Source organism: Crinia signifera, chromosome 6 (genome assembly GCF_055691185.1).
Source record: "Crinia signifera chromosome 6, ASM5569118v1, whole genome shotgun sequence".
Lineage (NCBI taxonomy): Eukaryota > Metazoa > Chordata > Amphibia > Anura > Myobatrachidae > Crinia > Crinia signifera.
The window spans coordinates 27,945,532-28,004,953 of NC_139222.1; the positions used below are offsets into that span (position 1 = coordinate 27,945,532).

A 59,422-nucleotide genomic window follows, 5' to 3' on the forward strand; every position below is an offset into this window, starting at 1 on the left:
TGGGTGTACCCTGAGGTGCTTTCACACAGTTTATACATTTTTATGCCATACCTTGCCCTCTTACTGGGAAGGTACTGGCGGAATTTAACCCTTCCTTTAAAATGTATAAGGGACTCGTCGATACAAATAAATTTTTCAGGGATGTACACCTCTTCAAATTTGGCACTGAAATGATCAATGACCGGCCTGACTTTGAATAGCCGGTCAAAGGTGGGATCATCTCTGGGTGGGCACTGTGCATTATCGGTGTAATGTATAAATTTAAGAATTGTCTCAAATCGAGTCCGGGGCATGGCCATACGGTAAAATGGAGTACTGTACAGAACATCTGTACTCCAATATTGCCTAATTTCTGGCTTTTTTACTATGCCCATATGAAACACCAGACCCCAAAACGCCATCATCTCTACTGCATCTACAGGGGTCCACCTAGCAAATGATGACGTGGGGTTTTGAGCAATAAACTGCTGGGCATATAAATTAGTTTGGTCCACCATTAAATTTATAAAATCATCAGAGAAAAATAATTTGAAAAAGTCAATTTCTCTGAGACCTGTGGAATCAAATTGGATTCCTGGCATGGCCAAAAACTCAGGAACCTGGGGCTCAAAATTGTCTGGTGGTGGGGTCCATACTAGATCAATTATTGGGGGGGGAATCTCAGCTGATCTACGGGGGCGTCTTTGAGGGGGTCCCTCATCACCAGAGGAGGAAGAGGAGCTTAAGACGAATCCTTCAAATTCCCCGCTTGCATCACTGGCTGTGTCAGAGTCAGAGGCTAGCATGGCATATGCCTCCTCCACTGAATACATTCTCCTGGATGACTGGGAGGACATTTGGGAGGACATTTGGGATGCCATTTTTATTTTTGTGTTACTGGTAGTGAAATGTTTCAACACGTGTATAGTGTAGGGGGGGGTACAAACTTTATTTCAACCCGGGGGGTATGTAGTGTGTAGTGTGTATGTAGTGCAGAAAAAAAAAATACTTTATACCAATAAAAAAAAAAAAAAAAATGAAGGGGTTAAAAATAAAAAATTGAAGGGGTTAAAAAAAAAAAAAAAAAAAGGTCCTGCGCCAAAAATTGAGCACAGATGTTGGTCAGTAACGTCTGTCACTGAACAGCGCTCAAAGGCAACAGGAATCTGATCAAAAAAAATAGATCAACCCTGTGCCGAAAAAGCTGATCAGTGATGTACGTCACTGATCGGCGCACAGTGGCCACAGGACACCCACAAAATCAGTGTGTGTAAAAAAAAAAATTAAAAAAAGACCCCACAGCACTCACAAAAAAAAAAAAAGGTGATCAGTGATGCGACACTGATTACCAGTGAGGGACAGCAGGTGCACAACCTTTGGTGCAACTGACAGTGCAACTGGCAGCAACTGACAGGTATATATATAAAAAAAAAACCTCTGCGCCCCCAAAAAGTTGCTGATCAGCACAGATATACTGATCAGCACAAAAGGGGGGGTAGCAGACACAAAATATACACTCTCTATCACTCTCTGTCACTATCTCTCTCTATCTCTCACTATCTCTCACTATCTATCACTATCTATCACTCTAGGACACTGCAGCAGCAGCACTGACAGTTATATGTATAAAAAAAAACTGCACCCCCAAAAAGGGGGGGTAGCAGACACAAAATATACACTCTCTATCACTCTCTGTCACTATCTCTCTATCTCTCACTATCTATCACTATCTATCACTATCTATCACTATCTATCACTATCTATCACTATCTATCACTATCTATCACTATCTATCACTCTATGACACTGCAGCAGCAGCAAAATAAAACCCCTGCACCCCCAAAAAGGGGGGGTAGCAGACACAAATCTCTCTATCTCTCACTATCTATCACTATCTATCACTATCTATCACTGTATGACACTGCAGCAGCAGCACTGACAGTTATTTATATATAGAAAACCCCTGCACCCCCAAAAAGGGGGGGTAGCAGACACAAAATATAGCTCTCTCTGTCACTATCTCTCTCTATCTCTCTCTCTATCACACTGCAGCAGCAGCAGGAAGTCACAAGAAGTCAGATCCAGGAAGCATCCAGCACGCTACAAGCAGTGAGTAGGTGATCAGGTAAGGTATTTGCAAGGATCAGGTAAGTATTAGCAAGGATCAGGTCGGTATTCACGGCAGGCAGGCACGGTGACCGTTCTGCACGCTATTCCAGACCGGAATGGCGTCTGCAGCGCAGTCACCGTCAGTTTAAATGTCGCGCCTTGGCTGTGATTGGTCCGTGGGTCCCACGGACCAATCACAGCCTTGGGGGCAGGTGGGGTGAGGGTGGGGTGAGGTGTCATCGTCACCGATGACCCCCTCATGCCCCCTGACGCCCGGCGGTGATTGACACCTGTGTTACCGAGCGTCTGATTCGCTGGTAACACAGGAAAACGCTGTGAATGGCTGTTCACACTGAACAGCCAATCACAGCGATCGCCGACGGGGGGGCGGCATCGCAGCCCCCCCTGGGCATGCAGGGACATGTCTGCTGTCAGGGACAGCAGACATCGTCCCACTGTCACTGCGTCTCGAGACGCAGTGACAGTTTAAACTCATGACGTACATTTATGCCATGTGTCGGGAAGTACCTCCCGGCCATGACGTAAATGTACGTCAAATGTCGGGAAGGGGTTAAAGTCGGAAGCCCTGGTTGTGTCCTTGGACGCAGCCAAGGCTTTCGACACAGTGGATTGGAATTTTATGTGGGCTGTGTTACGAAAATTGGCATTTGGACCCCAATTTGTCAAGTGGATTCAGATGCTATATGCATCCCCAGTGGCAAGAGTCTCGGTAAATGGGTATATCTCAAATTCATTTAAATTAAAACGGGGCACTCGCCAGGGTTGTCCCTTATCCCCAGCACTATTCTCACTAGTTATAGAACCACTTGCATGTTTAATACGGACAGACCCAGAAATAAGGGGGATTAAAAATCAGGGAGGTAGAGGAAGTTATAGCCCTATATGCAGATGATATGCTGCTTTTTCTGCAAGATGCTGGGAAATCCCTACAACAAACTCTGGATGTGGTAAATAAATTCGGGGATTTATCCGGTTTACGTATTAACTGGGATAAATCAAATACAGGTTGAGTATCCCTTATCCAAAATGCTCGGGACCAGGAGAATTTTGGATAACGGATTATTCCGTATTTCGGAATATTTTAATATTTCAATGATGTATTTTGAAGTATCTTGCATTTATGCTGTATAAACACATAATATACACACAAATATATTTTATTACCACATAAAATACACACAAATATATTTTAATTGTTCAAAAAACAAGGTTTCAAAACGTGAAACAAAATGTGTGTACTATCTCAGCACTGAATTTGAATGCCAAGCAATCATTGTCTTGCACATATATAGTGCCAGTTACATATCATGTCCCCAGTGATGCTGTTACAAATGTCCCCAGTGAGTTTTTAGCAAAAAAAAAAAAAAAATTTCACTTTCTGGAATGTCCGTATTTCGGAATAATTCGGATAACGGATATTCGGATACGGGATACTCGACCTGTATATTACCAATCTCAGGCCACATACCTGAAGATCAGCAGGCTGTATCCGTATTGAAGTGGACCACAAAAATCAAATACTTAGGTATATGGATTACTTCGTGCCCAAAGAGCTATGTGGACCTCAATATCCACCCAGTAACAGACGGATTTAAAGACCGTATGCATACATGGAAAAAGCTACCCATGACACTTACTGGGCGAATAAACTTATTTAAAATGATAATACAGCCAAAATATCTATACATCTGGCAGAACTCACCCATATATATACCAAAAAAGGTGTTCATTGCAATAGAAAAATTAGTGGTTTCCTTTATATGGAATGATAAGTCACCACGTATAGCAATTAAAACTTTATACAAATCGAAAAATCAGGGAGGTTTGGCTCTTCCAAATTTAAGAAACTATTATATGGCGGCTCAGGCGGCACATCTTGTCGGATGGGTAAAAAACTCAAAGGATTTATTACTATATGCATATATAAGAGAACAGGTTGGCCAATGGGCTTCCCCATTGGCTCTGCTCCTGTCAGGAATTTCTACATATAAACTGCCCCCTATTCTTCGTCAGGCGGTCCTAATATGGAGGTCTCTTCATTCTGCAGGGAAATGGTCAGGGACAGATAAGGATTCACCACTGTGGTTCAATAGAAAATTTGCAGAATTAGAAAAATTATCCTCCAACAATGTATGGTACCAAAACGACATCATAGTTATTAGTCAAATATATACCAATGGATTGCTTAAAACCTTTGGACAATTGCAAGTAGAATTTAATCTCCCAAATGAATATTTTTTTAGATACCTGCAATTGAGGCATGCAATCCAGGCCCAATTTGGGGGGCTCAGGATAGAAATATCCGAATCCCCGATAAAAAAAATGCTCCAAAATTTGGGTAATAGAGGCCGGGTATCCAGCCTATACAACACCCTGAGTATATGTCAACATTTACCCCCAATGGAGAAATTAAAAATCAAATGGGAGATGGACTTGGGCCCAATATTGTTGGAGGATTGGGAAGCCATATTGGGATCTATTAAACACGCAACTTCCTCTGTTAGATATCAACAAATACACTACTTCTCACTCCATAGAACCTATCGCACTCCACTGGGGATGTATAAGGCTGGAATAAGAGAGGATGATAGCTGCCCGAGATGTAGGGCATCAGAGGCCGATTTCCTACATATGATTTGGGTCTGCCCAAGAGTATATTCATTCTGGGAAAAGGTCTGGAAAGATATTAGGATAACAACTCCTGCCACAACTCAACTGAATCCCAGAACTTGTCTGCTGGGTCTAGAAATGGGGGGGGGGGGGGATCACTCACCAATGCTCTATTCCTATGTTATTAGTCTGATCACAATGGCGAAAGTGATGATAGCTCGCATGTGGTTTTCAACTAAAAGTCCAGCACTGGCAGGGTGGAGAGCATTGGTTAGTGAAACCATGAAGCACGAAAAGCATATGTTCTATGCAAGAAACTCTAAAAAAAAAATTTCATGACAAGTGGGATAGATGGCGAGATCACTATTTGCTATGGCAGGAAGATGAACAAGATGAGATAACAAACCCAGTGTAAACTTCGCTAAAGGCGCAGGATTAGTCATGGTCGGTAAAGAGGGAAGCATGCATATTTTGTGCGTTTTTTAAGTCACAAATACTATAATACGTACATAACACACTCTTCACAAAAATCAGAGAGAACCACTCACACCGCTTACATAACACATAATTCACAATCATCACAAGACTATAAATAGAATTCCTCAATTTGTAGAATACACTTGATAGAGTTTATCTTAATCAACATTATATTACTTATACCATAGCATAATTCTTGTCAGTACAAAGTATTATAAAGACCCATATGTACTAGCATTATATATAATTATCTTGTGTACAGGAAGCTGAATGGGTTAAGAGATATATTCCTTCTGAGTTTCAAGCTTCTGTAGATAACTCAAGGTTACCCATATGAGGAAATACACTCTTCCATGTCATCGGAGATGGCATAGTAAAGTTACATCAAACCAGTTATAGACTTTGTAACACCACACTAGGGGAGTGTAGCATGTGAACATGTATGTATTTGGTAATATCCCCTCCCATAAGGGGGAGGAATCATTTGTGTTTCATGGTATAAGTATGACCAACGAGCTATGGAAGTTACGGTACGGTGAATAAACCTGTTTGAAAGAGAACGTCTGCAGTCATTTCTAAACCTCTGAGATATCTGCGTGCTCTAGAAAGGAAGGTCGCATTCCAAGCTTTCAGTGGTGGCCCGTCCTGGGATGACAAGAAGCAAGAAAGAATGCGTACATTTGTGTCTGCTATTTACAGAGGGATCTGAGGTGAGTGGAATCTCTTTTAAAAAAATATATATATATATAAATATATGTATATATTTTACTCTCTCAGAATCCCTGTTTTGAAAGGCAGAGCATAAATATACACTTGCATTTTTCTTGCAAACCTCATATAAAAAAACCCATATATAGAGCATTTGGATATCGCACAGCTTTGGATATGACTGCATAAGTTGTGTTGTTGTTTTTTTTTATTTATTTTTATTTTATTTATTATTATTATTTTTTTTTATTCATTTTTTATTTTTAATTTATTTATTTATTTTATTTTTTTGGAGTTTTTGTTTGTTTTGTCAGAATTTTGTATGCACATGTTTCATGTTGTATGAATTGGCCATCTTAACGAGGCTTGTAAGTGGAGCGATCTGAGTCCGGTATTACTTCTGGTTAACGCCGGACAAAGTGCTCTAAGGCGTTTTTTGTTGTTTGTCTTGTAAACACAAATAAGTTATTTATAAGGTGTGAATAAAGTTCAAAAAGCTTCAAAGACTTTCATTTGGAATATGCTGTTATAGGCTGGACCTGCCTTATTACAAAGAAGGCCCCTGGAAGCCATTTTGAACCAATTAGGATACAGCCCTTATAAAACTAGAAGTGTTTACGTATATGTTGGGGTGTGAGTGGCGGATTGTCTGTCTAATTTTCATTTAAACAGCAACAAGCTTAAGGTGCATATAACAGAATTGCTTGCAGTAATACATTTTTTAAGTGCTCAGAACAGGGTGCCTGCCTAGGTTATAAAAAGTGGTATCATATTATTGTCCTGATAGGTGGTTATGATATTTTGACTTAGATTGAAAACAAGGAACTGAAAGCCGCATCTATATTAAACTTTAGCCAATAGAAGCACAGTTGTTTTACCTTTCTGCACAACGTTACACACTGCTTTACGCACGTGGATAATGGCCACACCCACAGGAAGTAATTAATCCAATGGGAGTGAACAGTGGAAGGTTAATGGAGCGCTCCCCCCCCTAAGAGGTTGTAGCAGAAAGGGAAGGTAAGAAATCTATCAAATCGATCGTTTCGATTTTAAGAAGGGCTAATTTTCATAAGGATAGAATTTTAGATCCTGTCGCATGGAAGCAATTCCAAGTGACGAACGCACATTGGCTACAGGAAAAAGGTTATATAGTTACAGTTAATATATGGCTTACAGTGTTACAGGAATTACAAGATAAAAAGAAACAGAAACAGGAGGAGGTGCCATTTGAAAGTCCACCCAAAGATGGGTTATCTGAGGCTAGGACACGCAAGCAATTAAGAATAAAAATAAGTATCTTAAACAAAGACAGACAGTATAAAAATCCAGATAAAAAATGACATCCAAAGTAACTATAAAAAGAAATTAAAGTATTGTTTTTATTTAAAAATCATAGGAATAAATAAATATGTGCCCAGATCAAACAACTGATCTGAGAAAATAAAAAAAAAAAAGCTTTATGTTTGAAAGTCTGCAAATTGGTGATTTTGGAAAATGTATCCTGGCCAGGAAAATACTGTAAATGAATATCTTAATTTTCCCTATATTACCAATGAGCAGAATCAAATGTACAGTTTTGTGTTCAAAGTGATGAACTAAAATCATCAAATTTGTGTCATTACATGTGTGTAATCATTTGTAATGTTTAATGTGCATGTCTAATTCATATGTATGCAATTATGATCTTTGCATTTGGTGAATTTTAATACTAAAGTGTATTTAAACATTCAGTATTTAACATTTGAGCATGTTAAGGATTTTAACTGACTGCATGACAGCTAAAGGTCACGAAAGGTCACGTAGCTGCTCTATGCTTAACACAGTATGTGTAACAGTGAATGTCTCTTTATGTTCAATGCATGTGACGTCACAACAGCTGCTATTGCAATAAGCTAGCTAAAAGAATCATTTTTTTAGGATTGAAGCGCTGATTTTAAAATTGTCTTTTTATTTTTCTTTTAGAAATCTGATCAGTATTTAAGTTGTATGTTTAATTTGTTTTTTAAAAACAATTATGTGACAGTAACATTTGTTTTTTCTGTCTCCTTAGTAGAAGTTAAAGATACGAGCTGACTGCTATTTCTGTTCTTTTTTATAGAATCATAGCAAACTTTTCAGTACAATTAAATGTATTTTTTTGCATATCAGATATTTCTTAATTTTCATTGGGTATTACTACTTGAATTTTTCCTTAAAGTAAGAAAATATGTGGATATATACACACATACTCAAACACATATGTGTGCATTTAATAAGAACTTAGTATTTGAAGGGAACGTTATACTTCTTTACTATGAAATTATTTGGAAATTTAGTTTTACGTTAAAAATGCAGTGCTAAAATAAACACGGTTCCTATTGTTGTTCATATGTGACTATGTTATCTTTCATAGCCTAATATGAACAATGATACTACATTGTTACAAGCCACAGAGTGGCTCATTCCTGTTTTGGGTATTTCGTTAGAAATTTTCTGTTTTGTGTTTAGTTTGTATGGTCTCTCTGGATTAGCTTTCCAGGTTTTGCATTAGCTTTTGGGGTTTTGCCTTATTCACTTATTCACAGCTACTCCTGTGGATCTATAGCTTGAGTGTTCTGTTAGGCTGCACAGGTGTAGCATGTGTGCTCATTAGTGGAATTTATAGTCTGTTTTGTGTCATTTGTGGGTATAGGCAGTCTCTCTCCCCGTCATCTATTACAGATTTTGCTGAAGTTATCCTTCCAGATTGGATCACATCCCAAGTACCAGACAAGCTGTGGTCTAAGGGGAAGATGGACACTGGCAAGCTGAACGTACAACCTGTCCAACTGCAACTAAAGCCAGGAGCAGTGCCAGTATCCGTAAAGCAATATCCACTGAATCCTGATCAAAGAGTCGCCATCACCAAGCAACTACAAGCTTATCTACAGTCCGGCATCCTTGTTCAAAGTAGATCTCCATGGTCGACGTCTTTGTTTCATGAATGATTCATGACCTTAGAGAGGTCAACAAGAGACTGTTAATTAATTGCTCCATTGTGCCTAATCCACACACCTTGCTGAATCAGATCCCACCATCAGGGGCCTGGTTTACGGTGAACGATCTGGCAAATGCTGTGCCTATCACTAAAGACTCTCAAGAACTGTTAGCTTTTACACATGATGGCAAACGATACTGCTGGACACGATTACCCCAGGGGGCTGCTAATAGTCCCAGTGACTACTCTGAAGCCATGTCATTGGTTCTCCAGGCTTGGAGACCCTTTTTTTCCTCAGAAGAAAAACTACAGCTCTGTAAGCAAAAAGTCATCTTTCTTGGACATTGTATCTCTCAAGGCATCAAACACCTGACAGAAGACAGAAAGCAGCTAATACTGCAAACCAAAGTACCAAAGACTGTGAAACAAGTCAGGTCATTCCTGGGCCTGGTAGGCTATTGCAGAGACTGGATACCTCTTGCATCAGTTTACATGCAGACATTATACAATGCCATCAAAACAGAGGGTCCACATCCAACAGATGAAGACATGGCTCAAGCAATTCAGCAACTAAAGTTGGCCATTGCTTCTTCACCTGCCTTAGGCCTGCCAGACTATTCTAAAACTTTTCACCTTATATTGTCATGAGGAAAGAGGACATGCTTTGGGAGTGTTAACACAGATCCACGGAACAAGACAAAGACCTCTTGCTTACTATTCCAGCAGGCTTGTCAATATCATCCAAGGATCACCTACATGTATTAAAGCTGTAGCAGCGGCTGCTGTATTGAAGTACAAGTGCACAGACATTGTTCGTAATCATGAACTAACTATACAAGTACCACATGCTGTTACAGAAATCCTACAACAAGCAAGAACCAAACATCTTTCAGCGGCAAGACTCACCAAGTACGAAGTGTCCCTATTGTGTGCAACCAACGTGACAATCAAGAGGTGCACTACCCTCAATCCTGACACTCTTACCAGCTCTGTTGCCAGAACAAAAAGGAGTTTGAACATCAATGTTCAAAAGGAGGGAGAATGAGGGGGACAAGCGCCTTCTGTCAGCACAGTATCATCTAACACAGCCCAGAGAATGGAAGTCGATACAGAAGCTGAAAGTGAGGACAAAAAAGGAAAAATACTAATACTTAAAATTTTTCCCATGACTGTCTTGCTTTGATGGAACAAGAAACCCAGACATTGCCACACGTCCAAGATATGCCCATACCCAATGCTCATTACGAACTATATGTTGATGGGTCCAGATACTATGAAGATGGCAAGCCCTACACAGGATATGCCATCACTACCGACACTGAAGTAGTAACTTCTGGAGCCCTACCAGCACACTTATCAGCACAAGCAGCTGAACTTGTGGCCCTTACTAAAGCATTGGAGCACGCAGAGCATACAACAGCGAACATTTATACAGTTCCAGATACAGCTGGGGAGTGACAATGGACTATGGTTTGATCTGGAAAAAACAGAGACTTTAAAACAGATACAGCACGCTGACCTCATTAAAAAACTTTTTTAAGCATTAATGAAGCCACACAAAGTTGCCATCATCAAGATTCAAGCACACACAAAGAATCAAACAAAAGAAACAAGAAGAAACAATCTTGCAGATGCAGAAGCTAAAAAAAAGCAGCAAAAGCCCAGCCAGTAGAGAAAAAAAAAAAAAAGACACTACTTGGTTGTGACGGAAATGGAAGAACCACAACACATGGCAGATATGCAGCAATTAAAGAAGTTCCAAGACCAAGTAGGTCCAGTGTAAAAAGCAGAGTGGCAAAGGAAAGGAGCGGCAAAAGATGAAGAAACAGAGCTCTGGAAAAAAGATGAACTGTTATGTCTACCCAGAGTACTATACTCAGCCATGTGCCAAGTCACTCATGGACAGACCCACCTTGGGAAAGATCAAATGACTGCCATTACTAAAGAGAGATGGATTGCTCCAGGATTCCAATCAGCAGCAACACTTCATACACAAGCATGCTGGATCTCTGGAACAAGCAATCCAGGGATAAGAGTAAAAACTCCACAAGGGGCAATACCAAAAGCAACAGCTCCTTTTCAGAGACTGCAGATTGACTACATTCAGAGGCCTAAGTGTGGAGTGTATGAATATGCACTTGTAATAGTGGACATTCTATCAAAATGGGTGGAGGCTTTCGCTGTAGCAAAGGCCACAGCAAGGAACACAGCTAAGAAAATCTTCTCAGAAATTGTCTGTAGATATGGTGTCCCAGATGTCATTGAGTCAGATTGGGGACACACTTTACAGATTCTACAGCAGAAAACAATCCGCATCATCTCCAGCCAGGAGATTGGGTGTATCTTAAGAGACATGTTCGGAAATCGCTTGAGCCCAGATATGATGGTCCATTTCAGGTCCTACTGACTGCACCAACATCAGTGAAGCTACAGGGGAGGGACACATGGATTGATGCCTCCCATTGTAAACGATTACAAAGTTAAGTTTGAAGATGCAGTTTGCTGAAATGTTATTGGGGCCCAAACCCGATAAAAGTCTATGGGGATGTATTATGTGTTTGGCAACCACAATAGTGGCAATAATATGGTTATGTACAATACTAGAGGCACCAGATTATGTTAATAACAACAGTACAGTACAAGTTACCTCTATAGTCTATCCCAAACCACATTATGTGAGAAAAAGGGAAGTAGTAAACCCTAACCATGAATGTAGGAATTCACCACTCATCACAAGGTGTATTTATGAGTATTGTGGACAGCCACCTGAGGAAACATGCATAGAATGATGAAAGGCCCCTACTGGAGAAAACCAAAACATGTTGTTGCAATTGCATAATTTGGTAGGGAATGCCCTTAATACTACGAATTGTTGGATCTGTTCACATGGTCCTACTTCAAGAGGGGGAGGAGAGTGGACATTCGTCCCCATCACATTTGATGAATGAGACAGGAAGCAATTCCAACGAGTTTGTAATTGATAGTCTAACGACAGAAAGAGGATTGGATAACTTAAGGAGAATGTGGGACAACATACCTCCAATTCTCCCAAAGAATCTATATTATTTATGTGGGAAATATGCCTACAAGTGGTTTGTTTATGGCGACTATGGGAATTTCACCCTAGGATGCATAGTACCTGCAGCACAAGTGATAAATCATGAAGATCTAAAAATTATAGGATTATGCATACTTGCTTATATTTGCTTTCAAGGTATTGATGTGTGTTTTCTCTATTTGTCTAAAACAGTGTCAGTCCGCTGCAACTACAACCAAGTTTAAAAAATTCATATCTGGAAGGACACAGAAAGCAGAGAATCAGTCTATTCCGATGGATGTGAGCGAACAGCCAATTGCTCTCTGACGACGGGGAGAAGCTACCTTGTTCTCAGGGCTATAACCCACTAGAACCATCTGATGTGACTAATCCTTTGCATAGTTAGGCAGTTTGAATTGTAAGATGTCCGACCACTATGAGTTTTCTTATATTTATAATAATTTTATTGTATTTTTGACTTTGTTTACTACTGTATGTAAACAATGTAATCTCAATTGTAATGTTTAATTATTATAAAAAGGAGGGAGTAAATGATAGAGTTTATCTTAATCAACATTATATTACTTATACCATAGCATAATTCTTGTCAGTACAAAGTATTATAAAGACCCATATGTACTAGCATTATATATAATTATCTTGTGTACAGGAAGCTGAATGGGTTAAGAGATATATTCCTTCTGAGTTTCAAGCTTCTGTAGATAACTCAAGGTTACCCATATGAGGAAATACACTCTTCCATGTCATCGGAGATGGCATAGTAAAGTTACTTCAAACCAGTTATAGACTTTGTAACACCACACTAGGGGAGTGTAGCATGTGAACATGTATGTATTTGGTAATATCCCCTCCCATAAGGGGGAGGAATCATTTGTGTTTCATGGTATAAGTATGACCAACGAGCTATGGAAGTTACGGTACGGTGAATAAACCTGTTTGAAAGAGAACGTCTGCAGTCATTTCTAAACCTCTGAGATATCTGCGTGCTCTAGAAAGGAAGGTCGCATTCCAAGCTTTCACACTACACAAAGATAGGAGAGGGAAGGGGAAGAATAAACAGAACAAAAAAAAAAAAAAAAGGAAAAAAAATGATAAAAAAATAAATAAATAAAATAAAGCTTTTTCACGATAAATGGGATAAGGGCAAGAACGTGAGTAGGAGATAACACTCCACCGCAAATATTTTTAAAAATACAGGAATAGGCTTGCTTAGCATAGAGTGCAATACGTCTATCCCAGATCACTATAAAACACAAACGACACAATATATATATATACAGTATATATATACACAATGTAAAACACAACGTATAATCACAAGAGTGCTACAAAGAGAAAGTTTATTTATTTGTTTTTTCTCTCGTATTACTAAAACTTGAACTTTTTGCACAAAATATCTAGCAACATAAAAGATGTAAATTTAAATGCATGAACAGTATTCTAAAAAAAAAAAAAAAGGCATGGATATCATCAACCGACTACAGTCCAAAATATGGGCACTATACAACAAACAAAATAAGGCAATATATAATAAGGTACAAGCAAAATTGAATAGACTAAATGACCTAATTGTGGGGGGGGGGGGGGTGTACTCTGGAGGGGTGGGGGGGTGACTTGTGTTTATTGTAATTAGATGTATGCATGTATGTAAAAAGCAATGTTATGTCATGTCTTTTAAATGTAAAACTCAAATAAAGAAAACTGAATAAAAAAAAAATAAAAAATCAGGAGATAGTTCTGCCTATGTTTCAACCCCAGAGGGTTCAAGGAAAAGGGGCAAATTGAGGAATTTGGATGTTGTGCGCGCCTTGCGCATTTATGTGGACAGAGGAAAGAGTGTCAGGAAGACTGATACTTTGCTAATTTTGTATGATGTACATAATAATGGTTGGCCTGCTTCTAAGCAGACCATTGCTAGGTGGTTGCGTTCTGTGATTGCTTTTGCATATACTAAAGCTGGTAGGCCTGTGACAGCCAGGATTAATGCGCATACCACCAGATCAGTCGCCACCTCTTGGGGCAACAGCTGAGCAGGTTTGCAGGGCTGCCACTTGGTCATCTGTTCATACTTTTGCCAAATTCGATAGGTTCCATGAGTTCGCGTCGGAGGACGCATCATTCGGGCGAGCAGTGATGAGAACTGCAGACCTGAGCGTACCCACCCAAAGGACCGGCTCTGGAACGTCCCAATGTGAAGCTGTGTCACCAGGACCATTGAAAGAGAAAAAGGGATTTTTGTAAGAACTTACCGTTCGAATCCCTTTCTCTGATATGGTCCAGGTGACACAGCGATCCCTCCCTTACGCTCAGTAAGTATGCCAGTGTTCATGATGTTTCATGTTATAATTGGTTGAAAAGTTAAATTTAAAATTGTGCATATAATATGTGCAGGCGTTGTACTGAGTTAATGTATTCCAGTGGCTTTGAAAGATTGAACTGAGGAGTCTGGGATACAGTAGGGGAGGAGCCTACCCTCCAAAAGCTTTAGGATAGGTGCCTGGCTCCTGTGGACCCTCCTACATCCCAATGTGAAGCTGTGTCACCAGGACCATATCAGAGAAAGGGATTCGAACGGTAAGTTCTTACAAAAATCCCTTTATATTGTACATGTGGATTAGCAGATGATACGTGTATATAGGGGGGCCCCATATTTGCTCACCCCTGTACAATAAAACAAACTCTCCTCATACCCAGTGATGTGAGGGGCCAGTGATTCTCCATCATAACATCCCTGCACAGACCCTTGTGTTCCTCTATATACTTCCCATCCTGCGCAGAGAAATAGACAGTGACATCCTGACACCTTATAGAAACCCGACACAATCACCTCTCCGGTCGCATCCCTCGGTATTACTGTATAATGTCCCATTCCCAGCAGTCACCTCTCAGGTCACACCCCCCGGTGTTACTGTATAATACCCCATTTCCATCAGTCACCTCTCCGGTCACATCCCCCCGGTGTTACTGTATCATGCCCTATTCCCAGCAGTCACCTCTCCGGTCACATCCACCGGTGTTACTGTATAATGTCCCATTCCCAGCAGTCACCTCTCCGGTCACATCCCCCGGTGTTACTGTGTAATGTCATATTCCCAGCAGTCACCTCTCCGGTCACATCCCTCGGTGTTACTGTATAATACCCCATTTCCATCAGTCACCTCTCCGGTCACATCCACCGGTGTTACTGTATAATGTCCCATTCCCAGCAGTCACCTCTCCGGCCACATCCACCTACTGTATAATGCCCCATTCCCAGCAGTCACCTCTCCAGTCACATCCCCCAGTGTTACTGTATAATGTCCCATTCCCAGCAGTCACCTCTCCGGTCACATCCCCTGGTGTTACTGTATAATGCCCCATTCCCAGCAGTCACCTCTCCAGTCACATCCCCCGGTGTTACTGTATAATGTCCCATTCCCAGCAGTCACCTCTCCGGCCACATCCACCTACTGTATAATGCCCCATTCCCAGCAGTCACCTCTCCAGTCACATCCCCTGGTGTTAGTGTATAATGCCCCATTCCCAGCAGTCACCTCTCCAGTCACATCCCCCAGTGTTACTGTATAATGTCCCATTCCCAGCAGTCACCTCTCCAGTCACATCCCCCAGTGTTACTGTATAATGTCCCATTCCCAGCAGTCACCTCTCCAGTCACATCCCCCGGTGTTACTGTATAATGTCCCATTCCCAGCAGTCACCTCTCCGGTCAGCAGCTGGATGATCTTGTTGGTGAGTTCCAGGATCTTCTGCTCCTTGTCTCTCCCATGTATCAGTGAGTGAGGTGGAGGCACTGTGATGGAACTCTGGGTCCTGCTCAGTTCTCCTGACACACAGGGATGGCAACTGGGTGTCTCATGGTCACTGGATGTCTTCTTCACTACTTTGTAACCCTGTGTATTGGAAAATATACTATCACTGCATACACTCGCATACTTTGCCCGTACCTTACCGTTTACAATATAAAACACTTCTACTCGCATATAAAGCTATTAACCATTCTGCACCATATGTCTCTTTACTTATCACACAATATCTCCCATCTCGACCACTGCGCTCTGCACAAGATCTGCGTCTGTCTCCTGCACGGATCACTAGCTCCCATTCACTATTACAGGACTTTCATCGGGCTGCTCCCATCCTATGGAATGCCCTTCCATGCACAATAAGACTCTCCACTAGCCTCCAAACTTTCAAGTGTTCCCTGAAAACTCACCTCTTCAGGCAAGACATAATATTTAAGTACTATACGCATAACCGTCTGAGGCACTTATGTATTTAGCTTCCCTTCTGGACTTGCAACTTTGTGGGACTGCTTTGCTATTACTGGTGCCTGTCCTTGTGTTTCCCTCCTATGTCCCTATAGATTGTAAGCTTGCAGCAGGGCTCTCCTACCTCCAAGTCTGTTGTTACCCAGTTCGTTTTAACACTGTCTAAAATTGTAAAGCGCAAAGGAATCTGCTGCGCTATATAAGAAACTGTAAATAAAAAAATAAATAATAAACTCCCAGTCATCACCCTCTATTAGTGCTATGAGATGTAATTCCCAAGATCCACCAATCAGGTCACTGTAGTATTAACATATCAGTGATATCATTGACACTCTCAGATATCCTCACCTCCCCAGTCATGTCCTTGTATTATTACTATAGATATGTGATATCACAGTGACGCTCTCACCTCCCCAGTCACCTCTCTGTATTATTACTATAGATATACGTGATGTCACAGTGACACTCCCAGATCCCCTCACCTCCCCAGTCCCGTCCCTGTATTACTATAGATATAAGTGATGTCACAGTGACACTCCCAGATCCCCTCACCTCCCCAGTCATGTCCCTGTATTATTGCTATAGATATAAGTGATGTCAAAGTGACACTCCCAGATCCCCTCACCTCCCCAGTCACTTCCCTGTATTATTACTATAGATATAAGTGACATCACAGTGACGCTCCCAGATCCCCTCACCTCCCCGGTCACATCCCTGTATTATTACTATAGATGTAAGTGATGCTCCCAGATCCACTCACCTCCCCAGTCCCGTCCCTGTATTATTACTATAGATATAAGTGATGTCATAGTGACACTCCCACATCCCCTCACCTCCCCAGTCACGTCCCTGTATTATTGCTATAGATATAAGTGATATCACAGTGACGCTCCCAGATCCCCTCACCTCCCCAGTCATGTCCCTGTATTATTGCTATAGATATAAGTGATATCACAGTGACACTCCCAGATCCCCTCACCTCCCCAGATTATTACTATGGATATGTGATGTCACAGTGACACTCCCAGATCCCCTCACCTCCCCAGTCACTTCCCTGTATTATTACTATAGATATAAGTGATGTCACAGTGACACTCCCAGTTCCCCTCACCTCCCCAGTCATGTCCCTGTATTATTGCTATAGATATATGTGATGTCACAGTGACGCTCCCAGATCCCCTCACCTCCCCAGTCACCTCCCTGTATTATTACTATATATATGTGACGTCACAGTGACACTCCCAGATCCCGTCACCTCCCCAGTCATGTCCCTGTATTATTACTATAGATATAAGTGATGTCACAGTGACGCTCCCAGATACCCACCCCAGTCACGTCCCTGTATTATTATTATAGATACAAGTGATGTCACAGTGACGCTCCCAGATTCCCTCACCTCCCCAGTCACGTCCCTGTATTATTACTGTAGGCATAAGTGATGTCATAGTGACGCTCCCAGATCCCCTCACCTCCCCAGCATGTCCCTGTATTATTGCTATAGATATAAGTGATGTCACAGTGACGCTCCCAGATCCCCTCCCCAGTCATGTCCCTGTATTATTACTATAGATACAAGTGATGTCACAGTGACGCTCCCAGATCCCCTCACCTCACCAGTCACGTCCCTGTATTATTACTGTAGATATAAGTGATGTCACTGTGATGCTCCCAGATCCCCTCACCTCCCCAGTCACGTCCCTGTATTATTACTGTAGGTATAAGTGATGTCACAGTGACGCTCCCAGATCCCCTCCCCAGTCATGTCCCTGTATTATTACTATAGATACAAGTGATGTCACAGTGACGCTCCCAGATTCCCTCACCTCCCCAGTCACGTCCCTGTATTATTACTGTAGGCATAAGTGATGTCAGTGACGCTCCCAGATCCCCTCACCTCCCCAGCCATGTCCCTGTATTATTGCTATAGATATAAGTGATGTCACAGTGACGCTCCCAGATCCCCTCCCCAGTCATGTCCCTGTATTATTACTATAGATACAATTGATGTCACAGTGACGCTCCCAGATCCCCTTACCTCACCAGTCACGTCCCTGTATTATTACTGTAGATATAAGTGATGTCACTGTGATGCTCCCAGATCCCCTCACCTCCCCAGTCACGTCCCTGTATTATTACTATAGATACAAGTGATGTCACAGTGACGCTTCCAGATCCCCTCACCTTCCCACACATGTCCCTGTATTATTACTATAGATATAAGTGATGTCACAGTGACGCTCCCAGATCCCCTCACCTCACCAGTCACGTCCCTGTATTATTGCTATAGATACAAGTGATGTCACAGTGACGCTCCCAGATCCCCTCACCTCACCAGTCACGTCCCTGTATTATTACTGCAGGTATAAGTGATGTCACAGTGACGATCCCAGATACCCTCACCTCCCCAGTAACGTCCCTGCATTATTACTATAGATATAAGTGATGTCACAGTGACGTTCCCAGATCCCCTCACCTCCCCAGTCACGTCCCTGCAATATTACTATAGATATAAGTGATGTCACAGTGACGCTCCCAGATCCCCTCACCTCCCCAGTCACGTCCCTGTATTATTACTGTAGGTATAAGTGATGTCACAGTGACGCTTCCAGATCCCCTCACCTTCCCAGACATGTCCCTGTATTATTACTATAGATATAAGTGATGTCACAGTGACGCTCCCAGATACCCACCCCAGTCACGTCCCTGTATTATTACTGTAGGTATAAGTGATGTCACAGTGACGCTCCCAGATCCCCTCGCTTCCCCAGCCATGTCCCTGTATTATTGCTATAGATACAAGTGATGTCACAGTGACGCTCCCAGATCCCCTCACCTCACCAGTCACGTCCCTGTATTATTACTCCAGGTATAAGTGATGTCACTGTGATGCTCCCAGATCCCCTCACCTCCCCAGTCACGTCCCTGTATTATTACTATAGATATAAGTGATGTTCCCAGATCCCCTCACCTCCCCAGCCATGTCCCTGTATTATTACTGCAGGTATAAGTGATGTCACAGTGATGTTCCCAGATCCCCTTACCTCCCCAGTCACCTCCCTGTATTATTACTGCAGGTATAAGTGATGTCACCTCACCAGTCACGTCCCTGTATTATTACTCCAGGTATAAGTGATGTCACAGTGACTCTCCCAGATCCCCTTACCTTCCCAGTCACGTCCCTGTATTATTACTATAGATATAAGTGATGTCACAGTGACGCTCCCAGATCCCCTCACCTCCCCAGTCAGCAGGTAGATGATCTCCAGGGTGATATTTAGAATCCTCTCAGTCATGTGACTCTGGTCCTTGTCCATCCTCAGGGAATCAGTGACGTGTCTTATCCTCATGTGATGTCTAGTAAACACTCCGTTTCCTCACTGCTCCGTTGTCTAGGTGTAAATATAATTACAATAAACACCACACAATACACATGTAACATATTAGGTAAAGGTGCCCATACACTAGTCCGATTTAGGCTAATTTCACCCGATCCCGATGGAACTGCCGAGAAATCAGATGTATTTGACGTCCCCCTTGGGTCCAATTCGTATCGGACCTGAGCAGGAGGTCGGACCTGCTGCCTACCCGCCGACCCTGCCCCCCTCCCAGTGGGAAGGGGCCATACACTGCTGCGATACATCCCAGTAGTGTATGGCCACCATAAGAGAAATCCACACAGAGGCACAAGAGCTGCCTCTAATGTTTCCGCATATAAATATATCATACAGAGAACAATGGGTACATGTATAGTATAAGCGCTATAGAATACCACTACAACGTTCATTGTACTACATAGCTGTCTGAAAATAATTGTAATAGGGCAATTATAATATCGCCCTGTATAATCATCATACTATTACTACTAAGAAAATATCAGAGACTCGTAACCCAGAAAAAAATAATATAAAATTAATTTAAGTATTGTAACAGGACAACAAAAGCTGCTCCCTAATAGTAATAAAAAAAACAGAGGCTGATGAACTATATAATTATAACACCACACTAGAGGCTGCTCCCTCTGTATAACATTTTTTAACAGGACACCACAGACCGCTCACACCACAGGTCACTCCCCTGTAAACAGGACGCTACAGGCTGCTCTCCCTGTATAATGGGACGCTACAGGCTGCTCCCCCAGTATAATGGGACACCAGGGCAGCACAATACAAACCTGCTACCAGATACAGCAATGCCTTCTATCGGTCCCCCGTAACTTAATCACCGTGGCTGCTGGAAGTGAGAGGCCTCAGGTAAGATCAGCAGCGCTGCCCCAGCAGGAAGCCGAGATGCTGCCGCCTCTGAACGTGGAGACTGGTCTTCGGAAATATGGCCGCCGTTCACTCGCACAGGGGACAATTGTTATGGATCGTTACTAGTAGTACTTACAGCATGGAATCTATCAGCTACCGGTGACCTCGCATCACATACTGTAACTCTCTCAATGCATTCACACAAGGCAATTACCGGCACTGATGCGGTATGTGTGTCTACATATAGCGGCGGCCATTTTCCTGTGGTTTTTACTCAGCTCCCAGACTCCCCCACGGCTGTAGCCAAAGTGTATTTCCTGTGTGGGGCAGAGTGGGAGGAGCTGTGTTACCAGGGAAACGTCCCTTCCTGGTGTGCATGGCAGGCAGGAGGGAGAGTGCTGCAGCTGGCACCAGGTAACCCCAGGTATTATACTTTTAGTAACAACATAGTAGTCTGACGAATGATCCCATTCCATTAGTACACATATGGCTCACACCCAGCAATCACTACTATGTTGTTACTAAAAGTATAAGGAATGGGATCATTCGTCAGACTGCATTTAGGTCTACAGTCATTAGGTCGACCCCACTAGGTCGACTGGCAGGAAGGTCGACCTGACTTAAGGTCGAATTTGCATAAAGGTCGACATGAGGAAGGTTGACTGGTCATAAGGTCGACATGGGTTTTTCACTGTTTTTTTATCCGAATGTCGACACAGTCGACATGGACACAGTTGGCAATGAGAATCGGACCCTCGCATCCGAAGCACGCTCGCGATGCTTCGGGCACGGTGCCTCGCTGCGCTCGGCACACTATTTTATTCTCCCACCACGCCCTAGTGGATGGTAGGGCATGAAATACCGCCTGTCGGCACATGTCGGCTCAAAAAACAGTGAAAAACCCATGTCGACCTTATGACCAGTCGACCTTCCTCATGTCGACCTTTATGCAAATTCGACCTTAAGTCAGGTCGACCTTCCTGCCAGTCGACCTAGTGGGGTCGACCTAATGACTGTAGACCTAAATGCAGTCTGACCGAATGACCGCATCCCGTACTAATACCCTTTTACACCGGAGCCGCAAGGGTTATTGACGCTACAGTCCGGCCCAGGGCTTGATGTAAAAGCGCAAAAAAAAAAAAAATAACCCGGGTCCTGTTACCCGGTGTCCAACCCGGCAAATGTTCAGGGTCGGACACAGGGCTTCCCCTGAGTCAGGGGCCGTGTAAATGGGTGACCCGGGTCATCCGACCCAGGGACCCGTTCCTTCAATCAGGGAGCCCCAACCTTTCGGACCACAGCGCCCTGAGGTCAGTCTGGAGGTTGGGCAGGGACTGCGTACAGCCTCCGCTGCTGTCTGCGGTACTATGCAAACAGCAGCAGAGGTGAATGGATGCCTGTGTGCGGCATCCATTCACCTCATGGACAGAGGCTGGGAGCGCACAGAGGCTGGGGGCAGCCCAGCAGCTTCCCGGCGCTTGGAGATGATGTCATCTCCGAGAGCTGGCTCAGGGCCCGAATTCACCGGCTTCCCCTACCCGGCATCATGCTGGTGGAACAACTGACGGGATACATCCAGGTCCAAAAACCAGGAGGAGATGGTGTCAGATAGAAGGGGAGGAGATGGCATTAGAGAGAGTGGGAAGGAGATGGCATCAGAGAGAGAGAGGGGCAGAGACATCATCAGAGAGAGGTGAATGGAGACAACATCAGAGAAAGAGAGGAAGGAGACAGCATCAGAGAAAAGGTAGAGAAGAGGGCATCAGAGAAAGAGGGGGAGGAGACAGCATCAGAGAGGGGGAGGAGACAGCATCAGAGAAAAGGTAGAGAAGAGGGCATCAGAGAAAGAGGGGGAGGAGACAGCATCAGAGAGGGGAATAGACAGCGTCAGAGAGGGGGAATAGACAGCGTCAGAGAGGGGGGAGGACACAGCGTTACAAAAAGAGAGAGGGGGGAGTTAGACAGCTTCCGAAATAGAGTGGGGGTGGGCCTTGACGGTATTAGGCCACAACCCCTAAATGTCCGCGAATTGCGGGACTGCTGGAAGCTGGCCAGGAGGGTTGAGGGACCGCAGCTTCATCCTCAATGGATGTGCTGCAGCTTGCGTTGGCCGGGCCAAGGTGAGGGGGCCGTGGCAAGGTGGAGCAGGTAGCGCTGAATGCTGCTGATCTTTGGTGCAGTCAGGACTGGGTACAGGGTGAGCTGCGGGCCCTAGAAACAGCTTGGACCCCATAGCAGCTGCACCCTCGATAGCTACATCACTGCTAATACTGCTAATTACCCACTTTTCCAGTCAGTCAGGAGAAAGTGCATAGTCAGATGCTTTGCATATATAATTTTCCTTTCAAAAATATGGAAAAGAAAAAGGGGGGGGGGAGACTGCGCTAGTATCCAATAATTTGCATAATTAATACTTGGATGTATCAAGTACCACTAAAATAGTTTTTTAAAACATCCCAGCTGTTTGTACAGTGTAACATAGATTATTCAACCTTTAAAGACGATTAAATAGTGGTTTCACCTTTGTCACCCAGAAAAAAAAAAAAATTAAAAATAAACAATCGAAACATCACAAGTCAAATATTGCCCAATGAAAACCTTTAAAATAAGGAAAGGGGGAGGGGGAATGGGGAAGAAAATTTCACGCTTCTGATGGAACAAATGGATTTTTTTGGGGAGATCTGTATATGCAGAGTTGGTGTTCTTATTCTTGGATATCCTCACATAGGCCCTTATTCAGATCTGATCACAGTACAAATTTGTTCTCAAAATGGGCAAAACCATGTGCACTGCAGGGGGGGGGGGGGGGCAGATGTAACATGTGCACAGAGTTACATTTGGGTGGGGTGTGTTGAAACTGAAATATAAATTGCAGTGTCAAAATAATGCAGCCAGTATTTACCCTGCACAGAAACAAAATAACTCCCCCAAATGTAACTCTCTCTATACATGTTACATCTGCCCCACCTGCAGTGCACATGGTTTTGCCCATTTTGAGAACAAATTTGTACTGTGATCAGATCTGAATAAGGGCCATAGTGTTTGCGTGAGTGGGACGTAAGCAGTAGAGCCCCGCTGGCAGTTTTATGTTGGGGATCCGAATTCCTCCTTTGTATATTTGCCAAAAATAAATTAGGGGTTGCCTCTGGGTGATGGTGCGGCCCAGGTTAGTGTCCACGATGGTGCAGATCTTCAGAGGATTTGAGATAGGAACACTCTGCTGTGTCTCAGGATTTGTGGGTTCAGTCAGTCAGGATAAACCACCAACGCGTTTCACTCCACCAGGGAGCTTTTTCACCTTGAAATCCATTTGTTCCATCAAAAATACGGTACCGTATGGACTTCTAATAACTATTTCATCAGTTCAGTCAGAAACGTGAATTTTTCTTCCCCATTCCCCCTCCCCCTTTCCTTATTTTAAAGGTTTTCATTGGCCAATATTTGACTTGTAATGTTGTGATGTTTATATTGTTTAGTGTAGTTTCACTCTCTGCCAGCAGATGGCAAGTTTCAGAGACACACAGACACTAGACATATATAGATGACTAGGTGATTCATCGCGCCCTACGGGCGCTCTTCACACCGTCGTAAGGGGCTGCGCCCCCTTAATTTGTGAACATTTGTATATGAGAAAGATGGTTAGAATTGTATGAAAGATGCCTGTATTGCAACTTGAGTTATAGGTGAAATGTGTTAAATAGAGAGCATATGATGTAGAAGGGGGTGTGTATTGTTTTGTTTACTTAAAAAGCGGTTACAGAGAAAGATGTACATTGATAGTGAGGATGGTACAGTGACATTTGTGGGTGTGGGGGGGGGGGGCTGTGTGTGCATGTTGTTTAGGTGTGTGTGTGCAATAGTATAGTAGGGTGTTTCTGAGTCAGCGGCTCCCCACTGGCGGAGGTCACGACACAGGAAAACAGGAGGCTGGGTAGTGATAGGGGTGTGTGGGCATAAGGGGGACTAAAGAGGAGGGTGGGAGATACTGTGCAGCTTCTGCCAGTGGGTGAGGGTCCAGCGTGGCAGTACAGGATGGTGGCCCTTAGTCAGTGTCTCCTCCTACTGGGTGGGAGTTCGGGTGCATAGAGCAGGAGGCTGGGCTATGAGGCATGATAGGGGCATGTGGGCAAAACAGCGTTAGCGACTCCCCAGTGTGGAAGTTACGGTTCAGGAGAGCAGGAAGCTGGGTAGTGATAGGGGTGTGTGAGTATACGGGGGACTAAAGAGGGGCTTAGGTGTGCAGTGAATTGCGGGAGGGCCGGGGGGTGCCGTGAATCAAGGGAGGGAGGGGGCGCAGGTGTCGGCGAATCGCGGAAGAGGGCGTGAATTGCGCGAGGGGGGGTCCGTGAATCAAGGGAGGGGGGGCACGGGGCGCAATGAATCACCTAGTTGGTTATACATTCTTGTAGAAGGATGGTAGGATGTTGCTGTCATTCAGAATGCATTTACATAAACAGTAATAGTAGCAGTAAAAGGTCTGACTTAAAACACCCTACAGTAAAACAGAACAGATGTTATATATTATACAAAGAATTGGTTGATGATGTTGTAGGTTGACGTGCACATAGTTCATAGTTGTCACTGGAAAAAAATTGCTACAAGAAAAAATCAACACAGAAAGTTCAACACATGTAAATGTTGACATAAGTGTGGCACTTCATCGGTGTCCTTGTCGACACATGAGAATGAATATGAAAACATTCAAAAAAAGAAAAATAAATCTTCAAAAACTCATGTCAACCTTTTTCATTGTCGACCATAGCCGTGCCAGTGTTTTGCATGTGCCATTTAATCCTGGGGTTGCCGTGAATCACGCATGGGGGTGGGGGGGGAGAGGGAGGAGGTGAGGGGTGTCCGCGAATCACGGGAGGAGGGGTCATGGGTGGATGCCGTGAATTGCGGGGGGGGGGGGGTGTGGGTGCCGCGAATCGTGGGATTGGGGGGGGAGCGGGGGGTTGCAGTGAATCGCGGGAGGGTGGGTCACGTGGGCGGGGGATTGCCGCAATGATAGGAGGGGGGTCAGGGTGGGGAATCGCGGTAGGGGGGTCGTGGGGGCACTGTGAACCACGGGAGGGGGCCCCGGGGGGTTGGTGCGAATCGTGGGAGGGGGGGTCGCGGGTGCCGCGAATGGCAGGAGGGGGGTGTCACAGGTGGGGGCCGCGAATCGCGGGAGTCACCGGGGGTGCTGCGAATTGCGGGGGGTGTGCTGCAAATCGCGGGAGGGGGGTCGCGGGGGGTGCCGCGAATCGCCACAAGAAAAAATCAACACAGAAAGGTCAACACATATAAATGTTGACATAAGTGTGGCACTTCATTGGTGTCCATGTCGACACATGAGAATGAATATGAAAACATTGAAAAAGTGAAAAATAAATCTTGTCAACCTTTTCATTGTCGACCATAGCCATGTCAGTGTTTTGCATGTGCCATTTAATCGTGGAGATGCCGTGAATGGGGAGGGGGGGGGGGAGGGAGGTGCATACCCAACATGACCCTCTCCAGGAGGGACACATAGCACTGTTTCTGGACTTTCTTCTTAATTTATGGATTACCATCACCTGTGCTTAAACACCTTTCTTATCAATTACCCTGTTTAAAATGACAGGTGATGACAATCATAAATTAAGATGGAATTCCACAAACAGAGCATTCTGTCCCTCCTGGAGAGGGCCATGTTGGGAGGTGTGGGGCGCTCACCTGGTGTGTCTGGTGAGTAGTTGTGTCTTTGCTGTGTAACATGGGGCCTTATTCTAGTTCACTCTTAGAGGCAAATTCCTTCTTAGCTGGACAAAACCATGTGCACTGCAGGTGGGGCAGATGCAACATGTGCAGAGAGAATTAGATTTGGGTGGGGTTTTTTCTTCAAAGTGAGATCTATATTGCAGTGCAAAAATAAAGCAGTCAGTATTTTCCCTGCACAGAAACAAAATAACTCCCCAAATCTAATTCTAGCTGCACATTTTACATCTTCCCCCCTGCAGTGCACATGGTTTTGTCCAGCTAAGAAGGAATTTGCCTCTAAGGGTGAGCTAGAATAAGGCCCATGGAGAGGTAGAGGGTGTCTGCCGCTGTCTGTGGGCTCACTGGCTGGTTCTCTGTCATGTGAGTCAGTCATGTGAGTCAGAGGCTCCACCCAGCGTTATAGCTCCAGACACACTTTGAGTGACAGATGTAGCCAAATATATAAGAGATAGGTTGTGGTTGGCAGAGCAACACTCACCCAAGCTGGGTAACAGATGCTCCAGTGCCCTCCAGAGATATCGATAGTAAGTTGTAGAGAAAAAGCGGCACTCGCAGGCTTCATTAATTCAAAATCGTTTCATCCAATAAAATGGTGCGTAATTTCCAAAATGTCAAGGTCTAACTCGGATGAGACTATCCACTTCAGTTCCATCGCCACTACACCACCATCAATTATCTGGGTGTTAAAAGCAATATAAATGCACACCAACTGTATCACTTGCTGCTACATGGAGATAGGGAACTAGTGTTTTCTGCTTGGCTGTTTTAGCAGGGCGCTGCACTCTGCCCGATATAAAGGGCAAAATGCGCCATGCTCCTCTAGCAGCGCCCTGCTAAAACAGCCTCTGCTTTAGTGACGGAGGCGGGCGGACCCGCTCCCTTTAGTGACGGCGGTGACCCGGAACCGCCCACATGGTGACAGCAGCGGAACCGGTCTGCCCCACTTATGCTGCCCCCATGCAGCAGCGCTCTGCCCAGTTCCTAGAAGGAACACTAGGGAACTACATATTACATCCTCATTCTGAACACAAATCCCTATGAAACACATCCTCACATGTAGTAGCAAATGTAGTAGCCACCGGATTCGGTGCCCGTGTGGATATGTCTATATAGGACGTCTTGCACGTTTAAAGAAAGAGTAGGCCGACATCCGTGATCCGTATGGATCTGCAGTTGTATATTTTGCTTTTCCTTAGTTTTTGTTTAATATTTTTCTATATAATTTGTTTGTATTTCTTATGTCATTTTGCAGCTTCCTACGATTGGTGGGCCAGTCGAGGTTATTATAGGCTAAATGCTTTCTGCTGTACCACTATACTGTTCCATATCTCTTATATATTTGGCTACATCTGTCACTCAAAGTGTGTCTGGAGCTATAACGCTGGGTGGAGCCTCTGACTCACATGACTGACTCACATGACAGAGAACCAGCCCAGTGAGCCCACAGACAGTGGCAGACACCCTCTACCTCTCCATGGGCCTTATTCTAGCTCACTCTTAGAGGCAATTCTTCATAGCTGGACAAAACCATGTGCACTGCAGGGGGGAAGATGTAAAATGTTGCAGCTAGAATTAGATTTGGGGAGTTATTTTGTTTCTGTGCAGGGAAAATACTGACTGCTTTATTTTTGCACTGCAATATAGATCTCACTTTGAAGAAAAACCCCACCCAAATCTAATTCTCTCTGCACATGTTGCATCTGCCCCACCTGCAGTGCACATGGTTTTGTCCAGCTAAGAAGGAATTTGCCTCTAAGAGTGAACTAGAATAAGGCCCCATGTTACACAGCAAAGACACAACTACTCACCAGACACACCAGGTGAGCGCCCCACACCTCCCAACATGGCCCTCTCCAGGAGGGACAGAATGCTCTGTTTGTGGAATTCCATCTTAATTTATGATTGTCATCACCTGTCATTTTAAACAGGGTAATTGATAAGAAAGGTGTTTAAGCACAGGTGATGGTAATCCATAAATTAAGAAGAAAGTCCAGAAACAGTGCTATGTGTCCCTCCTGGAGAGGGTCATGTTGGGTATGCACCTCCCTCCCCCCCCCCCTCCCCATTCACGGCATCTCCACGATTAAATGGCACATGCAAAACACTGACATGGCTATGGTCGACAATGAAAAAGGTTGACAAGATTTATTTTTCACTTTTTCAATGTTTTCATATTCATTCTCATGTGTCGACATGGACACCAATGAAGTGCCACACTTATGTCAACATTTATATGTGTTGACCTTTCTGTGTTGATTTTTTCTTGTGGCGATTCGCGGCACCCCCCGCGACCCCCCTCCCGCGATTTGCAGCACACCCCCCGCAATTCGCAGCACCCCCGGTGACTCCCGCGATTCGCGGCCCCACCCTGTGACACCCCCCCTCCTGCAATTCGCGGCACCCCGCGACCCCCCCTCCCACGATTCGCACCAACCCCCCGGGCCCCCCTCCCGTGGTTCACAGTGCCCCCACGACCCCCCCTACCGCGATTCCCCACCCTGACCCCCCTCCTATCATTGCGGCAATCCCCCGCCCACGTGACCCACCCTCCCGCGATTCACTGCAACCCCCCGCTCCCCCCCAATCCCACGATTCGCGGCACCCACACCCCCCCCCCCCCCGCAATTCACGGCATCCACCCATGACCCCTCCTCCCGTGATTCGCGGACACCCCTCACCTCCTCCCTCTCCCCCCCCCCCACGCGTGATTCACGGCAACCCCAGGATTAAATGGCACATGCAAAACACTGGCACGGCTATGGTCGACAATGAAAAAGGTTGACATGAGTTTTTGAAGATTTATTTTTCTTTTTTTGAATGTTTTCATATTCATTCTCATGTGTCGACAAGGACACCGATGAAGTGCCACACTTATGTCAACATTTACATGTGTTGAACTTTCTGTGTTGATTTTTTCTTGTAGCAATTTTTTTCCAGTGACAACTATGAACTATGTGCACGTCAACCTACACATCATCAACCAATTCTTTGTATAATATATAACATCTGTTCTGTTTTACTGTAGGTGTTTTAAGTCAGACCTTTTACTGCTACTATTACTGTTTATGTAAATGCATTCTGAATGACAGCAACATCCTACCATCCTTCTACAAGAATGTATAACCAACTAGGTGATTCATTGCGCCCCGTGCCCCCCCCTCCCTTGATTCACGGACCCCCCCTCGCGCAATTCACGCCCTCTTCCGCGATTCGCCGACACCTGCGCCCCCTCCCTCCCTTGATTCACGGCACCCCCCGCAATTCACTGCACCCCTAAGCCCCTCTTTAGTCCCCCGTATACTCACACACCCCTATCACTACCCAGCTTCCTGCTCTCCTGAACCGTAACTTCCACCACTGGGGAGTTGCTAACGCTGTTTTGCCCACATGCCCCTATCATGCCTCATAGCCCAGCCTCCTGCTCTCATGCACCCGAACTCCCACCCAGTAGGAGGAGACACTGACTAAGGGCCACCATCCTGTACTGCCACGCTGGACCCTCACCCACTGGCAGAAGCTGCACAGTATCTCCCACCCTCCTCTTTAGTCCCCCTTATGCCCACACACCCCTATCACTACCCAGCCTCCTGTTTTCCTGTGTCGTGACCTCCGCCAGTGGGGAGCCGCTGACTCAGAAACACCCTACTATACTATTGCACACACACACCTAAACAACATGCACACACAGCCCCCCCCCCACACCCACAAATGTCACTGTACCATCCTCACTATCAATGTACATCTTTCTCTGTAACCGCTTTTTAAGTAAACAAAACAATACACACCCCCTTCTACATCATATGCTCTCTATTTAACACATTTCACCTATAACTCAAGTTGCAATACAGGCATCTTTCATACAATTCTAACCATCTTTCTCATATACAAATGTTCACAAATTAAGGGGGCGCAGCCCCTTACGACGGTGTGAAGAGCGCCCGTAGGGCGCGATGAATCACCTAGTATATATATAGATGTTGGCTATACATACCACCCCCACCGGGATCATCAGTGGGTAGACACCCCAAAATTCCTAAATATAGCCCAGAGACACAGACACTCTCTTACCTGAGATAACGGCATTTTCCCAATACAGTATACCCCCTGCAATCTCATGGGAGCCGTGCCTCTCACAGCAATGGTGCCATCCACAGGACTGTGTGTATATAGTAATAGAATGTGACTTCATTAGATATCAGATGTAGTCCCTCGTTTCTATAAGTATTGCGCCCATCAGGGCATATACCACTGAGCCTGATATGTGTCTGTCATGGTAATGTACTGTTTATTGCATGTGTGTAATGACTTGTTGTCCAGTGTGGTCCCAGCCAGGTAACTGTCCTGTGTGAGTGATACATAGGAAGTCCGGTACTTGTGGATTATCACGGCGCCCAGATCGCAAAATCGCATCGCATACCATTCTTTGCATGCAATGCGATGCGATTTTCCTATGTAATTAATGGACTGCTATTTTTTTCACCCGGTGATATCTCTTTGTATCACATCGCATGCGATCGCATGGTGCCGCAAAATTGCATGCGATTGCATAGGGTGCGATGCAATTGACTTTACTATAGAGTTTTATTGTAATTTTGAGTCTATACGCTATGCGCTGAATTGAATGTCTGCTGCACTAATCGCTTAAAGTTACTCCCTTAGTAACAATGGATAAATTGGTAAAGAAAGAATAAGTGATTTTGTGCGCTGACACACTTCCAGAAAAAAGTGAGGAGATGACCCAAAGGTCAGAATATCAGATGAATAAAAGAAATATACTCTCCTTGTCAACCAATTCTTCTCATTCTCATAATAGTGTGATATCGTCAAAATAACAGATATATTTATTTATACACACTAGTAAAACATACATAAAACCACACACTTAGATAGTGAACAATGATGTTGTCCCTTATATAAAGCTAAAGGTGGAGGTTTACCAGAATCTGGTGTCTCGAACGCCTGTAGAAAGGTTTTTCAAATCTGGAAAGCCTCCGGTTCTCCGGAAAACCAAAGGCTTCAGGTGCTTCAAACGAATCCAGTACCGGTAATAGACCCCCTCTGGTGACTCACTCCAGGCTGCTGCAACGGTTATCGGGATCCAAATCTCCCTTTGTCAGGCAGTACTCTGGAGAGTGAGTCACTTCCTCTATTTAAACATATCCCCTCATTAACCTCCGGGTCAAGAGGTCAAATCTTAAAAATACTGTATATTTCCTTTCTACATAAAATAAAAGAGGAAATCCCTACAAATCTATCCCAGAACCCATTACTATGGTCTACATATCGCTTGTGGCATATATTAAGGCCGGGATGTATCAATATTCGTGAGTGTAAAGTTTTCTTACCTATTTTTTTTCGTGCCCGTTTCGCAGCCGTTTTCCGGAAGTTTCCACGTCATGTACTATTATTTTTTCAATTTCAATGGGCTGCGTTAACTGAGCTCTCCTGCGTTATTTTTTCGTGAATTTTTTATCATTATACGCATGCGCAATGGGGCCGGGCAAGTGTTCCTGCTTTTAATTTAATGTTCTCTTCAGAGAGAACTTTGCAGATGTGACCCGCGCTGTGCAGAGAGGAGATCCCGGGGTGTCCGACCATTACACCCTCCGTTGTACCGGGCGCTGCTCCCTCATACCCGGCTCTTCTCCTCCAGCACCCTCCTCCTGCCATGGAGCTGCTGGACCCCACTGTCTCCTGCTGAGTCTGATGCCGGAACCCCTGGAAATAAAGCTGGGCATTGCTGGGGTGAGAGATGAGTGCTGGGTCTGCCGGCTGCTGTATTGGGTGGCAGGGATCACGGGCAAAATAGGCTGTAACGCCACTCAAACTTGGCGAAAAAAAACAGGGCTGATCAGAGCGCAACGAATGTTAATACATTCCACAGCGCTTCAACTTACATTGGACCCAATGCAAGTGTCAGCCGCGTCGGAAGCTCTGCGATAGTTTAGACAGGCGGAGTTTTTTTTTTTTTTTAGAACGCGAAACTTTATTAGTACATAAGAGAAGGCACTGCGGATGCGGAAACGGGATGTCAGCGCTGCGGTAAGTGTTGATACATCCCGCCCTAAGAGACAATTTTTGGCCGGCATGCCAAACACAGGACACTGTGGTAAGTGTCAAGCCCCACAAGCCGACCTTTTTCACTGCTTGTGGGCATGCCCATTTATCCGCAAATTCTGGCTACAGGTAAAATCTTTCGCCCTAGACCACCTATTAAACTACATACCATTTACTGCGGAGTGGGCGATTTTTGGCATACTTCCCGAACAACAGAGGATAACAAGAGGCTGCAAAAAGCTATCAGTTGCAATCAGTGCAGCAGCTTGCAAGGCTATTCTACAAAATTGGATTGACCCCTCCCCCCCTCCCTTAGAGTTATTCAAGGTAAAACTCCACCATCTGTTCATGATGGATTGGTTGGAGACCACACTGCATAAAGAAAAACTCACAAAAACTTATTTTAACACATGGGAGAGTTATATTAATACATTACCGAGAGATTTTCAGAGCAGGATCAAGCAAACCCTCCAGAACACAGATTATTACGAAACAAGATTGGTACAGGGAGATCCACCAATTCCCTAGGAAATTGACATGGAAGAGGGTCTGGAATGGGGGACGGGAGTTTCTGGGGACACGGCCTCCCCGCTGATGATATTTAATAATTGAAACTAAAAACAAGTGTCGAACAATGACTGATGTGGACACAGGTTAATTGTCAATGCTGTTTGTATTTTGAACTTCTTTTATTTTTCTCATTACTCTTATGCCCCTTTCAGACCGCACTTTTAAAACGGTAAATTGCCGTTTTTTTACCGTTTTAAAACGGTAATGTGTGCGGTCTGAAAGGTCCAGTCCCACTTAACCGGTTAGAAAATGCCGTTTTTTCTAACCGGTTAAAATGCAGGGTCCTACCCGTTTCTGAACCGGTATTTTAGCGCAAAAATCGGCTCAGAAACGGTATTTAGGACCCAGCCAATGAGCTGGGTCCTAAATTCAGCACAGTGAATACTTAATGAGCGCTCATTAAGTATTCACAGCACTGGAGCCCCCCCCCCCGCGCGTGTCGACACCCCCCGCGCGCGTGTCGACGCCCCCCGCGCGTGTCGACGGCCCCCGCGCGTGTCGACCCCCCCGCGCGTGTCGGCGCCCCCCCCGTGTCGACTTACCCCGTGCCGGTATCTCCGTTGTGGTTCCCGGCACTGCAGCTCAGTATGCTCGGAAAGCACTTATGAAAAAAGTGTCTTTCAGAAAATGGCTGCCCCCCATACGGAAGACAGTTTTTTTAAACAGGGTTTCCTATGGGGCAGCCATTTTCTGGAAGACACTTTTTTCATAAGTGCTTTCCGAGCATACTGAGCTGCAGTCCACAACGGAGGTACCGGCACGGGGTAAGTCGACACGGGGGGGGGGGGCGCCGACACGCGGGGTGGGGTGGGGGGGCGTCGACACGCGCGGGGGCGTCGACATGCGCGGGGGGCGTCGACATGCTCTCGGTCGACACGCGAGGGGGGGGGGGGAGCTGCACGGAGGGGAGGGCTGAAGGCTGCACTGGCTTTGACCCTGTATTTGGAAAGTTTCCAAAAACGGGTCTGCCAGTGTCAAAAAATCGGCACTTAAACGGTAATATACCGTTTAAGTGCTGCGGTGTGAAAGGGGTTTTATCTGGCAGACCCGTTTTTGGAAACGTTTCCAAAAACGGGGGGGGGGGGGGGGGCGCTGACACGCGGGGTGGGGTGGGGGGGGGGCGTCGACACGCGCGGGGGGCGTCGACACGCGCGGGGGCGTCGACACGCGCGGGGGGCGTCGACATGCTCTCGGTCGACACGCGAGGGGGGGGGGAGCTGCACGGAGGGGAGGGCTGAAGGCTGCACTGGCTTTGACCCTGTATTTGGAAAGTTTCCAAAAACGGGTCTGCCAGTGTCAAAAAATCGGCACTTAAACGGTAATATACCGTTTAAGTGCTGCGGTGTGAAAGGGGTTTTATCTGGCAGACCCGTTTTTGGAAACGTTTCCAAATACAGGGTCAAAGCCAGTTATGCGGTCTCAAAGCAGCATTATTGTGATTCAAGCTAATATGTATACCAGTAACTCTGTGTTCATGACAACATCACAATTATTTTGTACATATAATGCATTTGACAAATGTATTGTAAGGTGAAAGCATAATAATAAAAAAATAAAACTTAAAAAAAAAAAAAAATACTGTATATTTACTACTAATATTTAGTACCATTAAAAAATCATGCAGTGTATTCCATAAGGTAAAACCGCTAACCCTCATTGCTTAAAAACTGTTGAAATGTCCTCTAGAAGTCAGAACTCCGGGTGGAACACATTTCCTGTTTCTAATTGGAACGCATTGCTCCGTGTGACGAAACCTGAAGTTCCTCAGCACTGCGTCATACCTAATAAGTGTAAAATTAATAAAATAAAAACCACCTATCTATCTCTAATCTGCGCAGCAGCCTCTTCAGTATAGCACCCACTCCGGTGGGCACCTAAAAAGAACTGGGGATTCTGGGATGCAGTGGGAGGAGCCTACCACTCTAAAAGCTTTGGTATAGGTGCCTGGCTCCTGCGGACCCTCCTACATCATAATGTGAAGCTGTGTCACCAGGACCATTGAAAGAGAAATGATTTATGCCCAAAATGCAGTATACAGCAGGGTACATGTATGCATAGGATTTGGCAGCATCACGCAAAGGAGATTTTGGGAGAAAGTCCAAATTATAATGGTCAAGGTGGGACTACCGGTACAATATCTGGATGTAACTATGTATTTTGGGCATAAACCCACAGGTAAGGGCAATGACCCGTTTATACCGCCGGTGGAGAACCTAGCTGCTCTGGCAAAAGTAATAATAGCAGGGAAATGGAGGCGCATGAGGCACCGGATTTATACCACTGGATCCATCTGGTAAACCATACAGTAGATAATGAGAAGTACACATACACCAAAAGTAATAATGTAAGAAAGTGTCATCAAACGTGGGAGAGATGGACGCTGTCAGAATTCTATGAGGCTTATACAGGAGTATACACAACAATGCATATACATTACACAAATCCACACTATTACACAGGACCAAACACAGGAATAGCTTTATTATAAATGGCCGTACACAGAAGGTGAGATAGATGAGGCACAATGTAAGTTCAGTATAATCGGTATAATGACATCGCTTGTCAGACATAAAGCACATATACACTGCACAGATATAAGGTAGGGGAAAGGATGGGATGTAACATCTTATATCTGTATCATACGCATATTGTAATAAGAAATACTGAATAAAAATAAGATCTGGGCAGTGATTGGGTGGACGGTTGTATCCCAGGATGTAAGTGTCCAAGGAGCAGCCTGGCTTCCTGCTGAGCTGGTGCCTGGAAGCCTGCAGTATGATTACAGTAATGTGGGGTACACATCAGGATGATTTGGCCCAAAATGAGCCAATTTAGATACAATCTCAACCGATTTTATGTAAATTGTCCATTTCACTGCCGTTCTGATGCGATTCCGATCCGACATGCAGCCCCGCGGATCGTTAGGTCTTTTCTGAGATCCTACCATTGAAGTGGGTTCGGGTCGCGATCACATCAGAGGCAGTTTCTGAGCGTGTCGTAGGCTCCGCCATATAGTGAGCAGGTCATACATTCCCCTAACGACCCGCTCACAAGCTGCATCCAGCATAAGCCGGCAGCTCTGGAGAGGGGGGAGGGGGCTGGTTGTAGAGGAACATCAGCCAGGACAGTTTCTGCTGGGCTTACATTTAAGAACCCATGGGTAGCTCCCACAAATTCTAGGGGGTGAATCGAGCCTGCATTGTTTTGGGGAGACTACTCTCAGATGATCCCTGTGCATGCAACAGGGGTATCCTCACATCAATGCTCACATTTAATGTAGATCTGCTCATCAAAATGTTATTGTTCTGGTATTTACAAAGTATACATTTATTTATAAATCATGTCCCACACTGTAAGCATGGAAAAGGCTTCTCTGATGTCTAACAAGATGTGATTTATTGGTAAAACATTTCCCACATTCAGAGCATGAAAATGGTTACTCACCTGTATGTACCCTCTCATGTAGAACAAGATGAGATTTATTTAGAAAACATTTCCCACACTCAGAACATGCAAATGGTTTCTCACCTGTATGTACCCTCTCATGTTTAACAAGATTATATTTCTTTGTAAAACATTTCCCACATTCAGAGCATGAAAATGATTTCTCACCTGTATGTACCCTCTCATGTGTAACAAGATTATATTTATTTGTAAAACATTTCCCACATTCAGAACATGAAAATGGTTTCTCACCTGTATGTACCCTCTCATGTATTACAAGACTGGATTTATCCCTATAACATTTCCCACACTCAGAACATGAAAATGGTTTCTCACCTGTATGTACCCTCTCATGTATAACAAGATTGGATTTATTGCTACAACATTTCCCACATTCAGAACATGAAAATGGTTTCTCACCTGTATGTACCCTCTCATGTATAACACGACTGGATTTATCCCTATAACATTTCCCACACTCAGAACATGAAAATGGTTTCTCACCTGTATGTACCCTCTCATGTATAACAAGATTTGACTTACGAGAAAATGATTTCCCACATTCAGAACATGAAAATGGTTTCTCCCCTGTGTGATGTCTCTGATGTAAAGCGAAAACTGACTGACTTATAGAACTGGATGATATTGTATCATCTTTATGGTCTGTACTGTGTGAAGTAAGGTCTGAATGATCAGGAGAAGGTTCCTCATGACTAGAGGGACCAGATGAAATATCTGCACTGGGAAATGTTGGGTGTGTATTGGGGATAATGGGTTTTTCTTCTGGAGAATCTTGTCTGATGTTCTTATCTTCTAGTATATAATCTGGAGACACAATGAGATCTCCCTCCGAGGTATTCCTGCTTGTGCGCCCATCTACAGGAAACAGATGAATGACAACAGACAGAATTGTTTATATTGAGAAACAAATGTTCATGGATGTTTTATCACTTACACTAAACATGTCTAATGCTGCGCACACACTGGCCGATATATCGCTGGTCCGTCAGCCAGTGGGCACCAGTAATATGTCTGTAACCAGCGTGATCTCTGCAACAGAGCCGAAGGCCGATATATTGGTGCATTGTGCTATGGGCCTGTTTCTGGATGACCTGGTACCAAGTCCCAGAGTAATAGCAGCTACTCCACCCCGGATCCCCTCGCATGTGCCCAATGCTGGAGAAATCATTAAAATGATATCTCCAGGGCTCAGGGCGGCTGACGCCATGTGAAGTCAGCTACCCGCCCCTGGCACCTTGCGTCACGCACAAATTTACATGGGAATGCCCTTGAAACACTGGGCATTCCCATCCATGGCCCATCACTGCCAGTGCCCCCGTCCGCCCCCCCAACCGAATGGACTACAAATCGTGCCCTATGTGTACAGGCGATCTGCCGTCCGCCCATATAACCCACTGCAGGAACCAGCAGTGATTGGCATCTGAAATGGGTGGGAATATGTAAACATGCCCACCCAGCTGTGACATTAGTCACAATGGATCAGGCAGGGGCAGAGGGGAACTTGTAGGGGAGCCTGGCACCAGAGAACAGGATGCCCTCCGATACTGGTAAAGAAGATAGATACCTACCCCCTGCCTCATCCCGTTATCCCTCAGCACCTCATCGTATCACATCACCTTGCCCCCAGTCACCTCCCCTTTCTGCTCCCACCCTTTCCTACTTTTCGCTCTCTCCCAGTCCCCTTTTCTCTCTCCTCCACCCCATCTGCCCCCCCCTCTCCCCTCCTCTCTTCCTTCTGCCCCATCTCTATATCTCTGCCCCTAGTCTCTCTCTCTCTCTCTCTTATTACCTCCTTTTCCAGATGCTGCTTTAGATGCGGTTATACTATAGCCACTATCAACTGAAAGTATCATTCACCTATTTTATCAATATAAAATAATTGGCTTCTGGCTACTGAGCTGCGTATATGCACCTTACAGGATCAGCACTACTGATGGTGGTACGGGTCTGTTCTGTCAGTATACACACGGTGGGATATGAATGCAAAAAGGAAAGTTATGGTAGACCTACCTTTGTTAACTTCTTTTCCTTGAAGTCCATGGGAACCACAGGGGACATCGGGTTGTACGCGGATCCAGGGGGTCCGAGGCACCAATCAGCAAAGCTCTTTTAAGATTTCCCAGGATGCGTAGGGCCCTCTCCCCTGCAACCCCGCCTCCAGGCTCAACTAGTTCCGTTTTGGTACCAAGCCATAAGCAGGGAGCGGAGAAAGGAAGAGGACAGAGAGGACACATGCCCAAGTACTCACACATACATATCACAGCACATGGACAAGGGTATGGTCATTACAGATTACAGTGTAATATATCACACATAGCGATACCTCAGGAACAAATTGAAGGGAGGGCGCCCTGTGGTTCCCATGGACTTCAAGGAAAGGAAGTTAAAAAAAGGTAGGTCTATCATAACTTTCCTTTTCGGGGTCCATGGGTCCCACAGGGGACATCGGGGAAGTCACAAGCCGTAATTAAGGGAGGAAATTTGCCTGAGGTGTAAGAAGTACCTGCTGACCGAAGGAGGCATCCTGAGAGGCGAACGTGTCAAAAGCATAGAATCCAATAAAGGTATGAACCGATGACCACGTTGCAGCCTTGCACAGCTGTTCGGCAGATGCACCCCGGCGTGCTGCCCATGAAGGACCAACCACTCAGAGCCCTGACCACATCCAGCAGGCGTTCTTCTGGAGAGAGACCTTCAGCTGTGAATGCAGGGACCACAATCTCCTGATTAACATGAAATCTGGAGACAACCTTAGGCACGTAGGATGGTTTTGTCCTCAACACTGCTCTATCAGGATGAACAATGAGGAAAGGTGATTTGCAAGAGAGAGCTTCGGGCAGAAGCGATGGCCGAAAGGAATACTGTTTTGGCAGTCAGACACTTGAAATCCACCACAGTTAGCAGTTCAAAAGGGGCTTTAGTCAAAGCCTGTAACACTAGTGAGAGGTCCCAAGGTGTTGTAGGAGGGACATACGGAGGTTGGACATGCAGAACCCCTTGGAAGAATGTACGAACATCCGGTAGGAAGGCAATCTTCTTCTGGAACCAGATGGATAAAGCGGAGACCTGTACTTTTAAAGACGCTAATCTCAGCCCCATGTCTAGGCCCTTCTGTAAGAATGCCAGGATTCTGGCAACCTTGAAGACCTTCGGATCATACCTCCTATCCCTGCACCAGGTAAAGTAGGTGTGCCATATCCGGTAATAAATCCGGGAAGATGCCGGCTTGCGTGCCTGAATCATGGTTCTCGCCACTCTGGACGAGAAACCCTTGCGTTTCAGCAAGGCAGTTTCAAGTGCCGGGAAGAAATGGTGTACCAGCGCAGCCTGAATAAAGAAAAGACTGTGAGGGTACGAGTTCCTCAATCACTCAGACACCGAGCAGATGAAACCAAAATATGGTTTATTTTTATCACAGCACACGAAAGTAGATGAAGACAGGAAAAAGAGGCAAATGTAGCATAAAAACATCCGGGTAGCAAAGTCCTTGTATCATCACAGTCCAAAGCACAAAACTATCACTTAATCCGCACAGCAGTGATAGCAGATAAGTCCACACGATACCTAGACAGAGCACAACCTCTTAGTCCAGGACAGTCCATCAAATCTCCCTCCTGGCTTGTGTGCCAGTCATTTTAAAAACTTCCAATTTCCCACGGGGCTTAAACTGCCAGTGGGCCGGTACTTGGTTCGGATTGGTGGACCCCAGAGTCAGACACATCCCCCCAGGTAATATTCAGCTGGCCATCTGCTGCAGCCCCCCCTGCTGGGTCGGTTCCAGTAAGTCTGCTAGTGACCAGTGATATGCAAGGGAGTATCAATACAACGAACAATAACCAGCTGATTACGTTGTGTGGTGGTCACCCCCTGTGGACAACCTTCCTGTTGATAGTAGGGGGATTCGATCACCCCCTGCGGTGCCCGGTTCCACAAAGTCTGCTAGAGCCCAGAGGTTTACAAAGAATTGTAAACCCCCCTGTGGAGATGGTTCCTCTGCTAGGGAGCTGGAAACAGGTGTAGTCAGTCGCACAGATATAAATGGATTTATATTCAGAAATGGACCCTCATTGTATTATTATCACCAATCAGTTTTTAATTAATGTGAGGGTGTGCTACCATAGACACGGAAAGGACAAATTTATTTGAAAAGAAAAGAGTGTCTTTTTATGGTGCACCTGGAGAGAGAATTAATTATAAAATATCACTTTTATTTGATTCATTAAAAATGGTTGCGAAATATAAAAGAAAATAGGACAAGACATTAGACAACATATAGTGGTATAAAAAAGGATAGAAATCCTTCACCTAGTGGAAACCCCACTGTCCGTTCTCCCAAGTGACTCAAATTATATTGCTGCTGAGCTGTGTTTCATAATAAACATTTATTTGTAACGTGGATCAGGGTTATTATCATGATCTGCAATGTTGCAATTACACCCTGGGCTCTCTCTAGTAGCCGCCGGTAAGCGCCTGAGCACGGACACAATTCCGTCTCAGCGCTGCTGCTGGCTTGCTGGAGCCAGTGATATCACATACTGTGTTCTCCCACAGAGCTGTATCAGAGGGGTGCTTGCGTGCTCTTCCTCGCTCTAGTGGGTTTAGAACAGACAGGGACACTACCGGTTCTGGCGCCAGATACCGTGTCAGTGTCTTTAGGTAGGGGACCGTGTCCAACGGTGACCCCTCTCGCAGCCAACAGTTCAAAATTACAATTAGTAAGTGGGGAGGGGAGAGTGGGGTATTAAACACACTAGGTGTGTAGTTAAGTCGAGCGTACGCTTTCGCAAAAAAGCTTCCTCAGGACCACCGGGCAAGCCACCGGAAGCTCCTTAAATACCAGTTCCTCACTGCATATTCATAGTATGCAAATTTCAATGGGAGTGTATGTGTCGATCCCTTTGTGCCATTGGTCATAACGTTTAGGTGTCACGCATGATGCGTGAGTGTACACCCACTGTCAGTGATTTTCCAAACACTCGTCCTAAGTATTGTGTTAAATTACGTTTTTACACTTGTCATATTGTGAGTAAACTTTGGGCATTAGCGGTATGCTTCCATGTCCCATGGGTTGACAGTGTATCTGTCTGGATTGTTACTGGCAATTAGCGGTGTCATAAAGTAATCACTCAGAGACAGCGGAGAAAAAAGTGTTTAAGTCAGGATTGACTCGGTGTGGATCTCGCGTGTATTGTTGAGATCAAAGCAGTTTGGCAGATATGCCGTTGGTGAATCTAAGCTGTGTCGGCATGCCCTGTGATTCATGGCATGATACATCTAACTGCGACCGCACAGTTTCTATATAATGATCACGCTCCCTCCCTGTTGGGGCATGACATAGATCAAGCGGGGTGCCGGTAAGTCGCCCCGTGTGTGTGCTGCCCCATTCATCACGTGGGGTGCAGCATCAAACTAAGTGGCCCCGTGTATATTGCTTGACGCAGTGTTCTTATTGTTTATCTAGGTTGCCACGGCAACCTACATTGCTATGTTTATCGGTCCAAAAATGACAGTTAGACACCGGTAGTGTGCCCTACTGTCAGATGGACTCATAATGTGTTTAACTGGGCCCCCGATCAATGATGATGTCGTGGCGTCGATTTGCACCGAGTAAGGGGGAGAAAAAGGCAGACAAAGGCGCATAGGTCAGCATTGTCTCGGGGTAGATTTTGCATGAATGACTTGAGTCGGAGCATCCTGATCATAGAGAGATTAGGAGATCAGTGCTGTACTGATACGTTCCTTCGTCCGGGGCGCTATGTACCTTAATTGTTTAATTGTTGCCCTGTATTCATGGTCATGGTGGGAGACATATTCTTCTTCTACTGAGGCGTAGTAGTGGTCCAAAAGGGGGAGATGATAAGTTGCCTCATGTGTGCGCTACCCTGTATGTCAATCGAATGCATCTGTGACAGAAATCGCCCTGTGTGTGTGCTGTTAAAAACATCATTCTGGGTTGCCCGGGCAGTATTCATTTCTACCGTTATCGTGTTGCCCGTAGTAGTAGGTAGTAGCGGTATGTTGTCGTGTCAGGTGAGTTCATGAAACGCCTGTCTAGATGCCCTGTTTCATATTGTTATCATCACTGGTGTAATCACCCGGTTCTCCCAATTGCAGATGGATTTGAGTGCTATATAGACCTCAATATAACACCTGAAGCGGTAGTTAGTGGGCTGAGTATCCCATCAATGATAGATACACTCCTGCCCTCGGTAGGTAATCAATCGTTACACAGTTCTAATAATATTTATCAGCAGAGAGAAAAATTATGATCATAAAAATATCAAAATGGGGTGTCACTCTATATAATCAAAAAAGTGACCTCAACCCCTGTATAAAGTCCCAAATAGAGACTATCTCAATGCTGAATGAACCACAGTGTGTTACCCAGTTTCTCTATCCACTGCCACCATGGAATGGTAATCTGCAGGTGAGTATATGATAACCCTTTTCCTTTATGACCAAGTAAGGGCACGGGCAAATGGTATCATGCTTACATGAATAAAGTCCTGGGAAATACAGACATTACATTTCTGGTGGGCTCATACAGCCTAATAATATATGATCTGGAACTACACACACATATAGGGGGTATATAGACATACATAGAGACTACAGGGTACAGACTGACTAAAGTGTACATTTTTCACTACAAATAATAAAATATCATAATTACAGTCTTACGGTCAGCCTGCTAACCTCACAAAGACCAATATAAACAAAGGTGATGAACCCCATAATTTTTTAGGGGCAAGACCAAAAAGCACGCGCTGGAGCTCTCTGGAACACCACCAGAGAGAAACCCCAAAAAGAAGAAGAGAATTAAGCCCCGAGGAAAACGAGGGGCAAACTCATACAAAAGAAATTATAGAAAGCTCTAAATAGGAAAGAAACCTCACAAAACAATATTAAATAGGTTTATAATCTTTCAGACAAACAATTGAATGCCAATGAATTGTCAGTATTGGCAAAGGGTTAAAATTTTCCCCGACATCCAATCCAAACATTTTTGATTTATAAACCGTTATATTCGCACTCTGTGCCGAAAAAAGTTTTTTTGCCAAAAAAACATTTAAACAGTATAAAAGAAAACTCCATCCCAATTATTCTAGATCCCACTGACAGTGCAAAATTAACTATTTTGGAAGACCTTTAGGAAACCAATCATACAGATACCATACAGACTCCTAAATTTGAACAAATTTTTTATTTAAAATCATCCCAGAATAAATTTATGAACAAATCAGAATTCTTTCCTATTTCCGCTAAAAGCAGTAGTATCGAATCTTTCTACAAAATCACCCTAGAAGATTTTAAGAATTTAAGCTCAGAGACACAAATATCCATCTACTTCTAACCTATCAAAACAAGATAAATTAGCCTTAAAAAAACTAACTAAAGATAATGACGTGATAATTAAGGAGGCTGACAAGGGAGGCAGAGTGGTGGTCATGAACAAAACTGACTATATTAACCACTTGAGTGGTATGCCCTGAGCCCAGATTTTCCGGGCTCAGCTGCGCTGCCGCAGCGGGCTGTCCGGGAAAATCTCCCGGCATACCACTATTATTCAATAGGTGCGCGCCAGTGGTGTCCAGGTGTGCACCACTGGCGCAGCACCTCTACAGCACACCCCCGTGACCAGCTCCAGTCCCCCCAGTACCTTTGCTCCGGCGATTGGTACACCGGAGCTTCCCTGACCCACCCGCCAGCCAGCCCGTCACTCATTTTACAGTGATGTAGGCGGCAGGCTCGGGTATGGTCGGCCAGGCTCGGGGAGACTCGGAAGCACTCAGGCACCCGAGTCCTCCCGAGCCGTGAACATCCCCCAGCCTGCCGCCGAAGTCACTGCTAAATGTGACAGGCGGCTTAGGCAGGGGGGAGAGGTGCAGCAAGGAAGCTCCGGCGTACTAACACTGGAGCTGCTTCTAGCTTTCTGTGGTGGGTTTTGCTGGGGCAGGATAAACCTGTCCTGGTAGGTTTGTCCTGCCCCAGCAAAACCCACCACTCAAGAGGTTAAAGAAGCTGAAAGACAACTATATAATATAGAATTCTACAGTACTTTACCTCGTGACCCCACTACCACTTTCCTGTCAGACCTAAAGTCACGCTTAACATCAGCACTTCAAGAAGAAGTCATATCCAGAGAAGAATACACGTTTTTGTTTTCCAAATTTCCTATCACCCCCACATTTTACTTTCTCCCTAAGATTCACAAGTCACTCACTTGCCCACCTGGGCATCCTATCATTTCCGGTATCAACTCTTTAACTTCTAATCTATCCTTTTATGTTGATCACTTTTTAAAACCCTATGTTGTACAGCTGAGGTCCTACATACGACCGACCTATCTAAAATTCAAAACATCCCCTGGAAATCCACATATGCATTCATGACCCTAGATGTCAGTGCCTTATATACAAACATCCCGCACGACCTAGGGTGTGGAGTGATAGAGAGGCAGTTGTTATGGGCTGTGGACCTCAGCTGTAGACATAGGGCCTTTCTAATTGATTCCATCAAATGTATACTTTCACACAATTATTTTCTTTTTTCGGATCAATTCTTTCTTCAGGTGAAGGGGGCGGCCATGGGGACCAGGTTTTCCCCCAGCTATGCCAACCTATACATGGGCGAGGTCAAAGACATCCATGTGTGGGGCGGCCACTGGGGTGACAGCCTGGTCTTCTATGGCCGTTATATAGACAATCTCTTTATTATTTGGGATTGGTACCTAGACTCTGAAACACAATTTGTCACACACATTAATAATAATTAATTTAATCTAACATTCACACACACTTACAACACCAGTAACATTAATACATTAATTTTCTGAATCTGACTCTCCAATCTAATGTAGATCATATAGTTTCTCAGAACTATATTAAATCTGTCAATACAAACTTCTATCTCCATTATACAAGTGCGCACCATTTACCGTGGAAGCAAAACATACCGAAAAGTCAATTCATGAGACTTAAATGGAATTGTACCTGTGATAATATATTTAATAAACAAGCTAATGATCTCAAACAGTCATTCAGAGATAGAGGCTACCCCAATAAACTGATAGACTTAGCTATAGAAGTCCAAAGTATGAACAGACAGGACTTACTCTCTAAAAAAGTCCTTAAAAAAGATAAATTCAATCAGAATGAAGACATAACCTTTGTGTGTAAATACAATAATCAAGCTACTGCAATAAAGAAAATAATATCCCAAAATTATAGAATTCTCCAACAAGACAAAATTCTTGGAAACATCCTTCCAAAACTTCCCAAGGTCATATACAGAAAAAAACAGTCACTTAAAATAATTCTAGCACCAAGTCATTTGACTCTATGGGGGAAATTTACTAATATGAATTCGTAAAAAATAGGTGTATTCGTAGGCAGAAATAAACCTATTTTTTACACATTTGTATTTTCGGGATTGACTATCTCGAAAATACAGCAATTCGTAATCCTAAAGATGGCACATTTGTAGTTGTATTTACAAATATGAATGTCCACACCATCTATAGGATAGGACAGGAATCAACATTCAAAAGAATGGTGGTTCCTGATTTACTAAGCAGCCGTATTGAAAATACTGCTGCTAATTGGCGTAAAACAGCCACGAAAATACACCTAATTTTCCTGTCTTATTTGCTTTAAGCGTGCAGGCTTCAGTGCAAAAAAAAAAAATAATTGAAAAAATAAATAAATAAAAAAACAGCGTGGGGTCCCCCCCACAGCTGTAACCAGCACCAGGCTGAAAGAGCCGGGGCCGGTAATTAAAAGTCAGGAAACCCGACAAATAGGGGTTCCCCGATTTTTAACAACCAGACCCAGGCTTCAGGTCCGGGGCTGGTTCCCAAAATACGGGGGACAAAATGAGTAGGGGTCCCCCGTATTTTAAGAATCAGGCCAAACCAGCCAGCAGGGTAATGCCACAGCCGGGGGGAGACTTTTTACACAAGTCCCCCCGGCCAAAGCATTAACCCTCAGACCAGTCAGCCTGGTCAGGGGCCCTGGGGGAGTGGGGACCCCCCCCCCTCCAGGACTTACCTGACCAGGCTGAAACCTGGTGCTGTCCCCGGTGGCCCTGTGCGGTGGCCACTGGGCTGATTGAGTGTAAAAAAAATAGATGTAAAAACTATTGTTTTAAACTGTGGAACCACAAGTCCCAGCCTGTGGGGCATTAAAGGGCCCGCTGGCACTTGTAGTTCCACAGTAAAAAAAAATTAGTTAAATAAATACACACTGACACATAAGAAAAATAAAACTTTAATACATACATTACAAACATACTGATACTTCCCTATCTTGATCCCATAGGTAGGTCCCAGGGTCTTGATCCGGTGCCTTGTCCTGCTCCCTGTTGACGGTGTCTGTCGGCGTCCATCCGGTCCGAAGAAATCCATGGGGGACCTGTGGAAGGAAATCCTACTCACCCAGGTCCTCCATGGAAGCTCTGAAGTCTTGATCCAACGTAGTCCTGGTCTTCTGTCACCTTCTGTGACACTCCGGCAACTCCATCGGCGGCTCCCCGCATCAGACTGTCAGAGGCGCAGAGATCCTTCATCCTCTGCGGCTCTCATCAGAATGATTCTATTGGCCGCTATCAGGAGCTGAGAAAGTCGGCTCCTGATTGGCCGCCTAGCGGCCAATAGAATCATTCTGACGAGAGGCGTGGCACTGGTGGAGGGGACTGGACTACAGGGGGTGCAAAGGATTGCGGAAGGCGATCCACTAGAGTACCTAATAATTGCTGAAAGGCTGCCATGGGGGGTTGTGGTGAAACCACCGAGGCAGAGGGCTGACCAGGGGAGATAAAGCAATTGACACATAACCCGTCCTGGATAACATCCTGCTCAGATAATCCTGCTGCACAGCCTCTGCAGGACAGAAGCTGAGGAGACTCTGTCTGTTTGCAGCCCGTTTGTACATATTACCCACAGGGGGAAGATACAGTGCACAATAGGAGAATTCACCAAAGAAACCCTAGAGTGATATGTGACCTATGAGGCAGCACTTCAATATGAGAGATTATATAGAGAAAAGCTTACACAGTAGTGAAAGATAGAACTAGCACAAGGTCACACACACACACACACAATAGCCTAATAACAGCTATGACACCCTGCTATCAACCGCTTAAGCTCTATGGAGCAAGTGGGATCTAGGGTGGCTGTGAAAGTAATCTACTTAGCCTGTAGACTGTTTCATAGGGGAGAGCTCGTGCCTGGACTCTGGAGACTCTGTGCCTCTGGAAATGGCGCTGGTCTGAGAGGAAGGGGGCGGGCACAGCGTTACGCAGCTAATGGCCGGCAAATCTCTGAGAGAATGGCACCAAAGCTGGGGAAGGGACTGTAAGCCAAGCGCCACCTCCCCTTGCTGGACTTCCCCCACCGGAGCTATGAGTCTGAAAATGGGTCCCCGGCCTCGGCTTAAACTCAGTCCCCAGTGGTCTAGTGGAGTCCCTGACCTAAGCCAGTGTCCACGCCAGCTACCACGGCTATCTCCCACAGCCGCGGTAAGACAGCGATTTGCACTCCCTAAGGGAGCCTTACCTGCTTGCGCTCTGGCCACGCTGTCTGGGATCAAAAACTGCGGTACTAGGCGCTGATGTCCCCCCCCCGCCGGGCTACCCCGCTTGGCTGACGCCGTGGGACGAATGTCGGCGCCGGGCAGAGTGATGCGGCGGTTCGCGCCGCCGTCAATGACTGACTGCTGGGGCAGCCTCAGCCGTAAGAGCGGCAAATTTAAAAGTAAAAATTTAAAATGAAAAATGACCTTCCTATGAGGTTACCTCAGGGAGGTAATCCCCGCTGAATTCAGGTGCGTCTGCACCAAACAAAAACAAAAACAAAAACAAAAGGCAGGGTTGTAGGGGAGAGGGCCCGGGCATCCTGGGAATTCTAAAGAGCTTCGCTGATTGGTGCCTCGGATCCCCTGGATCCGCCTACAACCCCGATGTCCCCTGTGGGACCCATGGACACTGACAAGGAAAGGTGCGTCTGCTTTCTGCAGGCACCAAACAAAAAACGGAGCTAGCTGAGCCTGGAGGTGGGGTTGCAGGGGAGATGGCCCTAGGCATCCTGGGAAATCTTAAAAGAGCTTCGCTGATTGGTGCCTCGGACCCCCTGGATCCGCCTATAACCCGATGTCCCCTGTGGGACCTGTGGACCCTGAAAAGAAAATGCAATTACAGTAACCACCTGCAGAATATCTGTGGCAATTATTATTATAGTAGCAAATATGTATACCGAATAAGTTTTTTATTTTCTTTACTTTTTAATGCTAATAAAGTAATCTGTACTTCTGTTATAGCGCTCTCTTAATTGTTATTTTATTTTTGTCTAATTAGGTTATTCAGAATACCTATTGGGAGCTGCAATAGCCATAAGTCGTCTTATAATGATTTAGTTAGACAGCATTCATTTAGATTGATTATTATATTTTTAATGTAAAGTATTAGCGCCTGATTATCATGATTATCCTTTTCTACCAGAAAGTGTGGGGAGGAGACTGGTCAGATCTCTGGGCTGGTAATACACAGTGACATGATGTGAGGGGAGAGCAGGAGTATAATAGGGGCTGATGGCTCCTGATGTATGAGATACACCAGAGAGTGTGGGGAGGAGACTGGTCAGATCTCTGGGCTGGTAACACACAGTGACATGATGTGAGGGGTGAGCAGGAGTATAATAGGGGCTGATGGCTCCTGATGTATGAGATACTCCAGAGAGTGTGGGGAGGAGACTGGTCAGATCTCTGGGCTGGTAACACACAGTGACATGATGTGAGGGGGAGAGCAGGAGTATAATAGGGGCTGATGGCTCCTGATGTATGAGATACTCCAGAGAGTGTGGGGAGGAGACTGGTCAGATCTCTGGGCTGGTAACACATAGTGACATGATGTGAGGGGGAGAGCAGGAGTATAATAGGGGATGATGGCTGCTGATGTAGGAGATACTCCAGAGAGTGTGGGGAGGAGACTGGTCAGATCTCTGGGCTGGTAACACACAGTGACATGATGTGAGGGGAGAGCAGGAGTATAATAGGGGCTGATGGTACCTGATGTATGAAATACACCAGAGAGTGCGGGGAGGTGACTGGTCAGATCTCTGGACTGGTAACACACAGTGACATGATGTGAGGGAGAGAGCAGGAGTATAAAGCTGTATTAACAGAACAAGGAAAATACTGTATGCAATAAGTGATTAATCCTCACCTGTGCTGATATCTTTAGGGATTTCCTCTTTATTACACTGCTGATCACCCCTCATATGTGTGTCTTCTGTCTCTGTATCTTCTTTCTTATCAGACACATAAAACTCTTCTCTTATCTTCATATCCGTCACATACGTCTCTTCTTCCTCTGTATCTTCTGCCTTAATATCTTCACATTGAACCTACAAAAAAATATCTCATTAGTAATGTCTGATGCTAGGTAGATTAGACAGTACAATATCCGTGCATAGGACACACACACACACACACACACACAAACACACACACACACACACACACACACACACACAACCACAACCACTGCAATTCATATAGTGACACTTAGGAATACACTTAGGAATATTGGGGAGACCCTAATTCCCACCTACCTGATCCTCCTGTGGGGTCCTGTGAGTCTCCTCTGTACAGTGCTGGGAATACACAGGACGGGGACATCTCTCTGGGGTATCTCTGTTACTGGGCCCATCTATAGGAGACACACAATGACTGAGGACATGGTATATATGTGATTATCCTGGGAATACAGAGGACGGGGACATCTCTCTGGGGTATCTCTGTTACTGGGCCCATCTGTAGGAGACAAGCAGTGACTGAGGACATGGTATATATGTGATTATCCTGGGAATACAGAGGACGGGGACATCTCTCTGGGGTATCTCTGTTACTGGGCCCATCTGTAGGAGACACACAGTGACTGAGGACATGGTATATATGTGATTATCCTGGGAATACAGAGGACGGGGACATCTCTCTGGGGTATCTCTGTTACTGGGCCCATCTATAGGAGACACACAATGACTGAGGACATGGTATATATGTGATTATCCTGGGAATACAGAGGACGGGGACATCTCTCTGGGGTATCTCTGTTACTGGGCCCATCTGTAGGAGACACACAGTGACTGAGGACATGGTATATATGTGATTATCCTGGGAATACAGAGGACGGGGACATCTCTCTGGGGTATCTCTGTTACTGGGCCCATCTGTAGGAGACACACAGTGACTGAGGACATGGTATATATGTGATTATCCTGGGAATACAGAGGACGGGGACATCTCTCTGGGGTATCTCTGTTACTGGGCCCATCTGCAGGAGACACACAGTGACTGAGGACATGGTATATATGTGATTATCCTGGGAATACAGAGGACAGGGACATCTCTCTGGGGTATCTCTGTTACTGGGCCCATCTGTAGGAGACACACAGTGACTGAGGACATGGTATATATGTGATTATCCTGGGAATACAGAGGACGGGGACATCTCTCTGGGGTATCTCTGTTACTGGGCCCATCTGTAGGAGACGCACAGTGACTGAGGACATTGTATATATGTGATTATCCTGGGAATACAGAGGACGGGGACATCTCTCTGGGGTATCTCTGTTACTGGGCCCATCTATAGGAGACACGCAGTGACTGAGGACATAGTATATATGTGATTATCCTGGGAATACAGAGGACGGGGACATCTCTCTGGGGTATCTCTGTTACTGGGCCCATCTGTAGGTGACACGCAGTGACTGAGGACATTGTATATATGTGATTATCCTGGGAATACAGAGGACGGGGACATCTCTCTGGGGTATCTCTGTTACTGGGCCCATCTGTAGGAGACACACAGTGACTGAGGACATGGTATATATGTGATTATCCTGGGAATACAGAGGACGGGGACATCTCTCTGGGGTATCTCTGTTACTGGGCCCATCTGTAGGAGACACGTAGTGACTGAGGACATTATATGTATGTGATTATCCTGGGAATACAGAGGACAGGGACATCTCTCTGGGGTATCTCTGTTACTGGCCCCATCTGTAGGAGACACACAGTGACTGAGGACATGGTATATATGTGATTATCCTGGGAATACAGAGGACGGGGACATCTCTCTGGGGTATCTCTGTTACTGGGCCCATCTATAGGAGACACACAGTGACTGAATATATTGTACATGTGGATTAGTAGATGATACGTGTATATAGGGGGGCCCCATACCTGCTCACCCCTGTACAATAAAATAAAGTCTCCTCTTACCCAGTGATGTGAGGGGCCGGTGATTCTCCATCATAACATTCCTGCACAGACCCTTGTGTTCCTCTATATACTCCTCCTCCTGCATGGAGAGATAGACAGTGACATCCTGACACCTTATAGGAAACCGACACATACAGTGATACAGTCATCACCCAGACACATCCCCCGGTGTTACTGTATAATGCCCCATTCCCAGCAGTCACCTCTCCGGTCACATCCCCCAGTGTTACTGTATAATGTCCCATTCCCAGCAGTCACCTCTCCGGTCACATCCCTGGGTGTTACTGTATAATGCCCCATTCCCAGCAGTCACCTCTCCGGTCACATCCCCCTACTGTATAATATCCCATTCCTAGCAGTCACCTCTCCGGTCACATCCTCGGTGTTACTGTATAATATCCCATTCCCAGCAGTCACCTTTCCAGTCAAATCCCTGGGTGGTACTGTATAATGTCCCATTCCCAGCAGTCACCTCTCCGGTCACATCCCCCTGTGTTACTGTATAATGTCCCATTCCCAGCAGTCACCTCTCCGGTCACATCCTCGGTGTTACTGTATAATGTCCCATTCCCAGCAGTCACATCCCTGGGTGTTACTGTATAATGTCCCATTCCCAGCAGTCACCTCTCCAGTCACATCCCCCGGTGTGACTGTATAATGTCCCATTCCCAGCAGTCACCTATCCGGTCACATCCCCCGGTGTTACAGTATAATGTCCCTTTCCAAGAAGTCACCTCTCCAGTCATATCCCCTGGTGTTACTGTATAATGTTCCATTCCCAGCAGTCACCTCTCCGGTCACATCACCCAGTGTTACTGTATAATGTCCCATTCTCAGCAGTCACCTCTCCGGTCACATCCCCCGACGTTACAGTATAATGTCCCATTCCCAGCAGTCACCTCTCCGGTCACATCCCCCAGTGTTACTGTATAATGCCCCATTCCCAGCAGTCACCTCTCCGGTCACATCCCCCCAGTGTTACTGTATAATGTCCCTTTCCCAGCAGTCACCTCCCCAGTCACATCCCCCTGTGTTACTGTATAATGTCCCATTCCCAGCAGTCACCTCTCCGATCACATCACCCAGTGTTACTGTATAATGTCCCATTCCCAGCAGTCACCTCTCTTGTCACATCCCCCTACTGTATAATATCCCATTCCCAGCAGTCACCTCTCCGGTCACATCCCCGGTGTTACTGTATAATGCCCAATTCCCAGCAGTCACCTCTCCGGTCACATTACCGGTGTTACTGTATAATGCCCAATTCACAGCAGTCACCTCTCCGGTCACATCCCCTGATGTTACAATATAACGTCCCATTCCCAGCAGTCACCTCTCCGGTCACATCCCCCTACTGTATAATGCCCCATTCCCAGCAGTCACCTCTCCAGTCACATCCCCGGTGTTACTGTATAATGCCCCATTCCCAACAGTCACATCTCTGGGTGTTTCTGTATAATGCTCCATTCCCAGCAGTCACCTCTCTGGGTGTTTCTGTATAATGCCCCATTCCCAGCAGTCACCTCTCCGGTCACATCCCCCGGTGTTACTGTATAATGCCCCATTCCCAGCAGTCACCTCTCTGGTCACATCCCCCGGTGTTACTGTATAATGTCCCATTCCCAGCAGTCACCTCTCCGGTCAGCAGCTGGATGATCTTATTGGTGAGTTCCAGGATCTTCTGCTCCTTGTCTCTCCCATGTATCAGTGAGTGAGGTGGACGCACTGTGATGGAACTCTGGGTCCTGCTCAGTTCTCCTGACACATATGGATGGCAACTGGGTGTCTCATGGTCACTGGATGTCTTCTTTACTACTTTGTAACCCTGTGTATTGGAAAATATACTATTACTGCATGCACTCGCATACTTTGCCCGTACCTTACCGTATTTAATATAAAACACTTCTACTCGTATATAAAGCTATTAACCATACTGCACCAGCTTATATCTCTGCACTTATCACACAATATCTCCCATCTCGACCACTCCGCTCTGCACAAGATCTGCGTCTCTCTCCTGCACGGATCACTAGCTCCCATTCACTATTGCAGGACTTTCATCGGCTGCTCCCAGCCTATGGAATGCCCTTCCACACACAATAAGACTCTCCACTAGCCTCTAAACTGTCAAGTGTTCCCTGAAAACTCACCTCTTCAGGCAAGCCTATCATATTTAAGTTCCATACGCATAACCCTCTGAGGCACTTATGTATTATATAGCTTCCCTTCTGGACTTGTAACTTGGTGGGACTGCTATGCTATTACTGGTGCCTGTCCTTGTTTCCCTCCTATGTCCCTATAGATTGTAAGCTTGCAGCAGGGCCCTCCTACCTCCAAGTCTGTCTGTTACCCAGTTTGTTTTATCTCGGTCTACTATTGTAAAGCTCAACGGAATCTGCTGCGCTATATAAGAAACTGTAAATATATATATAAATAAATTAATAAATAATACACTCCCAGTCATCACCCTCTATTAGTGCTATGAGATGTAATCCCCAAAATCCACTGTAGTAATAATATATCAGTGATATCACTGACACTCTCAGATATCATCACCTCCCCAGTCACGTCCCTGTATTATTACTACAGATATAAGTGATGTCACAGTGACGCTCCCAGATCCCCTCACCTCCCCAGTCATGTCCCTGTATTATTACTATAGATATATGTGATGTCACAGTGACGCTCCCAGATCCCCTCACCTCCCCAGTCACGTCCCTGTATTATTACTATAGATATAAGTGACGTCACTGTGAAGCTCCCAGATCCCCTCACCTCCCCAGTCACGTCCTTGTATTATTACTATAGATATAAGTGACGTCGCAGTGACACTCGCAGATCCCCTCACCTCCCCAGTCATGTCCATGTATTATTACTATAGATATAAGTGATGTCATAGTGACGCTCCCAGATCCCCTCACCTCCCCAGTCACGTCCCTGTATTATTACTAGATATAAGTGATGTCACAGTGACGCTCCCAGATCCCCTCACCTCCCCAGTCACGTCCCTGTATTATTACTATAGATAAGTGATGTCACAGTGACACTCCCAGATCCCCTCACCTCCCCAGTCACGTCCCTGTATTATTACTATAGATAAGTGATGTCACAGTGACACTCCCAGATCCCCTCACCTCCCCAGTCACGTCCCTGTATTATTACTGTAGATATAAGTAATGTCACTGTGACGCTCCCAGATCCCCTCCCCAGTCATGTCCCTGCATTATTACTATAGATATAAGTGATGTCACAGTGACGCTCCCAGATCCCCTCACCTCCCCAGTCACGTCCCTGTATTATTACTATAGATATAAGTGATGTCACAGTGACGCTCCCAGATCCCCTCACCTCCCCAGTCACGTCCCTGTATTATTACTATAGATATAAGTGATGTTACAGTGACACTCCCAGATCCCCTCACCTCCCCAGTCACGTCCCTGTATTATTACTATAGATATAAGTGATGTCACAGTGACACTCCCAGATCCCCTCACCTCCCCAGTCACGTCCCTGTATTATTACTATAGATATAAGTGATGTCACAGTGACACTCCCAGATCCCCTCACCTCCCCAGTCACGTCCCTGTATTATTACTATAGATATAAGTGATGTCACAGTGACGCTCCCAGATCCCCTCACCTCCCCAGTCACGTCCCTGTATTATTACTATAGATATAAGTGATGTCACAGTGACACTCCCAGATCCCCTCACCTCCCTGTATTATTACTATAGATATAAGTGATGTCACAGTGATGCTCCCAGATCCCCTCACCTCCCCAGCCATGTCCCTGTATTATTACTATAGATATAGGTGATGTCACAGTGACGCTCCCAGATCCCCTCACCTCCCCAGTCACATCCCTGTATTATTACTATAGATATATGTGATGTCACAGTGACACTCCCAGATCCCCTCACCTCCCCAGTCACGTCCCTGTATTATTACTATAGATATAAGTGATGTCACAGTGACGCTCCCACATCCCCTCACCTCCCCAGTCACCTCCCTGTATTATTACTATAGATATAAGTGACGTCACAGTGACACTCCCAGATCCCCTCACCTCCCCAGTAACATCCCTGTATTATTACTATAGATATATGTGATGTCACAGTGACACTCACAGATCCCCTCACCTCCCCAGTCACGTCCCTGTATTATTACTATAGAGATAAGTGACGTCACAGTGATGCTCCCAGATCCCCTCACCTCCCCAGTCACCTCCCTGTATTATTACTGCAGGTATAAGTGATGTCACAGTGACGCTCCCAGATCCCCTCACCTCCCCAGTCACATCCCTGTATTATTACTATAGATATAAGTGATGTCACAGTGACACTCCCAGATTCCCTCACCTCCCCAGTCACGTCCCTGTATTATTACTATAGATATAAGTGATGTCACAGTGACGCTCCCAGATTCCCTCACCTCCCCAGTCACGTCCCTGTATTATTACTATAGATATAAGTGATGTCACAGTGACGCTCCCAGATTCCCTCACCTCCCCAGTCACATCCCTGTATTATTACTATAGATATAAGTGATGTCACAGTGACACTCCCAGATCCCCTCACCTCCCCAGTCAGCAGGTAGATGATCTCCAGGGTGATATTTAGAATCCTCTCAGTCATGTGACTCTGGTCCTTGTCCATCCTCAGGGAATCAGTGACGTGTCTCATCCTCACGTGATGTCTAGTAAACACTCCGTTTCCTCACTGCTCCGTTGTCTAGGTGTAAATATAATTACAGTAAACACCACACAGTACACATGTAACATATTAGGTAAAGGTGCCCATACACTAGTCCGATTTAGGCTAATTTCACCCGATCCCGATGGAACTGCCGAGAAATCAGATGTGTTTGACGTCCCCCTTGGGTCCGATTCGTATCGGACCTGAGCAGGAGGTCGGACCTGCTGCTTACCCGCCGACTCTGCCCCCCTCCCAGTGGTGAGGAATGGGGTCGTATTAGATACATTGTATGTGAAAGGACCGCATGTGATGCATCGTATGCAGGTACCAGATGGCTCGGAGGTTGGGAGGGGGCCATACACTGCTGCAATACATCCCAGTAGTGTATGGCCACCATCATGCTGCGCGTCCTCCGACCTTTTCATTCCCCTACTATCCACTAGGGCGTGGAGTGAGAATAGAATAGTGTGGCAAGCGCAGCGAGCCACCGATCCCGAAGCGTGGCGAGCGCAGCGAGCCCCGCGAGGGGACGCGGATACCTTCACAGGTAGACGCGTCCCTTCGCGGACTTCACAGGTGTCCGCGTCGCCACGGACACCTGTGAAGCCCGCGAGGGGACGCGTATAACTGTGAAGGTATCCGCGTCCCCTCGCCACACTATTCGATTCTCACTCCACGCCCTAGTGGATAGTAGGGGAATGAAAAGGTCGGAGGACGCGCACCGCCGCCCCTCGCGGGCTCGCTGCGCTCGCCACGCTTCGGGCTGGCGTCTATCGTGGGGTGACGACGGGGACATCTATAATGTGAAATGGGTCATATTGGCCCATTTCACATTTTTTCACTATTTCAATGTCAAAAAATATTTTAACATTGAACCCGATGGAAAAATCGGGGGCATCGCGTCGTGACCATTGTTAATGGTCCCGACCGACGCGATGCCCCCGATATTTTACCTTTCCCGACACGATTTCAATGTTAAAATATTTTTTAACATTGAAGCCTATGGGGAAATCGGGGGCATTGCGTCGGTCGCGTCGGGACCATTGTTAACGGTCCCGACCGTCGCGATGCCCCCGATATTTTATCCTAGCCGGCCAAATGGACCTGATTTCAAAGGAAATCGGGTCCATCGGGGGTAATCGTGTACCTTAAGTTAAGGTACACGATTACTCCCGATTGTGGCCGTGCTAGGAAACAAGTACCTTTTTTTTTACTGTGGAACTACAAGACCCAGCGGGCCCTTTAATGCCCCGCAGGCTGGGACTTGTGGTTCTCCAAGTCCCAGCTTGCAGGGGAGGCTTGCTGGGACTCCTAGTTCCACAGTTTAAAACAATAGTTGGTACTTGTTTCCTAGCACGGCCACCACGATTTATATCGTGGTGGTCGTGTCGGAAAAAAAATTCGGGTGCATACCAAAACGCACAGAACGCGACCGACGCAATGTACTCGATTTCTCCATAGGCTTCAATGTTAAATTATTTTAACATTGAAACTAAGTACATTTAACATGGAGAAAAAAGGTAAATGGCCCAATATGGGCCATTTCTCATTGGGTATGGCCCCGGCAGGTGTGTAAAAAATAATGGCCCCCCATTGTGGCCGCCACCCCCACGATTGACGCAAACCCGAAGCGTGGCGAGCGCAGCGAACCCGCGAGGGGCGGCGGTGCGCGTCCTCCGACCTTTTCATTTCCCTACTATCCACGTCGGCGTGGAGTTGAGAATATATAGTGTGGTGAGCGTAGCGAGCGGACGCAGATACCTGTCAAGCCCGCGAGGGACGCCCCTCGTGGGCTTGACAGGTATCCGCGTCCCCACGCTACGCTCGCCACACTATATATTCTCAACTCCACGCCGACGTGGATAGTAGGGGAATGAAAAGGTCGGAGGACGCATACCGCCGCCGCTCGCCACGCTTCGGGTTCGCGTCAATCGTGGGGGTGGCGGTCACAATGGGGGACCATTATTTTTTACACACATATGCCGGGGCCATACCCAATGAGAAATGGCCCATTTCCCATTTTTTCCTATGTTAAATGCACTCATTTTCAATGTTAAAATATTTTAACATTGAAGCCTATGGACAAATCGGGTCCATCGCATAGGCTTCAATGTTAAAATATTTTAACATTGAAGCCTATGGAGAAATCGGGGGCATCGCGTCGGATGCGCATAGGCTTCAATGTTAAAATATTTTAACATTGAAGCCTATGGGGAAATCGCGGGCATCGCGTGCCTTAAAGTTAAGACTCACGATGCCCGCGATTGTGGCCGTGCTAGGAAACAAGTACCCAATAGTTTTTTCATCTATTTTTTTATTACCAGTATCAGCTCGATGCACACCGCCCAGGGGCATCGAGGACAGCACCAGGCTTCAGCCTGGTCAGGTAAGTCCTGGAGGGGGGGGACCCCTTTATTGGGGGGGTCCCCACTCCCCCAGGACCCCTGGCCAGACTGACTGGTCGGTAGTGTTAATGCTTTGGCCGCGGGACCTTATATAATAAGTGTCCCCCGGCTGTGGCATTACCCTGCTGGCTGGTTGTGCCTGGGGGTGGTTCTTAAAATACGAAGGGACCCCTAGTCATTTTGTCCCCCGTATTTTGGGAACCAGTCCCGGACCTGGAGCTGGTTTTAAAAAAATCAGCGAAGCCCTATTTGTCGGGTTTCCTGATTTTTTAATACCAGCCCCGGCTCTTCAGCCTGGTGCTGGTTATGGCAGTGGGGGGGACCCCACGTCGATTTTTTTTGTTACTAAATACCGTTTCAGAGCCATTCACACTGCCTAAAAAACGGCTCTGAAACGTGTAGGACTCTGCTTTTTAAACGTGTTGAAATACCGGTTAACTTTAACCGGTAAATCAACTAATGTTGCTTTCAGACCGCATAACTGGCTTTGACCCTGTATTTGAAAACGTTTTAAAAAACGGGTCTGCCAGGTAAAACCCCTTTCACACCGCACCTCTTAAACGTTATATTACCGTTTAAGTGCCGATTTTTTGACACTGGCAGACCCGTTTTTGGAAACTTTCCAAATACAGGGTCAAAGCCAGTGCAGCCTTCAGCGCCGCCCCCCTCCCCTCCGTGCAGCCGGTACCTGAGTTCGGTTGCAGATCCCGGCACTGCAGTATGGTCGGAAGCACTTATGAAAAAAAGTGTCTTTCAGAAAATGGCTGCCCCATAG

The 59,422-nt window shown here is 45.6% G+C and overlaps 1 protein-coding gene across 1 annotated transcript; it reads right to left on the bottom strand.

Moving 5' to 3' along the window:
- Window positions 1–35,303: 35,303 nt before the first annotated feature.
- Window positions 35,304–49,609, bottom strand: LOC146009557 (uncharacterized). The gene is made up of 5 exons (XM_083150002.1): window positions 49,489–49,609; window positions 48,064–48,098; window positions 39,133–39,597; window positions 38,915–38,993; window positions 35,304–37,125 (listed from the first exon to the last, which is right to left on the bottom strand). The coding sequence occupies exons 1-5, from the start codon at window positions 49,607–49,609 to the stop codon at window positions 36,242–36,244; spliced, it is 1,584 nt and encodes a 527-aa protein (XP_083006128.1). The 3' UTR covers window positions 35,304–36,241.
- Window positions 49,610–59,422: the final 9,813 nt, after the last annotated feature.

Bases quoted from the DNA above. Each gene is read 5' to 3' on its own strand.
- LOC146009557 (XM_083150002.1), bottom strand. From the start codon at position 49,609: ATGAAGATAAGAGAAGAGTTTTATGTGTCTGATAAGAAAGAAGATACA. The intron at 39,598-48,063 runs GTAACCTCATAG...TTCTTTATTCAG, and splicing joins GCGGGGATTACCTCCCTGAG to GCTGCGCTGGTACACCATTT. The intron at 37,126-38,914 runs GTTGGTCCTTCA...TGTTTCCTGTAG, and splicing joins TGTGGTCAGGGCTCTGAGTG to ATGGGCGCACAAGCAGGAAT.